This window comes from Candoia aspera, chromosome 2, assembly GCF_035149785.1.
Source record: "Candoia aspera isolate rCanAsp1 chromosome 2, rCanAsp1.hap2, whole genome shotgun sequence".
Lineage (NCBI taxonomy): Eukaryota > Metazoa > Chordata > Lepidosauria > Squamata > Boidae > Candoia > Candoia aspera.
In genome coordinates this window covers 17,807,828-17,877,913 of record NC_086154.1, presented here as the reverse complement: position 1 = coordinate 17,877,913, position 70,086 = coordinate 17,807,828, and the positions used below count along the sequence as shown (strand labels likewise).

At 43.9% G+C, this 70,086-nt stretch overlaps 5 protein-coding genes across 9 annotated transcripts in view; 3 read left to right on the top strand and 2 right to left on the bottom strand.

The window, feature by feature from the left end:
- Window positions 1–8,178, top strand: part of LOC134488999 (zinc finger protein 436-like) — a 13,754-nt gene extending 5,576 nt beyond the window's left edge. Inside the window, exons 4-8 of the mRNA XM_063291386.1 lie at window positions 1–47; window positions 1,363–1,483; window positions 1,862–1,975; window positions 3,177–3,812; window positions 6,063–8,178. The exon at window positions 1–47 is cut by the window's left edge and continues 39 nt beyond it. Coding sequence (XP_063147456.1) covers window positions 1–47; window positions 1,363–1,483; window positions 1,862–1,975; window positions 3,177–3,812; window positions 6,063–6,958 — 1,814 coding nt within the window. The 3' untranslated portion in view covers window positions 6,959–8,178. The remainder of the gene's footprint in view (window positions 48–1,362; window positions 1,484–1,861; window positions 1,976–3,176; window positions 3,813–6,062) is intronic.
- Window positions 8,179–14,469: 6,291 nt separating this feature from the next.
- Window positions 14,470–18,373, bottom strand: LOC134489004 (zinc finger protein 239-like). 2 transcript variants are annotated; one of them, XM_063291395.1, is made up of 3 exons: window positions 18,034–18,373; window positions 16,483–16,571; window positions 14,470–16,306 (listed from the first exon to the last, which is right to left on the bottom strand). In XM_063291395.1, the coding sequence occupies exons 2-3, from the start codon at window positions 16,547–16,549 to the stop codon at window positions 15,132–15,134; spliced, it is 1,242 nt and encodes a 413-aa protein (XP_063147465.1). In that variant the 5' UTR covers window positions 16,550–16,571; window positions 18,034–18,373; the 3' UTR covers window positions 14,470–15,131. The 2 variants fall into 2 exon arrangements, with proteins under 2 accessions (XP_063147465.1, XP_063147466.1); XM_063291396.1 differs by lacking the exon at window positions 16,483–16,571 and having other exon boundaries at window positions 18,034–18,372.
- Window positions 18,374–20,501: 2,128 nt separating this feature from the next.
- Window positions 20,502–26,749, top strand: LOC134489012 (zinc finger protein 239-like). Of its 4 annotated transcripts, none has more exons than XM_063291403.1 (3): window positions 20,502–20,680; window positions 22,274–22,414; window positions 24,360–26,749. In XM_063291403.1, exon 3 carries the CDS (start codon window positions 24,674–24,676, stop codon window positions 25,532–25,534), a length of 861 nt encoding a protein of 286 aa, XP_063147473.1. In that variant the 5' UTR covers window positions 20,502–20,680; window positions 22,274–22,414; window positions 24,360–24,673; the 3' UTR covers window positions 25,535–26,749. The 4 variants fall into 4 exon arrangements, with proteins under 4 accessions (XP_063147473.1, XP_063147472.1, XP_063147474.1 ...); XM_063291402.1 differs by having other exon boundaries at window positions 24,357–26,749; XM_063291404.1 differs by lacking the exon at window positions 20,502–20,680 and having other exon boundaries at window positions 22,116–22,414; window positions 24,357–26,749.
- Window positions 26,750–27,356: 607 nt separating this feature from the next.
- On the bottom strand, window positions 27,357–47,465 carry LOC134489013 (antigen-presenting glycoprotein CD1d-like). Its single transcript, XM_063291406.1, has 6 exons — window positions 47,306–47,465; window positions 46,415–46,560; window positions 46,235–46,364; window positions 33,308–33,582; window positions 28,740–28,842; window positions 27,357–27,459 (listed from the first exon to the last, which is right to left on the bottom strand). Exons 1-5 carry the CDS (start codon window positions 47,382–47,384, stop codon window positions 28,819–28,821), a joined length of 654 nt encoding a protein of 217 aa, XP_063147476.1. The 5' UTR covers window positions 47,385–47,465; the 3' UTR covers window positions 27,357–27,459; window positions 28,740–28,818.
- Window positions 47,466–49,409: 1,944 nt separating this feature from the next.
- LOC134489942 (zinc finger protein ZFP2-like) lies at window positions 49,410–68,002 on the top strand. The gene is made up of 3 exons (XM_063292817.1): window positions 49,410–49,525; window positions 50,944–51,845; window positions 63,636–68,002. The coding sequence occupies exons 2-3, from the start codon at window positions 50,958–50,960 to the stop codon at window positions 64,842–64,844; spliced, it is 2,097 nt and encodes a 698-aa protein (XP_063148887.1). The 5' UTR covers window positions 49,410–49,525; window positions 50,944–50,957; the 3' UTR covers window positions 64,845–68,002.
- The last annotated feature ends 2,084 nt before the right edge of the window (window positions 68,003–70,086 follow it).

Below are 70,086 nucleotides of genomic sequence, written 5' to 3'. Positions count from 1 at the left end.
GTCTTCTTTTGGCACCACCCTGTTCTAGCACCGTGGCTTTTCGCCAGGTAGGCATATTATATGCATGAGGCCATTCTGTGGGAGAGCAAAAATGCAAACACCAAATGTAGAGGAAAACGTGTGTCTCCGTTATATGCGTCATTCCTGTGAAAGACGTTGAAATGTGCTCTTTGTTTCCCGAAATGTTGTTAACAAGGCTCAACAATCAGAAAAGGACGTGCTCCAGGATCTTTTCCTTCCTTTGTGCTAATGGCTGTTTTTTAAAAAATAGGCAATCTGGGCTGATGTCGGTCCCTTTTTAACTAAGCACCGTTAACATTTTTACTCACTCTTCCTGCTTGAACTATGTCCCAGGGGCTGCTTGTTGTCCCACATTTCTGGGATATCAGGGGAGCCGAAGTTAGAAGGTGCTGCTTCTCCGTAGCAGCCCTGATGCTATAGAATGAGCTCTCCTCTGAGGTTATGCTGGCCTCCCTGGTAGCTTAAAATGATCAAAAAACGAGCTTTTTTGAGGAGCTTTTCAGTAAAATCACCCCTGCCTTTTGTTGTTCTTATTATTTTTCTCCCCGGCTTCGATTTTGTATTTGCAGTTTGGATTGTACATTGTTTAAATTCTGATGTCATTTTTATTGTGACACTGTGATTGCCAAGATTGTAATGGGTTAAAAATCAAACAAATAAATAAATTACAGTCATCCACATGTACTCTAAGGTCTTAGGTTATTCAACTGAAATCATAGCCTTGATTCTGGGTGCTGTTGAGTTTGTGTGGGCAGGAGGGGAAAAAAATTAAAGGAAAGGAGAAGATATGGCAACTGAATTGTAAGATTCAGTAGTGTTATCAGCAGTTATGATTCATCATGGTTTCTTTGTTCAGAGCTTCTCCATTTATTTTCATTTATCTAGTAATAATCTTATATTACAGGTGCACAACCTGAGACTGGAGGACCACAAGTGCCCCCCCAGCAAAATTTTAATTTTTAATATGATAGAAGAAAATGGTAAAAACATGATTGGGAATCGGTCTTATCTCTATTAAATTTAAATCGTATGTAAATGAAATGCAGTCAAGTAGAATTTTAGTCCTGGCTGCACCACACTGGTTTTTGGAGCGTGGCCCAAAAATCACGCATAGCCTTCAGCCCAGAAAACATTGGATCATACCCTGCTGTCAGTCAATATGAGCAGGCAGAAAGATGCTGCTGTTATCACCCTACCCAAATCCTTCATCTGGAGGATTCCTGCTTCAGCTCTCGGCCCCGCTCAAGAGTTTCGTGTATTTCCAGGCTGGGCAGTGGATGACTGTGGGGTTGCTGGGGGTGGTCTATCAGAAATTAAAGATGTTGTCTATTTCCAACATAGGTCTCCTTTGAGGAGGTGGCCATGCATTTCACGGAGCAAGAGTGGGCTTTGCTGAATGTGAATGAAAGAGCCCTCTACAGGGATGTCATGCAGGAAAACTATAAACATATAGTGTCACTGGGTAAGTGTTATGCCTCCTGTTGTCTCCTCTGTTATTAAAACTTGGGTTTTATAGATTCCATGTTAAAAAGGTTTACATGAACCAACCAGACAACGACAAACATGAACAAAATTGTGAAGGACAAGGACATTTCAGTGATAACAAAGATCAGAACACTTAAAACATCGGTCTTTCTAGTGGTAATATATGTCTGTGAAAGTTGGACTCAGGGAAAGAAAGAGAGACAGTGGACAGGATCTGCTTTGCTGACCAAAAAAAATAAAAAAAAAATCCTTTCACTATGCACTTCATGTCTGCTGACCTCAAAAAGAGTACCACAGCTGTGTATTATATTACATTGCAAAAGTTGACAGGCTGTTTCTCCCTCTCTCTGAGCAGGTTTCCCGATGGCTCAGCCTGGCATGGCCCCCTGCCCAGAGCAAGGTGACAGGCTTTGGAGGCTGAACTTCCATGAATATTGGAAGAACCAGTCCTTGACAAAATTCATTCCAGGTGAGGCATGGCTAAAATATTCTGAAGCAATGACTGCATTTTTATTCCATATGTTTTGCCCTTATTCATGTAGTAAGCTGTTTCTGGGGGAAAAAAAGAAAAGGTGTGTATAGGACAATACCTCTGTAGTTTAAAAAACACATTTTCGTTCACTGTGGGAGCTATCTGTGTATGCATGAAAAGGGACGGTAACATCTCTTCTGTGTTAAATATTACATATATTGCAGCTGTATATGCATATTTCCTATGATACATACTTCTCCTCTGTAGTTATCTCTCAGCGGGGATGAAATTTGGATGCCCAGGTGATGTTCATAATCAGAAGCAGCTTAGTCTGATTTGCACTGGTGCACCAGCTATACCTCTTCTTAGAGAGGGAAAACTTAGTCAGGGTGACACGCCAGCTGCAATCATTTGTGACATGGTGGTTACTACTAAAACTCTGCATAGGGCTGTCTTTGAAGTAGGTCTGGAAACATCAGGTAGTTCATACTGCTGTGGCTAAGCTGTTGTGTAAACATTGCCTAATCTAAAGGACTGGTTGTTGCCTTTAAAGTTTTAAACAGATTAGGGTTTAATAGACAAAGGGTTGCCTCCTCCCTTACAAAGATGCCTGCACATGATTATTTTTAATATTTATATATACAGCTGCCTATTTCATAGCCGTGGCTGTGATTTATTATTTCAGTTTATACCATGTTTATACCCACAGGGCAATATAACCTTAATGTTTTAAAATAAAACGCAAACCATGAAAATTCAAAAGATTGAGCAGAAGAGGAGGGGGCTAAATGGGACTCTAAGGGAGAGTGTTCCTTAACAGTGACACAGGAGAAGGCCCTTTTTCATTTATTTCACCACAGGCTTCCGTAGGTTGTTTTTTTTTTCCTGCTAATCATAGAAACATAGAAGAATTCGCAAGCTTGCAAGCTCTCCTCTGTTTACCACCCTGTTCTGCGATGTTTTGGGGGCCATGCCTGGGCTATAAAAATGCTCCTCCCTTGCTTTATGTGACGTCCTGCTTTTGCCTGACAGCGACAACCTTGGTTTTTTGGTAGGTGTTTGGTGTGCTAGTGGGCTGAATGTTCTCTGAAAATGGAAAGATGGGGTAGGAATGGTTTCGATCCAGAAGGCTGGCCCTGGCCCTCTGCTTTCCTGTTGTGCTTAGTACACGGCCTAAAGTCCAAAACTTTCTTTCCAGGTGACTTTTCTCAGCCAGGAGGCCCCAGAACGGCAGCACCGTTCAGGAGATTGCTGGGTCATTCGCAAGCGAAGGACTCCCTGAACTCTGACCTTCGTTACAACAGACTCAGGAGAGAAATCCAAGAGGAGAAGCAGATTGTGCAGGGCAGCCTTGATGAAAGTGTTCCCTTAAGAAAAAGCATCCAGGCTGTGGAATGTCCTCCAGCTGATGTAGGAGAAAGAAAGGATTCTTGTCCCAAATGTGGGAAAACGTTCTGTCACAAATCGGCACTCACGGCTCATCTGAGAATCCACACCGGAGAAAAGCCGTACCGTTGCCAGGAGTGTGGGAAAAGCTTTAATCAGAGCTCGGCCCTCACTCAGCACCAGAGGATCCACACCGGAGAGAAACCCTACGCCTGCCTCAGTTGTGGTAAAAGATTCAGTCAGAGTTCTGCTCTTACCCAGCACCAGAGGATCCATACAGGGGAGAGGGCGTACACCTGCCTCGACTGCGGGAAGAGCTTCATTTACCAGTCGGCTCTGATTCGGCATCGGCGAATCCACACGGGAGAGAAATGTTACACGTGTCCCGATTGTGGGAAAGGTTTCAACCAAAGCTCCAACCTTATTACTCACCGGAAGATTCACAAGGGTGAGGAGGGATGGTGAACAGCCTACTTGGGAGCAGCATTCCTGTGTTTTTCCGTGGCAGTGCACTTCTCCCTAGCCAGGTGCCCTTCAAATGAAGGGGGAATGCAACTCCCAGCATCCAAAGACTGCTTCAGTCTGGCTGGGAATTCTGGGGTGGCAGTCCCAAGACTTCTGGGGTGGCTGCCATCGTGGGAAAGGCTGAGTGAGCTCTTGCCCAAAGAAAATTTTATTGAAGATTCCTACCTCATACTCTTGGCCAATATGTTGCACAACAACAACAACAGTAATAGTAATAGTAATTTTTAAAACTTATATGCTGCCCGACTCACAATGACACTGGGTGCCTATTGTTAATTATTATTGCTCTTTGTTCTTTGTTCTTGTTGTCTGATTAAGTGATTCTCACCCTTCCCTCTGATACTGAAGACTGTGACTAATTCTAATTAAGTCAAAGAATTTGCAGAATGCCATTTATCCATTAACTTGATCCTTATTACAGAAGCCATCAAACGATAGAGTAATAGCAATTGACATTTAATACATTAGACTTTCAAGTTTTCGGAGCGTTATGCAAAAACAATCTTAATTTTTTTTCAGTTATCTTTTTATTTATTTAGAAGATTGAGTATAGTGGCAAAGTTATGTAATTATGACTCCGAGCAGTGTACATCGAGTACAAAACCCAAAAGAAAACAGAATTTGCAAATAAGAAACCATACAAAGTCAAAAGAAATGAAATCCGTAACCAAAACATCAGACAACAGAGATAAAATAGACTCTTTTTGGTGGTATGAAAGGTTTTCAGGAGACTTACATAAGTACTTGACAATTTAAGGGCCTAAGGGCAGTGCAGCCATCCAAAACTTTAGATCTAGTTGCCAGAACTTTCCCAGTTGTAATTTTGAATATGTCAGAAAATAATTCAATACCTTTAGGGGACAATACAAAACAAAAACACAAAATTCAATGACCTTTCAAGCTCTTATTAGATTCCTGGAATTTCTTTGTTCTTTTTTCAAAAGCCAGTGTTTTAGCCCTTTGTTTCAGTCAACCAAATATGCATCCCCCCTCCAAGTAGATGGGCTCATCCCATGTCCTCCTAACACCTGGAGGGAAAAGCAGGTTTTTGAACCTTTCCAGGAGGTTAACAGGATCAAGGCCATCTGAATCCTGGGGGAGGGGGAAGCCCACTCCAAGGGGTAGGTGCCATGAAAGAAAAGGCATGCCTCCTAAGTCCCATCAGATGACATTGCTTCACGGAGGGGACCTGGAGGATGTTCATCTTGTGAAAGTGCAAGAGTCGAGCAGGTTAAGAGTCAGGCAGCCCTTTAAATAACCTGGTGGTGTGCCATGTGGGGCTTTGTAGTGATAACCAGCACCTTGAATCACACCTGGAAGCCTACTGGTAGCCAGTGCAGCTTGCAAAGGAGTGGTGCTACATGGGAGAACTGTGGTGTGCCCATAGCTACCCATAATGCCACATTCTAGATCTATTGCGGCTTCTGGAAGCCATCTAAGGACAGCCCCATTTAGAGCACATTGCGTTAGTCCAGTAACACTTGCTGTGTGAGTTTTATTTTTGGCTAATGTTGCAATCCCTAAACCTACAGTATATACAGTAATAGCTGGGTTCAAGCATCACATTGAATCATGTTCACTGAACAAACCATAGTGGTCCTGTTCATAGATAAAGCCACTAAAGGTGGCTTCAGATATTGTGCTAGGCCCCAAACAAACTACACTGTGGTTAAGTGTAGCTTTTGCCAAACTGGATACTCATCAGATGCGAGCGCTTCTCTGAATTCCCAGCCAGGACAGCAACTGTTGAGCATTTGAGGGAGGGGATTTGCTAAGCATTATGTATGAAGGGCGTCGTTTTGTGGTGAGATTAAAAACAAAAAAAAAGAGGATTTCCTCACCCAGATCTCTCCTACACTTCCAAAAGGAGTGGTCTGGGAAATTTTCTTGCACGAATCATCTCTGCTTTGTGGAATTAGAGATGTCTGAACAGTGGAAGGACATAAGAATCTGCCCCAGTGTTGTCTTCTCTGACTGGCAGTAACTCTCCAGGGTCTCATGTGGTTGTGCTTCCCACCAGTTTCTTGAGATGCCTGGGATTGAACCCAGGGCCTGCATGCAAAAGGTGTCCTTTCTCATCGGGAGGCGGTTCCCATAGTGAGCTGCTATTGCTGTATTTGCTGTTTCTGTCTGACAAGTTACATTCCTGTTTTTTTGTCTGTTTATCCTGAAGGTAATGGGACAGCCTATGGGAGTGAAAAAAAGAATCCTCAGCTGGAAAATCATGTGCAATTAGAAGCACGTAGCAATGCCGGTAGGACATTCCAGCAAGCTGGTCCTCAGAGTTCTCATCTGGAAAAATGCCTTTTGGACTGGAGAGGTTCCAAGAGAAGCCCTTCAGATCAGGCCCAGGCTCCACCTGTATCTAGTGCGGGAAGTTTGATATCTCAGAAGGACACGGTAAGAAAAGTAGGCATTCCCAGGGTTAAAAGGCCACTTGTCTGTCATGTCTGTGGAAAGAACTTCAGATACAGCTCCCACCTGGTTAACCACCAGCGGATCCACACAGGAGAGAAACCCTATCACTGCACAGACTGTGGGAAAAATTTCATTCAAAACTCGGCCCTCAAGAGGCACCAGAGGAGTCACCGAGGTGACAGGCCCTATCGGTGTTCAGACTGCGGGAAAAGCTTTAGTCGGAATGCGCATTTGGCAAAACACCAAGGGATTCACACTGGCTTAAAACCTTATGAGTGCCTGGACTGTGGGAAGAAGTTCAGTGTGAAGATGAACCTTGTGATTCACCAGCGAACTCACACGGGGGAGAAGCCGTACATGTGCTTGGAATGTGGGAAGAGTTTTAGCCAAAGGGCTCATTTCATTATCCACCGGAGAATTCACACGGGAGAGAAGCCTTACGAATGTCCAGACTGTGGGAGAGCCTTCCGGGTGAGCTCACACTTGGTTACGCATCAGAGGATCCATATGGCAAAGACCTCTTTCATATGTCCTGATTGTGGGAAAAGTTTTAATGGTAGCAAACAGTTCGTTCAACATAAGCGATGTCACGCCAGTGGAGAAAACTGTCCCCTGCCAAATTCAGGAGTAACCATTAAGAGTGAACCCTGAATCTCCTTACTAGTGAATTCCTGGTTCAGTCAGACCTGAAGCCGAAGGGGGCATTTCTGTGTGAGGGAAGCAAAGAGGAAACGTCTCTCGGCTGCCTCTTCTAATGGCCAATTGTGAGCCTTTTTCTGCAGTTAGAGCTGGAATCGAGACAGCTTGGAGAGGAGATTTTCTCAATTTTCAAACTGTTGTGGCAGAGTTGAGAGCCAAGGGCAGACAATACAATACTGGTTTTGGCATGGAAAGACCTGACATCAGCCATAGGATTTCATTATACAATCTAATCTTACTCAGTGAATTGAGAATAGGTGAAATGGAGAAAACAGCTTGTATCTACTGCCCTTGAATTCTTTAGACCAAGGATGGAGTACCACAAATAGGATGCTGTCCTGTTCCCCAAAGGGAATCATCAGGCATCTCCATCACTTCAGAACAGCATCTGCGGTAGCAAGGGAAGGACAGGTGGGACGAGGAACAGCTTCTAATGGTTGTCCTGACTGCAGGCACTGGAGGAAAGAAGGCAGTTCTCATGGAATCCACAGAGTGGGCCTTGGCATTGAGTTGAAGGAGGGTGGCGGTGAATTTGTGAAATAGCACCGAGGCTGGCCCAAGATGTTTTGTTGCTTGAAGTGAAGAACAAGATAATCTGGCCTCCATTCCATTTACACCACCCCAACTAGCTTGACAGCTGGATTTGATCTCAACTTGGCAACCGGACATCATTTTGTGCTAGGCCAGAGAGTGGCAGACCAGCTTAGGGGGCAGAGGAGGATGTGGGGAAGTGGGCTGCTTGCTGTCCGAATCGTTAGATCTGCCTCCTGAGACAGCCCTCCCCCCCAGCTTTGGAGGTGCACAGCCAGAGGCTCCAGGGCTGCATCTGGCCCCCCAAAACCCAGCATATGCCCTCAACCTTCACAAGCTGCAACTTTTCGTGTAATGGAAAGGGGAAATAATTATATGTACCTAATTTAATGTAATTTTAATTACATATAAGCTGCATTCAATCATGTTTTAACTAGCATCCTTGCCCGACTGTTGTCTTTTGGGTGTGGACTCCAATCTGCAACCCAGCACGGCCACTGGCCAGAGAAAGGTTGCACCTCTCTGCTGCACCTAATAGTAGTGCTGATTCCGCTTTGAAGTAATTAAGACATTAAATCAAATTCTTTCTCGTGAATTGGATTCAGAAGTGCTGTTACTGGGGGGAGAAAAGGCAAAAAGAACCAAATTCTGTCTCTTTCATTAGTTTGACCTCGCATTTTGTCTTTGCCGTCTGCCACCAAGAAAAATAAGTAGCTCTAAACTTGTGGTAAAAAGGAGCTAATTTGTGCTAATATTTAATCTGATTGGGGTCTTTATTCCTTAATCCAGAATGTTATTTTTGAAATACTGTATTTTAATGTGTTGTGGGTTTTTTGGCCATTCAGAAAACTGTTGGGAGAATAGAATTTTGTAAATACAGTTATGTGAAAAAAGCATCTGATCTTTTTCAGATTTTTTTTTCAATTTTTGAATCTCTCTCACAGTGCGTGTTGCCAAAGCTTCATGTGGATCCTAAAAGGAATCTGAGTGGATAAATAACACCGATGTTTGGTGCTTATGTCAGTGATTTCATAGCCATCTATCATCATGCAGTGGACAAGTTTGAGAGAGTAATCACCCCCCCACACACCAGTTAGCCAATGAAATTAAAGGGCCAGTTGTGTGATCACCTCATTAAACAGTCAGGACTGATTTGGGCCATCCCTGCTCCATACGACACGAATAGAAGAGAATGTCATTTGTAAGCCGGCCAGAGTCGTCGTATGCAAGATGAACGGTAGAGAAATATGCCAAATAAATAAATAATTATCTGTAGAACCTTTGAAGTGAGAACTTTACCAGGAGGGTTGAACCGTGGAGTCCTTAGCGCTCTGTGAGCTTGGTTGTTTGCTTGCAGATGTTTCGTTGCCCGACTAGGCCACATCTTCAGTGCTAGAAGGGAGTGACGCTCACATATGACACTCACCAACTTTGGATCTCCTCCTCCTGGTAAAGTTCTCTCTTCAAAGATTCTACGGGCATTCCATGCCCTGATAAAAAGAAATCCTGAAGACCTCTATAAAAAACCATCTTTGATGGCTATCAGTCTGGGAAAGCTTATAAAGCCATTTCCAAATCCCCAGCCCTTCACTAATCCACAATCAGATGATGAAGACTGAAACAATATTCAATCTTACCAAGAATGGCTATCCTGCCAACATCACTCCAACAGCAGGAGGTCCCCAAAGCAAAAAGAACAGTATCCAGTGACCTGCAGGCCTCTCTCACCTTGATGGAATGACTCCATTATTACAAATAATCGTATTCATGGGAAAATAGAAAGGCGGAAGCCGTTATTTGCTAAGAACAATATCGATACTTGTCTCAGCTTTGCCAAAAAGTAACATGCGTGACCTTCTAGACCAGCCTTTTTCAACTTTTTGACCCTGGGGGAACCCTTGAAATATTTTTCAGGCCTCGGGGAGCCCCTGCACATTCAGGCTCAAATAGAGGCAGGAGGTGCAAAGTTGTTATATTCGTTTCATGGGTAGGCCTGTGTATATGCATTAACCATGTTCTTAAACTAAAAATAATGAAACTCTTTCATGTGAGGTTGCCTGAATTTGAAATAATTTTTTAAATAAATCATGATCTCCCAGGGAACCCCTAGTGGCCTCTTGTGGAACCCTAGGGTGGCTCAGAAACTCTGGTCTAGACTTTTGGAGGAAAGTTTCATGGATAGGTAAAGGTAAAGGTTTCCCTTGACATGAAGTCCAGTCGTGTCTGACTCTAGGGGGCTGTGCTCATCTCCGTTTCAAAGCCAAAGAGCCGGCGTTTGTCCGTAGACACTTCCTCCGTGGTCATGTGGCCACGGAACGCCGTTACCTGCCCACCAAAGCGGTACCTATTAACCTACTCACATTGGCATGTTTTCGAACTGCTAGGTTGGCAGGAGCTGGGACTAGCAACGGGAGCTTACCCCGTCATGCGGATTTGAACCACTGACCTTCCGATCGGCAAGCTCAGCAGATGAATAAAAAGTGGAACTGTTTAGGCCTCATGGGTGCCTTCACCCAGTGGGCCATGCAGGAAGACGGTGACCGCAAACTTAACAATCATCTCTACAAGAGAATGGATGAAGAACAAACTCAGTGATCTGGAATGGACAACTCAAAACCTAAACCTAAACTCCTTAGGAAAGTTGTGTAAGAGCAGAAATGAGCAGTTCATGATAGAAAACCTTGAAATAATGTTGAGTTGAAGCAGTTTGTCATGGAGAAGCAAACAAAATTTGCAGAATTGCTGTACGGCATTGTGACAAATGGATCATCAATTATAAGAGGCGGATGGATGGTGGCTTATTGGATTATTAATTATAAGAGGCGGATGGATGGTGGCTTATTGGATTATTGATTATAAGAGGCAGATGGATCGTGGATTATTAATGGTGGATTATTGCAACTAAAGGTGGTGCCAACATTTCCTGAATTTAGGAGGGTGATTGCTTTTTCACCCCAGCAGATCACGTTGGATGAATTTGTTTTGAAATAAAGGGGGAAAAGTACCAAACTGTGGTGGTGTTTGTTCATTCAACCCCCCTTTATGTATCGCTAGGACTCACATGAAGCCCCGATAACTTGCAGCAGCAAAAATATAGAAACATTCAGGAAAAAACAAAAGGGGGTAAATACTTGTTTGCTGAACTGTGTTTAAAGTGGCATAGTAGTTTTGTCAACATATAAGATGATACCAATACAATTCAGAAGAAAGAAAAAAATCATTGATTCAACAACATGTTTTTTAAGCTAGAGTACTTGATCGATAATGACCAATAAAGGCAGTGGGGAAACAAGATAATTAAAATCTATTTGCAAAAAAGAGAAGAAAGCAACCTGGAAAAAAAAACTTTTAAAAGCATTTAATGTCTGGCAAGAAAATGATTATGAAATGGCCTACTTGAAGGTAAGTTTTTAGAATCAGGCAGTTCCAGCACAGTAGGCATGTACTGGCTCACCGATGCCAAAAATTAAGGAAACCTTAGTTTTAGGAAGGCAGTTCTGACAGAGTGAAGTTCCAGAACATATTCTAAACCTGGGTTTCTGAACCTTGGCAACTTTAAGGCGTGTGGACTTCAACTCCCAGAATTCCCCGGCCAGCCATTAAGTCCACACGTCTTAAAGTTTCCAAGGTTCAGAAACCCTGTTCTAAATGTTCCCCAAAATAGGTGACTTGTTTGTGGTTGCAGAAAACGAGATACGCAAGGACCAGGGACCCTCCATGTTTCTGAAACAGATGCACGCTCCCCTGGCTGAATTTGGTTTAATCATGTATTCCCAGCCTGGAATATTTAGCTTTCCTGCTTTTAAGACTCACATGGATTTAGTTTCATGCCAGAGCTGCACCATGGCTACAGACCGTGGTTGCAAGTTTGGAGATCAACCACAAGATGCCATCCTTTCCTTTGAAAAACTGTTCAGGACAGCTGGTTCCTTCCAGAAGTGGCGTTTGTACTTTGAAATCTAATACTGACTACATCCTTAAAAGATTCTACAATAATAAAGTTACTGACTTGGGCTGCAAGGGTGTTTTGGTTTGTTGTTATGGCTGAGACTAAAACCGGGCTCTGCACTTGTCCCTTCAAGCAGGCTGTTTATTGTCTTTTAATTTGGATTGTTCCAACTGCAAAACATGCCAGGTTCAGTTATTATTTGCAGCTTCTGTTAAAATAGTTTTTATTAAGGTATGGATTAATATAGCCAGCACAGTTATGCTTTCTCCCTCCCATGTCTTTCAGTAAATCTAGGAAGGAGCCTTTTCTTGTTGGAAAAATGGGTAAAAATAGTTCGAAAAGCCCCCAAACTGCTGTTTTCCAGATGTAGTGGGACTGCTGGTATAGGTAGTCCTCAGCCTACAACCACAATTGGGACCAGAACTTCCATTGCTAAGCAAGGTGGTCATTAAATGAGTCATGACTGATTTTATGACCTCTTTTGCTGCAGTTGTTAAGCAAATTACTGCGATCATTAAGTGAATCACCTGGTTTTTAAGTGAAATCTGGCTTCCCCCATTAACTTTGCTTGTTGGAAGCTGACTGGGAAGGTTGCAAATGGCAATCACATGATCCCAGGATGCTGCAACTGTTGTAAATACATCCTGATTGCCAAGCACCTGAATTTTGATCACATGACCGCAGGGATGCTGTGACGGTTGTGAGAGGAACAGTCATAAGTCACTTTTATCAGCACCGTCATAAATTTGAATGCTCACTAAACGAATGGTTGTAAGTCAAGGACTACCTGTAATGATATTGATACCCTTTCTCTCAGAAATTGAACGTGTGACATAACTGCCCGTTGCTAGAATTGCCCACTGTTCCTTCAGTACTCCTCCCAATATTTTGCCATCAGTACCTGCTGTTCCCCGTAGCAACATGTGTGTCATGTTCACCATTCCAATGTTACCGCTGCATCGTAACGTTTCGCATGTCATTTGGCTGATGCGTGTTTCGTCTGGGAGGGGAGGAGGATTCCATCTCGTGGGATTGTTATATGTTAGCAGCTGGATTGGAATGTGTTTGGGTTATCTTGTGTGTTCAAGGTTCCTTTCCCAGGACATCAGCAGAAACGGTTACCAGCACTTGTGGGGGGGAGGAGTTTGCAACGGCAGGGCGAGGGGAGGGATTACGTTTGATCCGAGGGTTTTTAGTTTGTATTTGGCGCCCTTTTGCTCATTCTCAGCTTTCTCTGTATTTGCATACTATTCTTTAATAAATCAGATATCATTAAGTTCCTGCTTGTGAGTCTGAGTCTATTAGGGTAGGCAATCCTTACAATATGGCTGCGAGAGCTGGACCATAAGGAAGGCTGAGAGAAGGAAGATTGATGCTTTGGAACTGTGGTGTTGGAGGAAAATTCTGAGAGTGCCTTGGACTGCAAGAAGATCAAACCAGTCCATCCTCCAGGAAGTAAAGCCAGACTGCTCACTTGGGGGAATGATATTAAAGGCAAAACTGAAATACTTTGGCCACATAATGAGAAGACAGGACACCCTGGAGAAGATGCTGATGCTAGGGAGAGTGGAGGGCAAAAGGAAGAGGGGCCGACCAAGGGCAAGGTGGATGGATGATATTCTAGAGGTGACTGAACCGTCCCTGGGGGAGCTGGGGGTGTTGACGGCCGACAGGAAGCTCTGGCGTGGGCTGGTCCATGAAGTCACGAAGAGTCGGAAGCGACTGAATGAACACACACACACGCACACACAACACCTGCTGCTCCTTGGGCACACAGCAACCTTTCTCACCTGGATGCCTTCCAGATGGGTAGGGGTGCACCTGAGAAGGGAGGACAGCTGCAGCTCTACCAGGCTTACTGAAGACAATAGCTTCTGCTCTCAAGCAAAGAAGGGTAAGAAACTTAAGCATCCAGAAAGTCACTGCAACCAGGGCCGGAGTTGGTTCATCGCCTGAGCACAATCTGATTGGCAATCATTCTTTAGTGGGGCTCCTGATCAGCTGTAAAGTCTCCCTTGCATTAAACTCAACTCCTAGCTTGCCACTGCTTCTCCAACACTCTACCCCTACCAAAAATCAATGCCTTCTGACCCTGCTCAGCTTCTTTTGAGATCAGTCAAGGCTGGTTATGTGTTGCCACCTGCACACTCATATAGCACCACTTTTCCAGGAAAACTTGCACACATACTCATTCACACAGGCTCATGCAGCTCATTTAACCAGGGTACATTGAACAAATCACCATTGTCTGGGTTCACACACCATCCAAAGCAAACAAATGTGAAGGCTTGGCACAACGTGTGAACCTCATTACAGTGGTTTCTTTGCTATGATACTGCCAAGCAAAGGTTTCCAATGACTTGTTACTCTAAGTGGCAATCAACAGCAGTAGAGTTAGCTTTCTTCTTTGTGTCTCAGTAAAAAAAAAATTTTTTTTGTTTAATTTGTTGTGTCCAATTCTTGGAGACTGCCTGGACAAGTCCCTGCAGGTTTCTTGGCAGATTTTTCAGAAGTGGTTCACCCTTGCCTGCTTCTTCCTACGGCTGAGAGAGGGACTGGCCCAAGGTCACCCAGCTGTCTTTGTGCCTAAGGCGGGACTAGAACTCTCGGTCTCCTGGTTTCTAGCCTGGTGCCTTCACCACTACACCAAACTGGCCCTCAGTAATAATAATAATAACAAAAAAAAAATTAAGCAAGTCCAAATCACCAGCAGTTTGTTGTATTTGTGACCAAATCTTTCACACCCACACGGATAGACTGCACAAGTGCAAAATCAGGTATCTGACACAGAAACCAGGAATCCTAGATTGAAACCAGAGTTCTAACCCTTAAGGCTGTATAGAAAATTCAATGGCCATAAGCTAACATAAATTAAAGAAAGCTAGGCTTTCTTAGGGATTAGTTGGGGGCACTTCATTTTATCTTGCACACCTTCATCCTCCTTGACTGATTATATAAAACTGTTAAGACTCACACATTAGCCTACACTTTTGGCAGCCAAGTAAAACACCGTCTTTATTTATCATATCCCGCTTTTCTGTTTATTCAACACGCAAGCGGCTTACAGCACAGGAGCTACAGCAGGACTGAATCAGAGCCATTTTAAGTTCTAACAGTATTTTGACCCATTTGCCTGAAACATGATTGCCTGGCATTTCCTGATGACTAACCTAACAGCTGGAATCCCCCACATGTGTAAAAAAAAAAGCCCTCTCCCTGCTATCATACCTTTCCACATTTCTCTTATGCTCGGCTACCAGAATATGTTGAAAAATTAGGATTTTACAACAGCAAGTAAGCAAGAAAAGGTATGCAAGTATACTTTCTTTGTGTAACATTATTTTGGGGAGAAAGAAACACGTATGAGTTTCCTTGTTTCAGAATTTGAACTTAATACATTTTCTTCATCCTATCCTACCCTTAAAGAGAATTCTTTTTAAAAAAATCTTTTTTTTTTTTAATAGTGAAATCCTTTCATACTAGACATGGAATACATTCTTTGCTATCTTATGTCTACTTCCATCTCGGCTATCCTTACTGCAAACATTTGGATGTTCTAGCAAAATTTCCAGAATAAGCCGTATTATTTATCTTCTTCTTAAGCATTTTTTAAGTTGCTAATCAGAATGTCATCGACTACATTTCCTATTCAGAACCCTTAAAGGATGTCTCTCTCTCGTGGATTTTCCGATGCTTGGTAAGATTTGAGCTTACACTAAAATTTCTACCACACTCAGGGCACGCGTAGGGTTTCTCTCCTGAGTGTACTCTGTGATGAGTGATTAGATGTGAATTGTTACGGAAAGTCTTCCCACACTCAAGACACGCATACGGTTTCTCTCCTGTGTGAAGTCTCTGATGACCAACCAGGACTGAACTATAAGAAAAACTCTTCCCACATTCGGGGCATTTATATGGTTTTTCCCCTGTGTGGATCCTCTGATGTGTCACAAGATGGGAGTTGGTATTAAATTTCTTGCCACAGGCATTGCACTGATAGGGCTTTTCTCCAGTGTGAATCCTCTGGTGTATAATGAGGTCTGCACTCCGGCAGAAGTTTTTGCCACACTCCAGGCACAGGTAGGGCTTCTCGGTCATGTGGATTCTCTGATGACTGAGAAGGCCAGACTTCACGCTGAACGTCTCAGGGCAGTCAGAGCACTTGTAGGGCTTCTCCCCCGTGTGAGTCCGCTGGTGCATGACGAGGGTTGAGCGTCTTCCGAAGCTCTTCCAGCAGTCTTGGCACTTAAAGGGTTTCTCGCCGGTGTGGGTCCTCTGATGAGTCACCAGGGTTGAACTCCGACTGAAGCTGTTCCCACAGTCGAAACATTTGTAGGGTCGTTCTCCTGTGTGGGTCCTCTGGTGCATAATGAGGTTCGAACTGCGGCTGAAGGTTTTCCCACAGTCGGAACATTTGAAAGGGGGTTCCTGGGAGTGGGTTCTCTGGTGCCTGTTGAAGTTTAAGATCTGATTGAAGCTCCTCCCACAGTGAGGACAATAGTAGGGCTTTTCTCTGGCGTGGCTCTTCTGATGGGCAATGAGGTGGGTGCTCTGGACAAACCCTTTCCCACACTTCGTACAGGTGAAGGGCCTGTCTCCCGAATGGAGTTTCTGGTGTCTGACAAGGTCTGAGCGGCGGCAAAAGTTCTTTCCACAGTTGGAACAGTTATGTTTCTTCTTGACCACAGGTTCCTCAGATGTCTTCTGCCCTTCTCTGAGGCCCTTCAAGTGGGGATTGTGCTGCTGTACCTTCTCCTCTTCCTCCTGTTCTTCCTGTTTAAAGGTCTTCTTGGTCTCCTGGGTCAACATTTTGCCAACAGCTGAAGAGAGAAAATGAGAGTGGGTAGGTAGCAAGAAAATAGATGCGAGACATCATCCTGTGCTAGGAACCACAGTGTGATCTGTCCAATCCCACATTTCCTGATTTCAAAGGCTTGTAAGCATGTTTATGGTCTTGTTGCTCTGAAGATTTGTCCTTATCAAATCTGAGAGATACCTTGTTCTGGTGATATGGGAGGAGGCCAAAGTAGCAAATGACGATCATTCTCTAATTCAAAATACATGAACGGTCAAGATGGATTTCAGCTGTTGGAAATACAAGGGGGCGGAGTTCTCTAAGAGTTAGAAGAGTGGACCACAGGAACTGGTTTATAGATTGGGCATATTTAAGTATCAGCTATGACAGGAGCGCTTCAATTCAACCTATATGTCAGTGTTTCTCAACCTTAGCAACTTTAAGGTATGTGGACTTCAACTCCTAGAATTCCCCAGCCAGCACAACTGGCTGGGGAATTCTGGGAGTTGAAGTCCACACATCTTAAAGTTGCTAAGGTTGAGAAACATTGCTATAGGTGGTGCTGTAATTTCTATTCAATAGCTGAGTTTGGCTATATCTTGGCTAGATTACTGTAATGGATTCTGTGTTGGGCCACTCTGGAAACCACTCGGAAACTTTTATTAAAATCTGGGTGGGACAAAGTACTGGCACCATGTAACTATTTTACTATAACCGTTTTAATGGCTGCCAGTTTATTTGTGAGTGGTATCAAGCCACAGAAAGACGGTTTCTTCCCACGTGAACCTGCCGGTCTTTAAGATCAACTGCGGTGTCCTTCTAGGCTCTCTCGATGACAGCAACTCTCTGCAGAACTCCGTCTCAAGGCATTACAATATTGCCTTCTCTGCTTGCACTCTGCCAGCAACCTAAGATGTTTGATTTAAATAACTGAGGCTTCTGTCGTCACTTTATTGTCTGATGGTCAATTTAATTTACTGCCTGTTGGTTTTGACTGTCTGTGGTATTTTTGATGCTCCTTTTGTTATCATGACAGACTATTGTTCTTTCTATTTCAATCTGCAAGTTATTTATTTCAATCTGCTATAGAACTAGAGTCACTATTGCACTAATGTAGCTTAACTGATGGCTGGACTGAACATATCTCCAGGTCTGAAAGGTACACATGAAACAGCTGACATTACCTTGCTAACAATACTAGTCTATTTGAAGCTTATCTAGGCTGAGGACAGGGCCTGGATCCCACCCCAGCATGTGTCATCTGCAGATGGGATGAGCATCCCTTCTACCCTCTTGTCTAAGTCGTCTATGAGATGTGGAAGAGTGCCAGGCCCAGAACAGAAGCCTCAGGTACCCCACTGGATACCTCCCCCCATTTACTTCTTTGTGGCATAACACAGTGTGGGAATCCAACCACTGCAATTTCTAAACCATGATTTAAAGCTTAGTGTGGTGTACAGGCCCAGCCGATTTTGTTTTATTCAGTACGCCATGGTCAAACAAATCACGGCTTAGGGAGATCAACTCCTGAAGAGGGCAGAGGGTTGGACTACATGATCTCCAAAATCCCTCCCAACTTTTACATTCTATGATTCTCGGAGATGCCTAACCCCAGAAGGTTGAGCGCTTCTCCGTATCCAGCCCAGATCAGATTGGGAAAGCGGTACACCTTTCTAGTCATAATCCTCCATCGGCCTGGCTTTCGCCCCATCTTCTGAGAAAGCCCCATTTTCTGCCCTGTGTATTCCTTACCTCCTAAAGCGCCCCGCACTCGCCTTGAGCGCTCGGCAGCCGCAGCCCACCCTCCGTCGCACAGCGGGGCAGCAGGAATTTAATGGCTGCCGCGACTCGCGGCCAGTTCTCACTCCGGTCGGGGGGAGGTGACGCCGCGGACTCCGAGCCGGCCTGGTCGGCTGGCGGGTGGGGCTGCAGCAGTTGCCGCGCACCTCTCCCGCGGAGGCTTCCGTGAAGCGTTCCCAAATTCGTGCCTGAAGAGCTCAGCTCAGCCGCCGACCCCCCCTGGGAACACAGCGTAGGAAGGGGCGCCCGGACTCCCTTCGCCTCCCTCTCGATAGAACCCGAGCCCTCTGCTGGCCGCTGCCGGTCTGCGCAATTTGCCACTCGCGGCTGAGCTTCCAGATCCGGGGGGACGAGTCCTTTTCGCGAATCGAAGGACAGGCCCGATTACGGGTTGGACGGATGCAGACAGACTCCTGCTCTAATGCGGCACTGAGCGTGGGAAGCGCAGCTGGACGTTTGTGCGGTCTGGAGAGACAAAGCTTCAAATGTCCAACCCGATTCCTTCCACCTAAAATTACAGTGATGCCCGAAGTTTGATTTTTTTTTGTACTACAGACTTTTTTTGGGGGGGGGGGTTGTTTTAGACTTCTCAATCTTACCTACAGACGTTTGATCTCCTAGTGGTCTCTCATCCAAGTACTAGTCGGGTTTGACCATAATCAGACCTTTTCAAGAGAAGCCAAAATTGGCCAGACACTAATTAGCAGTTTGTAGGGACTACAATCTTCAACCCCCCAGAAAGTTTCCACGGGATCAGATGCAGTTTTGGCCCTATACACAACACTGTACCAGTTGCCTATCCCCAAAAGACATTTAAACTAGAGATTTCTTCTTTTCCAATGGAATAGCAGTACTTCTTTTTATATAATTCTATTTTTAAATCCTAACTTTCCAGTAAAAGATCTTCAAGGCAGTTTGTAATTTGGTTATAAACAATAGAGCAAATTGATTTTTTGTAATCCATTCAATTGTGTCTGATTCTCAGAGACTACCTGGACAAGTCCCTGCAATTTTCTTGGCAAAGTTTTTCAGAAATGGTTTGCCATGGCCTCCTTCCTCAGGCTGAGGGAGAGGGGCTGGCCATAAGTCCCCCATCTGGCTTTGTGACTCAAGTGGGACTAGAACTCAAGTCTCCGGTTTCTAGCCTGGTTCCTTAACCACCATACCAAACTGGCTTTCAGAGCACCATTAAATCTGCATTAATTAAAGAATCATCAATATGGAACAATGCAAGGGCCCTGCCAGATCAGGCTAAGACCAAAGGCTCATCCAAATGGGCTGTTTCCCATCCTAGCCAAGGAAGTGTGTGCTTTTTCACACCCCTCCCCTCCCCTCCCCTCCCCTCCCCTCCCCTGAAGCTGATAATCGAATTGCCCTTTCTTCCACAAACTTGCCTAATTCCCACCTAAAGCTGTCTGAATGGGGGGCTGTATCACTACATGGCTTTCACTATGTTTTTTGAGAAGTGTGTCTTTGCCCGCATTCCCTTGCGGAGGTTGACTGAATGGCTTCAGTCATAATTTTGTACAGGGAAAAAGACACGCTGTTTGCTTTTGCCAATTCATGCATAATTGGGTTGGCATTCACATTTCTCCATACTTAGTTCTTTTTTCTTTTTTTTTCCAGATTGAAAAGCGGCCAAACTCCTCATAGCTTGGGCTGCCCTTTTCTGCACTAAGGAGCCCTTTCCATACAACTGAAGTCACAACTGGAATTGTGTTAAGGATGTGTGTAATGGCATAAAGCAGTTTCGTTTTTCAGTCCTATTCTTAATGATGTTTAACGCGGAATTCATCTCTTGTACGCTGTGTCAACATTGCAGCATTGCTCTGCATCAGTGTTTCTCAGCCTCAGCAACTTTAAGCTGTTTGGCGCATGCTGGCTGGGGAATTCTGGGAGTTGAAGTCCACGCAGCTGAATGTTGCTGAGGTTGAGAAACACTGCTGTATATCCTCAATAACAACATTGTAAATTGCAATTGCTACGTTTATGCTCACTCCCCAGGTTAGTAAGATTCCTCTGAACCGCTTCGCAATCCCTTTTGGTTACACCCAGTTAAGGAAATGGGTGCTGCCAGCAAACGTTGCAAGTTTGTAGCTACCCTAAGAGTCTCTGATTTTATCCGCAAACATTTCAACTTTTCAATCCTAAAGCCAACGCTCTGTGGGGAACCGTGCTGGTGCCACGGTGCCCGCTGGCATGGTGTCTTCCAAGCTTTGCGCCCCGACCAAGAGGCCCGCGTTCAACCTTTCTCGCCCCTTATTTCCCAGTCGGAGAGGACCCGTTGTAGCCAGCAGAGAGCAGTGTGAGGTCGCACAGACCAGCGGTTGCTTGCGGGACGGAGAGGCGGGCGAACTTTTTCCGCTTCCGGAGAGAAAGCACCGGCAAGCCCGAGCTCTTCGCCCGGAGGCGGCGTTTTTTGGGGGCGCCTTCCAAGGGGAAGGGAATTCTCGCGCGAGGCTCACCGCCCTGCCCGTGACGTCACGCTCCTTGCAGTCGGGAAGTTGGGAAGAGCCAGGAGGTGAGAGCCGGAGGGCAGCCGCGTCCCAAAACGCAAGGCTTTCTGGGAACAAGGACGCCGCCGCAGAGGAATGTGTGGGTCAGTGCGATCGAGCCCGTTGGTGGAAGAATAGGGAGGCTGGAAGAACCAGAGCGGAGCCTGCTGCTTGGCTGTTGTGAACTAGCCGTCTGGCTTGAAATAACTTTCCACCATCCTGCATCCCGAGGAACAGTTCCTCCAAGCTGGTGCCTTCTAAATGTGTTGGATTTCCGCTGTCTTAGTCCCCCAGCTGGGGAGATTTGCCCTAAACCGGTGTTCCTCGACCTTGGCAGCTTTAAGATGTGTGGACTTCAACTCCCAGAATTCCCCAGCCAGGAATTCTGGGAGTTGAAGTCCACACGCTTTAAAGCCACCAAGGCTGAGAAACACTGCACTGGATACTCTTCATCTCTCAGCCACATTTCTCTACCTGAGAAATGGGAACAACCAGGATCTACTCTTGTCTGGCAGCACAATGAATGAACGAATGAATGCTGTTCCAAATGGTTGGCCTAGCTGGCTGGGGAATTCTGGGAGTTGAAGTCCATGCATCTTAAAGTTGCCAAGGTTGGGAAACACTGCCTTAGGCTTTACAAAAGCCTTTAGCAATCTGGAGGTTTGGCCGTCCAGTCTGTGCCCTGTTTAAAAACCAAATATACTGTTACTGTTTTATGGACACGGTGATACAACATGTGTTAACAAAGTCAAGTAAAAGATCTAGCAAGTGCATTTGCACAATGTGCTAAACTTGTCTGGTGTTAACCAAGGTTAGTTCTTTTATAGCAGCGCCTAGCTGACTGTGGCTGATATCTGAAGCTGAACAGGGTCAGCCCTGGTTAGTAGTTGGACTGGGAGCCATTGGGAAAGTCCCGGAGTGGTTGGCTAGATGAGAAAGTTGAAAAATGGAAGAAAGTGCTGAAGTTCACTGCCACAGCATTGCCAAGACAATTGTGTGGAAGACATTGCCGGGGGTCAAGCTTGACTTGAGGAGGCTTGCTGTGCCAACCCAATCCATGTTTAATTTATCATGCAGTGTATTTTGGGAATCCAGAAAACGGGTTAATTCAGTAACCAAGTTAAGAAGATTGTGTCAACATAGCTGCTAAGTGCCATGCTGTTAGTGCTGTGTTGTTATTGTGTGACAGAATGGGGTTAAGGCCAGCTGGGAAGCAGTATCCTTGGCATATGAGTCATTTTGTGCAATTCTACTCATAAGGCAGTCCTCCGTGGAAGTCGGTGAGGGTTTCCCCCAGATAAGTACAAACTGGGCTAAATCTGGACTCCCTCATCACAGCATTAGGAGTAGAGAGGACTGATCCACTCTAATGGGATAATGCGTACAGTGAAAAGTTAACACGTGCATATTCTCACATATAGGCTATATTTATGCACACATAAGAGAGATACATACAAGTCCCCTGTGCTTTTCTTAATTTTTTGAAATATTTAAACTGTGTTAAATATGGCTTGGTTTACATGTGTGGTTGATTAATTTGCTAGAACTCTTGGAGGGTAGAATGGTTAGTACCTGGCTGAGTGTGGGATGCTTGGTTGGAATGCTCGCCCACGATAAAAAAACCAATTCTGCTTAAATGCTGGTATTTCAGGGGAAAAAATGTCCTGCATTTCTCTGCTGTGCTTGCTTTGTACTAGGAAAGAGATCTTATTCCAAAGTGTCTTCAGAACGGTGACTCTCCTGCTGTAGGACTATTTATTCTGCTTCCAGAATTCCAGCACAGATTTCTGCTCCGGGTATAAACCAGCCCCACATACTTTTCACAATCCCCATGTAAGGTAGGTTGATATTGTTAGTCCAGTTCTAGATGGATGGTGTGAGGGCTTACTATTAGATTACTGCCAGTATCATGCTGGCTTCTTTAAGGTCTCTTAATAGGTTTATAGAAGAACAGAAGCTTGAGCAGTAATCCTTTGTCCAGGAGAACCCATGGGATTTACTTCTGAGTCATCATGTATGAAGAGGGGCTGTTGGAAGAGTTGAGCCTTGTTACAGGTAGTCCTCATTTAGCAACCATTTGCAGTTACAACAGTGATGAAAGTATCTTTATGACCAATCCTCACATTTACGACCTTTGCAGGACTGTAAAGCAAAGGAAAGCCGAAGATCGTAAGCACAGTCGCAGCTTCACTTAGCGACCACTTCAATTAATGACCAAGCTACCAGTCCCAATTGTGGTCACTAAAGGAGGACTAACTCTGTACTTTACAACTATGCATTAGTTAATACAATTTTCTTTATTAGAGTCATGATAAGTCCCCATGTCCAACACTCATAAAGACATTTCTTCCAGTTTCTCTAGAAGATTGTAGTTCTAGATGATTCTGCAGAGAGAAACACCTGCTAAATGGAGTGATGAATATATTTTGTATTCAGGAGCTAATTTTTTGCAAGATACCAAGGATGCGGGGGGGGGGGGGGGGACAGAGCTGACAGTGATTCCCCTTCTTTTCTCTACTTGACCTCAAATACTTTGCCAGGTGTCAAAGAACCTTAGAGACCCATCTGGTAAACAGGAGCTCTATTTTCGTATGGCTGCCGGCCCTCCAAGTGGTGGGGCTGAGGAGACTCATATGCACCATATCTGGGAAGAGGCAGATAATTTTGCACAGCGGCTATAGCATCCAGTCTCTGCTCTTGAGGACCTAGGATCTAGAAATAAAGGTTAGGAAGTACAAGTTGGTACCTCTGAGAGACTTTGCTTCTGTAGGATGGTCACCAGTTGAATTCAGCCCTATGGAAGGTGAGCAGTGATAGGCACACAAAACAGCGTTGAGATGCTGGTCAGGGGTTCTTCTGGCCGTTTGCTTTTTATTTAGTTTTGCTTACATTTAGCCACTCTGAATCTGGAGGTATATTATAAGATTTCGTTTCTGCTGACTTTAAATCTGCTCTTAATTGTAGGCAGTTGAGTGAGATGAAGATGGCAGAACTGTGCTAGTAATAGGTTTAGGGAGGAAAGGGAAAAAAATGGAGAGGTTAAAGAGGGAGAAATGTTAAGATGTGACGTGGATGTTGAACAAGCGAAATCCTAGGTTGGTGTCTGGAGACTAAATTCCCTGGAGAAAGTCATTATAATCATTAGAAGTCAAGCTTGTCTCAGCAGAGACTTTATCTTTGCCCATACGCAGACTTACTCACAATTGGGTAGAGCAGAAATACACAGCCTAATATAGTCTAGATATTTTGGACTGCAATTCTCCCAGTCCCTTGCTGTTGACTTTGTTGGATGAAGTTGGTGGGACTAAACCTGATTGCCTGTTCTTAAGTGTGGGAACTAAGGGAATGTGGTACAGGTAGTCCTTGACTTACGACCATTCATTTAACGACCATTTGAAGTTACAATGGAGCTGAACAAAGTGGCCTGCAACTGACTGTTGCAGCATCTCCTCAGTCACAATCAAAATTCAGGCACTTGGCAACCGACATCTATTTGCGATGGTTGTGGTGTCCTGGGGTCACATAATCACCATTTGTGAACTTCCCAGGGGGCTTCCGACAAGCAAAGTCAATGGGGAAAGCCGGATTTGCTTAACGACTGCAGCAAAAAAAGGCATAAAATCGGGCGCAACTCACTTAACGACCACATTGCTTAGCAATGGAAATTCCATTCCCAATTGTGATCGTAAGTCGAGGACTACTTGTAATGTCTTTCAAACTAAATAGACTTTCCAAATCTTTGCCAGTAAAGTGTTGTATCTGAATTCTCTATCTTGGCAGGAGAATACAGAGGAAGATGTGTTTTCATCTTGTCCCTCTTTTCTGGCAACTTCCAAAGGGGAGAGAGAAGATTTAATGACCTAGAATGAAAGCTAAGCAAACAAAGAAATATTCTGGTCATAGTAACCAAAATACCATCTAATTACTCTTTGGAAAACAGAGCCTTCTTTTTTTAAAAAAAAATCATGCAACCCTCTTGCACACGCTTAGTTTTTATTCCACGTTTTTTTTAACGTACAGGAGAGTGGATCTTTACCCATTTTTGGTGCTTAGAATTATTTAACAATCAGTGAAGAAATTCACAAGGGGTCTCTCCTATGGGAGAAAAACGCTTGAGATGCCCCAATCCTGGGGAAAACTTTTTGGGAAAGTCTTATCTTTCTGAACCTCAGCAAGTTTGCGCAACAGATAAGCTATATAAATGCCTGGAATGTGGGAAATGTTTCACCCACAGTAAGAACTTCAGCACTCATCAAAGAATCCACACTGGCGAAAAGCCTTACAAATGCCCTGAGTGTGGTAAAAGGTATGGAGCCAGCTCGACCCTGAGTAGACATCGGAAAATCCACATGGAAGAAAAGCCTTATAAATGCCCAGACTGTGCTAAGAGTTTCAGTTACAAAGCAGATCTCATCAAGCACCACCGTGTCCACACAGGGGAGAGACCTTACGTGTGCGGCGAGTGTGGGAAAAGTTTCAGCCAAAGCTCCAATTTTGTTACCCACCAGAGAAGCCACACGGGAGAGAAACCTTATGAATGTCCTGACTGCGGGAAAAGTTTTACCGTGAGCTCGAGCCTCATTGAGCATCAGCGTGTCCACACGGCTGAAAAGCCCTTCTTGTGCCTGGAATGCGGGAAAAGTTTTAATCGCAGCTCCCATCTCAATGTGCACCAGCGGATTCACACGGGGGAAAGGCCTTTCCAGTGTCCCGATTGCGGAAAGGGCTTCACCATTCTCTCCACCCTTAGTAAACACCAGAGAATCCACACAGGAGAGAAACCATATAAATGCCCCAAATGTGAGCGCAGTTTTCGGGTGAGCTCGATTCTGACCCAGCACATTAGGACCCACACAGGAGAGAAGCCGTACATTTGCTCCGAGTGTGGGAGGAGTTTCAGTCAAAAATCGCCTCTCATTGCTCACCAGAAACTTCACAGTCGTCAGAAAACCCAGTAGGTGAGGGCTGCACAGCTCCAGGTGTGTCAAGGGCTGGACCAGGCTTTGGGCGGCCACATGACAAAAGTGGAAGGGCTGGGAGAGGTGGCCAATTTTACGGGGTGAAGTTGGTATCTTAAGCCACTGAGGTCTTAAGGTTTCCACTTTTGCCCCTTCATCTCCCGAGCCCCCAAAGCATTCAGAACAGGGGAGGGTAGAAGGATTGGCCCCATCCTCTCTGGTGGAGCTCTGGGGATCACAGAAGTGGCGCTGGTGGTCTGCACGTAGCTCACAGCTATACCTTTTGCCCACAATCCAGTAGCCTGCTGGCCAGAGTAATCCTTAAGGATGAGAGTGAGAAAGATCGAAGGCAGCAGCTCATCCAAATCCTGTGCTCCAACTGGCATGGGGGAAAGGAGAGAGAGGAAGTCGTGGTTCTTGTTTTTCCCTGACTTTTGAGTTCTTTCCCTTGGATGATGACCTCCTGCTGGACCAGCAGGAGACAAGTAATGGATGCTAACTGTGCAGCCGGTGTGCATCCCTCCTGTGCGTCTGAGGAACGGGAGGGCTCTGGGGTGCCCTTTTATCTCCAGACGTGTCAGAGCCGCAGGGGCCCCAAGGCTTCTGCAGAGGGTGGAACCTCTTAGCCGTGGTTAGATTTCCTCCTCTGAAGGTCAACACACTTTTCCACTCTTGGAGGTGGTCAGAATTACCATGGGGCCCCTGAATCCTCTCCCACTGAACTCCAGGGCTGCAGGCTAAGACATGGCTGAGCGGTCATTGGTAACAGTTTGGGAAATGGAAAACTCTAATCTGCTGTTCTTTTTGTCCTATATAGAAGTGTTGCTTGCCTAAAAATGGCATCCTTTCTTATTTCTTTAGAGCCCATTTACAATCCAGCTGCTGTGGTCTTGACTGAGTCCTTGGGATATTAGAAATCCAAACCTATTATGCCGTAACAACTCAACTCTGTGATGAGTAGGATAGGAACTAGGACTTGGAAGAATGCACTGTACGTAAATTCTGATTCTAATAAATGATTTTTAAAAAAACCTCTCTCTGCACCTCTGGTCAGAAATATGTTGGTGCTTTTACTGGATTGTTCGACCAGCAAGATCGTCTATCCCTTTCTCCTTCTCCACGTCCCCCTTCCCTTTGTCTCCTCCTTTCCTAATTCTCTTCCATTGGCCAACAAGAAGTCCTTGCTGTACTGCACACCTCCGTATAAACTGTGGGATGAGGAAATATTGGATCTTGCTCTAGGATTTCCCAGCTTGGTGCCTTCAGATGTTCGAGCATACAACTCCCATCACCCAAGGTTGGGAGGGGAGAGTGAAGAGATTAGGCCAGGGAAAATTTAAATTTAAATGGGCTCATGGCCCCTTTCTAAGTCAAAGGGAAGCAGGTCTTTCCAATTAACTGTACGAACATATAGGTACATATGTACGTACAGGTCCTTTACAAAGTCTTTGGAAATGCATTTGTGGAGATGGAACATTTTAAACAGATTCATTTATGACTGATGAGTGTGTCACAATTTTCAAGAATGGTGAATCAAAATTTATTTATTTATTTATCAATCAATCAATCAATCAATCAATCAAATTTATCACCGTCCATCTCCCAAAAGGGACTCTGGGCGGTTTACAATAAAAATGTCCCAAGTGTATCAATTAGTGCAAAATTTCCCAGATTCTGAAGTAGCAATCACGTTAGGCATAAAGAGAGGAATGCACGGGCACACAATTACCCTGAAAGAGCAACAGATCCGAACTAGCGTTCACTGTGGAATACAGTTCACTTTGCATGAAAATGACAGAAAGGGATGCAGTAGGATCAAAACTCTTCAGATGGCATTCGCTTCCAGCCTTTAATCTGTCCCTGCATGGATTTGACTTCCAGCTTGACATTAAAATGGCGCGCTCTCGACTATGCCCTGATATTCTCTGGAATGAGAGAAAGTAGTTAAATGTGTTCACGCAATAAGCATTCATCAGCTCTTACTCTGAGCTGATTCGTCCTGCCAAAAAGATGTGAATCATTTCAGCCACATTTTGCCATCAAGTCTGCCCTTGGCGCACTAGCTGGGACTTGTCCCGTATCTACCATCAGTCTGGATAACCCCAAAGCTGCTGCCTTGAGGGATTTTTGTATTTAGAGCAGGCACATGGGAACTGTGTAGTCTGCTGCAGAAGGACAAAGGCACTGGGATAACCACCTTTTGGCAGCGGGGGTGTTAACTGAAATGCCCCGGCATTCCTGGAAATGCAGCCTGAAGTGCCGATTGTCCTGATCGTGTTATCCCGAGCTGAAAGTGGAGAGAGTCACCATTTTCTTAAAGAATAATGAGTGGCAAGTCTGGATCAGATCCAGGTTGCAAAAACCTGGTTTACAGACATTGGAGGGCTGGCATGCCTATATATGGTGAGTTGAGCTGTAGGAGGAAGCACCTGCAGGTGGCTGACCAACCCTGTCTTAGATGAGGGGCGATCATAATTAAAAAAACCTCTCCAGATGCAGAACTTCTAATAGGATATGAGCAACTTCTGTTTGCTACATCAGATAAAGCCGCTTCATCAGGTTGGAAATCTCTTTTGTTAAACGTACGGCAGCCCTGCCCTGCAGTGACACTGTGGTGTTTGCAGAGGGACATGACTGCACGTGCTCAGACACCATGAAAGCACATCTCCTTCCTTGTCTGCCAGCAGAAAAGCAGGCTGAGAGCAGAGGGACATCGTAGTGAGGGTGGTGGGTTGGTGGATTTGTGTTTTGGCCACATTCTGCTTGGATTAAAAAAAAAAACTTCCCAGGAATTAAGTCACATCAACTGACTTTATTGGCGATAATGCAGAGATTCTTGATAGTCCTGCTTATGCAACTTAACCGTGCCTTGGTGAACTTAATTATGTGTCTCCAAGAACTGGCTAATTTGAAACAAAGGTTGATGCTTACTTCCTGCTTCCAGACATTCTTGAAAGCAGCTCCCTGCTTTTTGGTGCCACTTTTAGAACATCCTTGTTCTAGCCTGGTTACATAACATTCAGGCCAAGATTCCCCCCACACTCCAAACTCCGCATCACTTGAATTGGAGTGAGTGTCAGAAAATTTAAGTCTAGGATTCTCCTCAATGTGATACCCTCCAGTTGTGGGGGACAATCACCCCATCATCCACAGCTAAACAGATCCACAAATCCCAAACCCTTGAAAGGGATAAGCAGGGACTTACCGACGTTTCCTCCATTGAAAAAATAACACAGCTAGGATAATTACTGCCACACAGACAAGGGCTCCCACTACAGCGGCTACTATAGTTTTGTTTGAACTTTTGCCTTTGGAAAAGCACAGATGCAAAAGGACAGTAAAAGCAACATAATCAGACAGAAACTACCCTCCAGTTCTGTTTCTTCAGCAGCATCTGAAGCATCTTGGGTGATTTACAGAGATGCCAAGTGTGATGCAGCACGCGGGTGCTTACTGGTGTTTGGGTAGTTTTTTTTTAAAATTGTAGTTCCTGCAGTCAGAAATTTTATCTGATTGTTCCCAAATTAATTACAACTTAAATGCAATGTAATTGTCTTAGGAGAACCAGTGTGGTGTAGTGGTTAAGGCAATGGGCTAGAAACCGGGAGACGGAGAGTTCTAGTCCTGCCTTAGGCACGAAGCCAGCTGGGTGACCTTGGGCCAGTCACTCTCTCTCAGCCCTAGGAAGCAGGCAATGGCAAGCCACTTCCAAAACCTTGCTGAGAAAACTGCAGGGACTGGTCCAGGCAGTTGCCAGGAGCCAGGCTGACTCAAAGGCACACACACACACACACACACACACACACACACACAATGTTTAGGGTTTGAATGAAGGACGAGTGGAGAAATTTATGGAAGGGTGATTGGGTAAGAGTAAGGTCAAATGACTGCAAAGAAACACACTGTACAGTGCAGGAGATACGCTGGGAGGCTGAATATCGGAATCAGAAGGAACACCAGCCAGCCAGGGTAATAGCAGGGACCCTGAGACTGCTAGAGCAGCTTGGCTGTCTGACAACTAAAGATCCTGTTGGAAGTTGCCAAAGGTCTGTGATATATGCAGAAAGGGAAAGCTGAAGTGATCAACACCAGCAGAGGCTTCCAAGATCACGGGTGCGTCTCCAAAGCTCTCAGTTCTGAAGCAATCCACACTTCTAGGGAAGTCCTCTGCTGTACGATATGAATAGGGAACATGAGTCATTTAATGAAACCAGCCAGGGGCATCTGATGGGGAGGGGGGGGGGAAGAGTCGAGATGGTGCTGCGACTGATGCATGCAAAAAGTGCCAGAGCTTCGATTGCAAGCCCTACCTTGACTTACTCGATCTTCCCAGCCCCTCCCAGCCCCCCCTCCACTGAGTTGTACTAAAGTGACAGCTCGGTCTCACACCTGGGTTCTTCGCTATCCCCACGAATGATCCTGCAGGGTGGTTCTGATCACTCTGGCCTTTCTACGATGGGGAGTGGGGCGGGGGTGGTAAAATAGCTCAATAGACTTGTGGCTTGTCTTTGCACGGAACAATTCTGTGCACAGTCCAGGTTCATAAAATGCATGAAGGAGACTGAAGGGGAGCGGAGGGGAGATACGCATGTAGGAGAGAAATTAGGAGGAGAGAAAACTGTCAGGGTTTACAGATATTTCATTTTTGTTTTCCGCTCTTCTCCTCTCCTGGTCCAAGTCATCACCTGTTATGGAATGTGTCTCTGAAGCGGGAGGTGAGGTGGTGGATTTCAGCAGTGCCGCTGGTTCTCAGGAAGGAGGGAGCACATTCCAAGAAGGGGGACAAGATAAGAGGACACACAGACCGGGAAGCGATTGTGGGAAAACCAAGAGGTTCAGGATAGCCACGCCCTAGGGCCTTCCCAGGTTATTTCCCCTTGGGTTAGGTAGGGTTGCTTTAGTCTGGCAAGATTCTTTCTGTACAATGTGTGAGCAGATAAAGAACTGGAGTTTGGCTGGACTGATTCCTTGCCATTCTTGGGCTGGGACTGACATTATTCCACCCTACACTTGGATCTGGAATTTGAAAAGAAGCAAGAACTCACAGCAGGGAAAAGATTAAAGGGTCGTTCTCACACAAGGAGAACTCTGGTTCACCACTTCTTAAGTGAATTCTCAAGGAAAAACTCAACTGCATGCTACCATTCCATGGAAGCCTCGCTGGTTCCTGTTTCAGTTGGCCAGTTGTGACTGAGAATTGTACTTTCAGACTTGCAAGATTCTGTTTATGTAGCTTTACAATGAAGTAGAATTACTTTATTCCGGTTGTGATTCCTATCTGTTTACCCCATGAGGCCAACATCAGTCTGAAAATACAATTCCCCGTCTCCTTTACACCCCAAAAAATTAGGGAGGGTCTCTTCTGAGCCTCTTGCCCCTCCCACTATCCAGCTGTGGGCTCTGCTGCCTCTTATCTGACAATTCCCTTGGCAGTGTCTCTTCACTCTCTCTCCCATGGTCTTTCCCACATACCATTACAAGAACATAATGATTTATTTATTTATGCAAGGACATATGCACTTATTTATTTATTTATCAATCAGATGTATATATCCCTATTAAAGCAATAGTTAAAATGTTTTATTGTAAACTGCCCAGAGTCCCCCTGTGGTGGGGAGATGAGCAGTGATAAAGTTTGATAAATAAATAAATAAAAACGGTGTGAGGTCTGATAGCTTAGACCTCACCACAAACCGATTTTGTCCTAACAAGTCCATGAAGTATTAACTTCGTGGATTGACAGTGGTATTAACAGTGAGTATTATTTTTATTATTTAGTATTATTTTTATTCTTCAGCAAAGGATCGTTACCTTGTCGTGGTGCTGGAGCTTGAGCACCTCAATGATGCCATGAGTTAAACCGTGAAGGGCCACCCAAGACAGGAAGGTCATGACAGAGAGGTCAGACTAAATGCGATCCCTGGGGAAGGTAATGGCAACCCACCCCAGTATTCTTGCCATGAAAACTCAGTGGATCAGTACAACCAGAGATACGTCGGTATACCATCGGAAGATGAGACCCCCAGGTCGGAAGATGGTCAAAATGCTACTGGGGAGGAACAGAGGATGAGTTCAACTAGCCCCAGACGTGATGACGCAGCTAGCTCAAAGCCAAAAGGACGGCTAGCGGCCGATGGTGCTGGTGGTGAACAGCGAATCCGATGTTCTAAGGATCAACACACCATTGGAACCTGGAATGTGTGTGTGTATCCTGGCACTTAGTTCCTTTCAAGTGCACACAAACATCTTAAATTGGATTACTTAAAGCCGGTTTGGTGTAGCGATTAAGGCATCAGGCTAGAAACGAGGAGACTGTGAGTTCTAGTCCTGCTTAGGCACAAAGCCAGCTGGGCCATCTTGGGCCAGTCACTTTCTCTCAGCCCTTAGGAGGGAGGCAATGGCAAGCTACTTCCAAAACACCTTGCCAAGAAAGCTGCAGGGACTAGTTCAGGCAGTCAATAGGAGTCAAGAGTGACATGAAGAACAGAAAAAAAATATTGTACCAAGTGAAGTTACAAATACAAATAAAAATCACATACTCACTGTTAATACTACTGTTATAATAATAATAAAAATAATGTTGTTGTTCATTCGTTCAGTTCCTTCCGACTCTTCGTGACTTCATGGACCAGCCCACGCCAGAGCTTCCTGCCGGTTGTCAACACCCCCAGCTCCCCCAGGGACGAGTCCGTCACCTCTAGAATATCATCCATCCACCTTGCCCTTGGTCGGCCCCTCTTCCTTTTGCCCTCCACTCTCCCTAGCATCAGCATCTTCTCCAGGGTGTCCTGTCTTCTCATTATGTGGCCAAAGTATTTCAGTTTTGCTTTTAATATTCCCTCAAGTGAGCAGTCTGGCTTTATTTCCTGGAGTATGGACAGGTTCGATCTTCTTGCAGTCCAAGGCACTCTCAGAATTTTCCTCCAGTTCCAAAGCATTGATCTTCCTTCTCTCAGCCTTCCTTATGGTCCAGCTCTCGCAGCCATATGTTACTACGGGGAACACCATTGCTTTAACTATGCTGACCTTTGTTGTCAGTGTGATGTCTCTGCTCTTGACTATTTTATCGAGATTGGTCATTGCTCTTCTCCCAAGGATTAAGCGTCTTCTGATTTCCTGACTGCACTCAGCATCTGCAGTAATCTTCGCATCTAGAAATACAAAGTCTTTCACTGCTTCTACATTTTCTCCCTCTATTTGCCAGTTATCCATCAAGCTGGTTGCCATAATCTTGGTTTTTTTGAGGTTTAGCTGCAAGCCAGCTTTTGCACTTTCTTCTTTCATCTTCATCATAAGGCTCCTCAGTTCCTCTTCGCTTTCAGCCAACGAAGTGTATCATCTGCATATCTGAGATTGTGAATGTTTCTTCCAGCGATTTTAACTCCAGCCTTGGATTCCTCAAGCCCAGCATGTCGCATGATGTGTTCTGCGTACAAGTTGAATAGGTAGGGTGAGAGTATACAGCCCTGCCGCACTCCTTTCCCAATCTTAAACCAGTCCGTTGTTCCGTGGTCTGTTCTTACTGTTGCTACTTGGTCGTTATACAGATTCTTCAGGAGGCAGACAAGATGACTTGGTATCCCCATACCACTAAGAACGTGCCAGGATACACACACACACACATATGTATGTGTGTGTGTGTGTGTTTGTGTGTAAACAGAAGTCATGTTAACGAGTAAAGATTCAAGACTAATATTCCTTATTTACACTTGCAGGTAAAACTTTACATGCCAATCACCCCCTCCATAACAGATACCACATCAAAGTACTTACCCCAGGGGATTGTAAGAGTTTTGTTTCCCCGGGTGCCGTGTTGTATTTTACAAGCATAATTATGAGTGTCCTTTGAATTAATAACCAGAGAACGCGGATCTGGTGTGTGATATCATAGTTAGGTAAGATGCCGGTGGAGTTGGCCGAAAGCTCTTTCCCATCCTTCAGCCAGGATACAGTAATATGCCGTGGGTGGAAGTTAGTGACTCGGCAGACCAGCAACAATGAATCAGGGATGGAGGACTTTTGAGCAAAAACCACACCGTCCGGCAGCACTGAGGAACAAATTTCATTTGATTAGTGAATTAAAAAAAATACACCAGGGATGGCACATAAAAAAGACAGATTACAGTAATTAAATAAACTAAACTTAAAGGGGTGTGTGTGAAGAAACGAAGAAAAAAGAAAAAAAAGATCCACATGATATTATTACAACATTAATGGAATCTTTCAACTATAACCGCAGAAACGTATTGCTCCATCATCTTGTTTTTGGAATATATTTGGGTTTAGGACATTTTGTAAATGGATAAAAACACATCTCCTGAATTAACGTCAGGGGTGCAGACTTCTTTCTATCTATGGAAAATGTTTGTCTTTGTTGAGGCCCAGGCCTGATGGAGTTGTTTATAAAACGTCAGAATTCCATATCTGAGGAGTCTTTAACTACACTACCTTTTCCCCAAGACGATATGTTAATATTTTTATAAATCTGCAAATTGTGCCGCAGTAACCTCTAGGCCCATGCTAAAATCCAAAAGCCCACCTGAAATTGTTGTGCCCACACCTTGCAGGTCATAAGCGGCCCTTGTCCTGTAGAGGGTTATGCCTTTTCAGTGACGCTGCAAATCTATATTGCGAAAAGTTCAGCTTTCCATAAAACCCAGCCATCTCCAACCTGATGGTCCCCAGGTGTGTTGGAGCTACAACTCTAAGAAAGCGAAGTCAGCCAGACTGGCAAATTGGCAGGGTACCAGGCTGCGGAAGGCCACACCAGACACAGCAGGCAAGGCAACAAAATCTAATTAGTGGTCTTTAAGAATCCGAGGACCCCTGTGCAAATGCAGCCCCTGCTCCGTCCAGTGAAACAGATTACTATTAAAACTTGTGCGAGGGAAAGTAGAATACAGACCTTAGCAAGTAGGAGAGGGGTGATTATTAGCCCTTTTCCCCTGGTCTTACTGAAAGTCAACAGAAAAGGCATTATTACCCCAGAAGAGCTGATAACACTCCTAGGAGGCCATGGACACTAATAGTGGGCATCCAGAGCAAAACCCCTAGGGAAATTGGACAAGACTTTACTAAGAGGGCAGAGGGGACTTAAGGTGTTCTGAGTACAACTGCAGTCATGCAACCTTGTTGCTGATGCTTTATGAAATATTTAAGAGTTACACATTGTAATGCTGACCTTACACTCATTTGCTGGCATTCCCATGCAAGTAGTCCTTACTTAATGTCCATTTGTGTAGTGATGGTTCAAACTTACAACCGTGCTAAAAACAACTTACTCACAGCTAGTGCTCACACTTATGACTGTCACAGTGTCCCCACAGTCACATGAACATGATTTGGGTGCTTGGCAACCGGTTTGCATTTATGACCATCGCAGCATCCCATGATGCCCATTTTCGACCTTCCCTACCTGTTTCTGGCAAGCAAAATCAATGGAGAACCGCGTGATCTGCTTAATGACCATGTGGTTTGCTTAACAACTGCAGTGATTTGCTTAACGACCACCACAAAAAAGGTCATAAAATCGGGTTGGATTCACTTAATGACTCTTTTGCTTAGCAACTGAAATTCTGGCCTCAGTTGTGGTCATTAAGCAAGGACTACCCGTACTGTTTGAAAGATCTTGGTGTTACAGAATAGCATAGTGACTGGCCGTCTTCTCTGACAGAAGTAGACAATTTGTTGACTTCAGATTTTTTTGAATATCAACTCCCACAGTCTCTTGTAATTAGACATGCTGCCTGGGGTTAGTGGGAACTAAGTTCAAGCTTTGTATCTTGGCTTCTACATAAAATAATCTGTAAGTCTGATGCTAAGGAAAGGAGTCCAGATATGCGTTTGTTCTCAACTTTTGAATATGCTCCATAGTCTCAAAATAAGAAGATGGAGCAATGTATATGGCCTAAATTTAGTAAGTTTTAAGGACTGCATTAATTTAATGCAGATGTCGCATAACTATTCAATCCATTATTACATTTTCTTTTTTCCCCCCCTATTTTTTTCCTTTTTATATTCAGTTTATTTTAATCAACATAATATACGTACTTCCTTATTCTGTTATCACTGGTGTATTACACTTTCATTGTTGGTTGGTTATATTTCAGTAATAAAAGCATGGAACGCCCAGTTTAGTTCCTGAAAGGTGGAATAGTCCCTTTGGGTGGAATTAGATCTGCCATCAGTTGGATTTTATTATATTTTATATGCATATTTATTGATATTATTCTGATTTTATTGTATTTTGTACTGTTTTATTGTGAACCGCCCAGGGTCCCCCGAGTGGGGGAGATGGGCAGTAATAAAAATATGACAAACAAACAAACAAACAAACACATAAATAAAATCTCAATTGCAATTCATATATTGAAAGCCCTCCGAAATTTCCCTTTGCCCCCTTTTAAAGAAAATGTCAAAGCAGGGCTGTTCTGAGTCTCTTTCTCATGCTTTTGACTTTCCCAGGGCTGAGCAACCAGTTCACCTCTCCTACTTCCTTCTCAAGGCCAGAGTTCAGTTCCTCAATGGCGGCAAGAAGCTCTCCATTGGCTCTGAGAATATTGTATTATCTTTTTTAAGAATCCAATATATTCAGTTCCTTCATTTCAGCATTCAGGTAGTGTCAGCCTTACCAGGTAGACCCAACAGGAAACACAACCAGATGAGCTAATTCTACTTTATTGTAAAGCTATTAACAGGATCTTGCAAGTCTGAAAGTACAATTCTCAGTCACAACTGGCCAACTGAAACAGTACAAATCTAAAAAGTACAAATCTCCCACCGTCTCCTTTACACCCTGGGAAACTAGGGTGGGCCCCTTTTGAGCCTCTTGCCCTGCCCATTGTCCAGCTGTGGGCTATGACCCCTCTTATCTGACCGTTCCTTAGGCAGCATCTCTTCGTCATGTCTCCCAAGGTCTTTCCCACATTCCATTACATAAATGGAGCAAAAAAGGAAAATTTGGCATCTATTTCCTTGATGGAAAGACATTATTCCACAGAGGAACAGGGAGACAACCTAGGCTCGGGTATAGGTACTTGTTTCCTTAGAAGATTTTCCAAACAGATTGGAGCTTCTGGAAGTTCTCTCCCCACTTATTTCAGTGATGCAATGAAGCTGAACAGGAGATTCAGGACCATGAAAAGAGCATTTCTTCCGACAGTGCAGAGTTAAACTGTCTACAAGACGTAGCAATCAACTTGGACAAATGTTTGTATGACTGTGCAAACTGATGAAAGATACAAATTGCTATTAATCATGTTATTACATTCACCAGGCTAGAAACCAGGAGTCTGAGAGTTCTAGTCCCGCCTTAGCCCTGAAAGCCGGTTGGGTGACTTTGGGCCAGTCACTCCCTCTCAGCCCAAGAGCCAATCAGGCGTGGTATGAGAGTTCTAGTCCCGCCTCAGGCATGCAAGCCGGCTGGGTGACTTTGGGCCAGTCACTCCCTCTCAGCCCAAGAGCCAATCGGGCGTGGTATGAGAGTTCTAGTCCCGCCTCAGGCATGCAAGCCGGCTGGGTGACGTTGGGCCAGTCACTCCCTCTCAGCCCAAGAGCCAATCGGGCGTGGTATGAGAGTTCTAGTCCTGCCTCAGGCATGCAAGCCGGCTGGGTGACTTTGGGCCAGTCACTCCCTCTCAGCCCAACCCACCTCACAGGGTTGCTGTTGTGGGGAAAACAGGAGGGGGAAGGAGTATTAGGTATGTTCACCACCTTGAGTTATTTATAAAAATAATAAAGGCTGGATATAAATAAATAAATAAAAATAAAATGCTACCCCCCAGGACAAGAAATAGCATATCAGCTGCTGGGAGTCATCTGTTGGTATTCATCTTTTACTCCTCCAGCGGACTTTCAAAAACATGTTTGGACACTGCTGAAACTGAAATCTACATAAATTCCCAAACTATCAAATTCTCATTTCACCGTGAGTTGTTTTTGAGAGGGAGGTGGTTGGGCCGGGGGTGGGGGGGAATAGTGTATTTTTAAACTGTAAATTTTTTCCCACCAACACACTTTTGTAAGTTCATCAATTTACAGTTTTTCTAAAAAGTAAATAGTTCTGGTACAGGAGAAATTTGGCTTTGTTATTCTCTCTTCTCCTTTAAGAAATTAAAGTCACGCAGATGAGACTGTCACCTTCTATTCTGGAGCCTGAAATGGGGTATAGAACACTCAGCCCATTTTCTAGTGAAGATTTGCCAGCTGGGAGATGTAACAGGAAGAAAAGCTACTCTGGTTGATCTCTGGTCATTCTACAGCTGGTAAAATCACAGTCCGGCAGGTGAGTTGCCCTGACTGAGATGTGGGGGGTACTTGATCGCGATTAGGTTAGGAATTTTCTCTGTTGCGTGAAAAGAATGGCATAGATAGTGAGAAGTCTGTCTAATTAATGGAATCTGTCCAGTTAAGGAGTGTCCCTATGAGCTGGGACGCCTGCCATTTGGGGAAGCTTTATAAGGGGCAGGTTTGTAAGGCCAGCAAGAAGGTTGTTGGTGTTGGGTTTGTGTGGGATAAACGGGAGGGGCTGTATATGAACCCAGGAGCAAGGACTGGAGCTGTGGAGGAAACAGAATGGGAGAGGGGCTCCCAAGAGGAAGGAGCAACGTGAGGCTGAGGAATTAGCAAGATGAAGATCAGCTGAGTGGGCTGGCTGGGGAAAGGATGGAAGCTGTCCTTTTCCAGGGTGCAGACAGATCAGGTGTTAGAACAGGTAGTCCTCAACTTAAAACCATTAGTTTAACAACCGTTCAAAGTTACGATGGTGATGAAAAAAGTGACTTGTGACCGGTCCTCACACTTATGACTGTTGCGGTGTCCCCATGATCACATGATCAAAATTCGGATGCTTGGCAACTGGCATGTATTTACGATGGTTGCAGTGTGTCATGTTCGCCGTTTCAATGTCTTTGATGCATCGTAACGTTTCGCATGTCATTAATTGGATGCGTGTTTCATCTTTCTCGGGAGGATGGGAACGGTTATCTTTTGGCTTTGCTTTGGAATGTATTTGTATTATCTACTGCGCTCAAGGTTACTTTCCCAGGCTAGCAACTCTGACGATTGCTAGCACCTGTGTCGGGCGGGGCTGTTACAAGGGAGGCGGGATACGTTTGCACCAAGGGTTTAAGTTTGTATTTGGCGCGCTTTTGCTCATTCTCAGCTTTCTCTGTATCTGTCTTTAGTACTCTAAATAAATCAGATTTCATTTAGCAGCCTCTTGTGAGTCTGAGTATTTGGGGCTAGGGCAACCATTACATAAAGCTGAGAATCTAAGTTCCTAACTCCGCTGGCCCCTGTCCAGGAAAGACAAGCGTCTAACCCTGTGAGGGAGAGAGCCCGCGATGACTGAACCCGACATCATGATGATGGAGGAAGGGGAACCGGACTCGACCGTGAGGCAGTCCGGCCGACCGTCCCAAGGTGGGGAGCTGTCAGCCATCCGAGAGGAGGCGAGCTCCGAGTCGGAGAGTGAAGCCGGGGGGCTGAAAACGGCCCCAGAGACCACCGTAAATTCTCCGGGCGAGCTGCTCACCTGGGATACGACCCAAGGAGATGCCACGGCAGCGGGGGGTCCCTCCTGGAGGCAGAGATACCCATTGTCCCCCAACGTGGTGCAGGTGCAGCCAACGGAGGGCTCACCCACTCCGGATCGGATCCGAGTGTTGGAGTCCAAAATGGATTCGTTGGAGGCTATATTGAAACAGCTGAGCTTGGATGTGACCTCGTTGCGAGAGGTCCGGGAAGAATCAAGCCAAAGGCATTCAACCCCCTCTTCCCAGGGGCTGTCCCCGGAACGGCGACGGGTGGTGCGGAGGCGCGAAGGGGACCAGTCGGTCCGGATGGAAATCGCAGCATCGCCAGGGCGATCGCCCCGGGGCCCCGTACTGCCCCAAGCCAGGGGAACACAAGCCGCGGCAGCACCGGTGGTGGGGCGCAGCGCGGCGGGAGGCGGCATGCGAGACTTCCCTGTCAAGTTTGATGGGGACCCGACCAAACTCTCGTTCTTCCTGACGAACGCGAAAGCCTATATGGAAGAATGGGGGGCGTTTTTCCAATCGGAAAAGGCAAGGATCATCACCATTGCCACCAAACTGAAGGGGAGGGCGGCAGACTGGTATGTCCAGATGTGCCAGTCGGAGGCGCCCGAACTGGAAAGTCTCGAGGAGTTCCTCTGGGCGTTGAAGCAACACTTCGAGGACCCCTTAGCAAAGGAGAGAGCAAAGCGAGCCCTGAAGGAACTCAAGCAGGGGTTCAGATCAGTGGCCGATTATGCTTTGGAGTTTAAAGCGCTAGCTGGGAAGGTGGATGACTGGTCCCAAGCCACCATTATCGAGCTCTTCAAGGATGGCTTGAATACAGAGGTGCTGCGCTGGTCCCTGGGGAGGGACGACCCATACACGCTGTATGAGTGGATCCTGCTGGCGGGGAGGGCTGAACATGCACAGGAGATCTTTGCCCAGCGGAGGACCGCCAAGTCGGGGCGGGAGGTGAAGCCCAGCCGCCCATCGACCACCGGGGGGAAACCGGGACAACGACCCTGGGACGAGGAGCGGGAGAAGCGGTACGCAAAAGGCTTGTGCCTGAGATGTGGTAAGGAGGGGCATAGAGTGGCAGCATGCCCGAAGGCAAAGGTGGAGGAACGGCCCGGAAAACCGCCAGCAAAGTCCCCTGCATTGCCGAGGAAGCAAAAAGCTGCGGTGGCTGAAACCGAGGGAGACGATGTAATGTTCTTCGAAATTGAGGGGGAGACCGAAATCCCGCAGCCGGCGGGAAACGCCAGCCACCTGCTCTAAAGGGCGCCGCTGGGCAGGTGGTAGAGGATGGGCGCGAGCCTCCATCGGTGAGTGGCACTTACCGCATACTCATGGTGAAATTGAAATTGGGCTCCCAATCCAAGACTGTGGAAGTATGGGCCATGATTGATTCGGGGTGTTCCCGCTGTCTTATGCACCCCGACGTGGTGGCGGCTTTGGAGCTCCCCACGTTCCCTTTACAGCGACCCATCGCTTTTACTCAGCTGGATGGGTCCGTGGCAGGGGGCCAACCGGTCACCCATTTTACAGGGCGTGTAGCCTTGCAACTGGGCAGTCACCAGGAAGGGCTGTCTTTTGTGGTGGCTCCGGTTGGGGGGCCATTGGTGGTGTTGGGGGTACCCTGGTTGGTGCAGCAAAACCCCCACATAAACTGGGTCTACCGAACTATCACGTTTAGGGATGGGTTTTATCAAGCGGCCGAGGGGAAGGGTGCCCCAGAGGAGATGGTGGGGGTTGCGGCAGCTGCGACTCCGCCTTACCCGGCCTCTCCTCTGGAAGGCTTGCCGGCCGAGTACTGGATGTTTGCTGATGTATTCGGTGAAAAGGAAGCCGATCAGTTGCCCCCCCATCGAAAGACGGACTGTGCCATAGAACTGTTGCCCAACACCCAATTGCCTAAACCAAAAATTTATTCCATGACTCAGAAGGAACTGACTCTGTTGAGGGAATTTGTGGACAAAAATCTGGCGCGCGGATTTATTGAGCCGGCAAATTCACCCGTGGGGGCGCCGGTTCTTTTTCGCCCAAAAAAGGACGGGACATTGAGACTTTGTACGGATTTCCGCGGATTAAATGCCGTCTCAATTTCCAACAAATATCCCTTGCCATTGATAAAGGACATGTTGTCACATCTGGCCAAGGGCAAGATCTTCTCTAAGCTTGATTTAAGAGAAGCCTACTATCGTGTACGGATCAAGGAGGGGGATGAGTGGAAAACCGCATTCAATTGCCCGTTGGGAGCTTTCCAGTATAAGGTGTTGCCGTTTGGGTTGGCTGGGGCCCCTGGGGTATTTATGCAATTAATCAATGAGGTTTTGCATGAACATCTGTTCAAAGGTGTACTTGTGTATTTGGATGATGTATTGATTTATACTGAAACCATGAAAGAGCATGTAGCTCTGGTAAAGCAGGTATTGTGTAAACTCAGGTCGGCTGAATTGTATGCTAAGCTGGCGAAATGTGCCTTTCATCAGACCCAAATTGACTACTTGGGGTATAGAATTTCAGATAAAGGCATAGAAATGGACCCTGCCAAGGTGCAGGCTATCATGGACTGGGAGAGTCCCCGCACCCGCAGGCAACTTCAAAGTTTCTTGGGGTTCAGCAACTATTACAGATTGTTCATAAGGGGATTCGCTGAGATTGCCTTGCCCCTAACTGAGCTGCTGCGAACCAAAGGGGTGGGAGATACTAGGAGAGTCAAGAATCCCGGAGCGCTGTTGAGGTGGACGCCTGCTTGTCAAACGGCGTTTGAGCGCCTGAAAGCAGCTTTTGTCAAAGAGCCAATTTTACAGCATCCTGATCCCTCCAAGCCGTTTGTTGTACAGGCAGATGCTTCCGATTATTCTATTGGGGCATTGTTGATGCAGAAGGATGAGGCAGGATGCCTCAAGCCCTGTGCCTACTTATCCCGCAAATTCTCTGAGACTGAAAGGCGTTGGCATGTTTGGGAGAAGGAGGCATTTGCAGTAAAAGCTGCATTAGAAGCTTGGCGGCATCTGTTAGAAGGGGCAAATCATCCCTTTGAAGTATGGACTGACCATAAAAACTTGGAGGCTCTTAGTACCCCTCGAAAACTGAGCCCCAAACAAGTTCGTTGGGCTCAATTTTTCAACCGATTCAATTTTCAGTTTAAATTTATTCCAGGGAAAAAGAACTTCTTGGCTGATGCCTTGTCAAGGCAACCTCAGGACTCTGGGGCAGCGCCAGATGTGGTAAGCACCCTATGGACGGCGCCCCAATTGGGCATGCAGGCTGTGACGCGAAGCCAAACGCGCGCGCAACAGCCGCCCACTACAAGCGCTGTTCAGCCCAGTCCTTTGTCAATTCCCTCCCAGTTGCAACAAAAGTTTCTAAAAGAACTAAAAACGGATACTTGGTTGCTTGCAAATAAAGACAATGTTACTTTTGACAGAGGCTTTGCTTGGAAATCCGACCGCCTCTACGTCCCTGAAAGCCTCAGAAAAGATGTGTTACTACGTTCACACGATGACAAACTTGCAGGTCACTTCGGGTTTGTAAAAACCTTGCACCTCGTTCGGAGGCAATTCTGGTGGCCCACATTACGTAAAGATGTCAAAGACTACATTGCCTCCTGCACTGTTTGTGCAATGTCCAAGCGCAAGGTGGGCAAGCCCCAAGGACTGCTGCAACCGGTGGCAGCCCCTTCTTCCCCTTGGGAGGAAATCTCCATGGACTTTATTGTCGAGCTCCCGCCCAGCCAACGCAAAACGGTCATTTGGGTGGTCAAAGACTATTTCTCCAAACAGGCGCACTTCATCCCTTGCGTGTCCATTCCGTCCGCCCGTCAATTGGCTCGCCTATTCCTTGTACACGTGTACAGGTTGCACGGATGCCCCTCCCGCTTGATTTCGGACAGAGGTACACAATTTACCTCGCAATTTTGGCGGGCGTTTCTCAAGCTGTTAGGCACGAAACAAGCCCTATCCACGGCTTGGCATCCTCAGACGGACGGGGCCACTGAGGCGCTTAACTCGACTCTAGAACAGTACCTTCGAGCTTTTGTGAATTACCAGCAGGACAATTGGGTAGACCTCCTACCATTTGCTGAAGTGGCTTACAACAATGCAGTGCATCAAAGCACTGGCCAAACCCCCTTTCGGGTAGCCCTGGGTAAGGACTTTGTACCTATCTCTGATCTACCACAACCTCCGGCTGGTGCAGTCACTCCAGATGATTGGACAACACAACTGGCTGACTCCTGGCCAATGATTCAAAAGGCATTGGCAGATGCACAAGCAGATTATAAACTGTATGCTGATCGGAAGCGGGCCCCCCAACCAGCATTCCAAGTGGGGGACTCTGTGTACCTTTCAACAAAGTTTATCAAGTCATCCCAACCTTCAAAGAAACTTGCGCCTAAGTTTGTGGGTCCTTTCCCGATTGTCGCTCAGATTAACCCTGTGACTTTTAAACTTGACTTGCCTCATAACCTTAAACGCTTACACCCTGTGTTTCATTGCAGCTTACTCAAACCGACTATTCCTTCTGACCGCTGGCATCGTCAACCTCCACCTCCCACCCCCATCATGATTGATGGTCAGCAACACTTCGAAGTTAAAGAAATTCTGGACTCTAGACGCCTTCGCAATTCTTTGCAATACTTAGTTCGTTGGAAACATTTCCCTCATCCTGAGTGGGTCGCTGCACCAGATGTAGCTTCCCCTGTTTTGGTGGCCCGCTTCCACTCTGCTTATCCCACAAAACCGGGTCCCTAAGTGTATTTTTAGGAGGGCGGTATGTCATGTTCGCCGTTTCAATGTCTTTGATGCATCGTAACGTTTCGCATGTCATTAATTGGATGCGTGTTTCATCTTTCTCGGGAGGATGGGAACGGTTATCTTTTGGCTTTGCTTTGGAATGTATTTGTATTATCTACTGCGCTCAAGGTTACTTTCCCAGGCTAGCAACTCTGACGATTGCTAGCACCTGTGTCGGGCGGGGCTGTTACAAGGGAGGCGGGATACGTTTGCACCAAGGGTTTAAGTTTGTATTTGGCGCGCTTTTGCTCATTCTCAGCTTTCTCTGTATCTGTCTTTAGTACTCTAAATAAATCAGATTTCATTTAGCAGCCTCTTGTGAGTCTGAGTATTTGGGGCTAGGGCAACCATTACAGTGTCCCAGAGTCAGGGGATTGCCATTTGCAACCTTCCCAGGGGGCTTCCAACAAGCAAAGTCAATGGGGGAAGCCGGATTTGCTTAATGACTGACAAAAAAGGTTGTAAAATTGGGTGTGACTCACTTAACAACCATGTCGCTTAGCGGCGGAAGTTCTTGTCCCCATTGTGGTTGTAAGCTGAGGACTACCTGTATGGGAAAGCATGATCAAGGTGCTGGCTTTCCAAGAGGCTCAGAAAACAATGACTTTCCCTCTCTCCCTGGTCCTCAGGGCCGCAACTAGGGGGGGCAAGCGGGGCATGTGCCCCGGGCACCCCACTGGGGAGGTGCCAAAATGAGTGCTGGGGGGGGCGCCAAAATGGGCGCGGAATCCATGTTTGCCCTGGGTGACAGAGACCCTAGTTGCGGGCCTGCTGGTCCTCTCCAGCGTAGAAAAGGCTCAGAACAAGCCCAGAGTGAATGTACTTGATGGGCAGCTGCCAGAAGGAATGAACACAACAAGGCACGGATTAAGTTGAGGAATTGTCTATACAAGGCAGTGTTTCTCAACCTTCTGAGCAACTTTAAGCTGTGTGGACTTCAACTCCCAGAAGTCCACACAGCTTAAAGTTGCCAAGGTTGAGAAACACTGGTATAAGGTAAAGGAGAAAGTGAATGAAGGAACTGAACAAAGCTCTGTATATAAGGATGTAATATTTGGTAAGCTAAGGACTCTGTATATTAGAAATAAACACAAATTGTTTACTTAATTGCCTTATAACAACAACCAACATCTTAGTTTCAGACAAGTACTGTGGGTGTGTGTCTAAGTTCCTGTTCCTTTCCTATCCTCGGACGTATGCTGGCAGCAGTTGGTGGGATTTGGAATGGATCCTGGCACAAGATAGTTTATTACTGTTTGTTTGATTTGATTCAGTTTCAGCGTCACCTGACTCCAAACTGAGCTGCAGCAGAAGAAGGAATTTGGACCTAGAACTCCAAAGTCTGTTCAAGCCATTAACTTAGCTTTAGAAATAGACCTGGATACCTGGCCATGCACACCTGCATCCATCTAGCACAGTGTTTCTCAACCTTGGCAACTTGAAGATGTGTGGACTTCAACTCCCAGAATTCCCCAGCCAGCCATGCTGGCTGGGGAATTCTGGGAGTTGAAGTCCACACATCTTCAAGCTGCCAAGGTTGAGAAACACTGATCAAGCAGGTAGGAAGCAAGAACCGCTGCAGTGATAGGAGGATAAAATAAAGGAGGCATAAAAGAGACACCCTTTGAGCCCTAGGCAAAAATATTTTCTGCTAATGTTGCAGCAAGAAGAAAACAGATGCTGAAAAGAGGCTAAGTGATGCACTGGGTTACTTACCTCTGTTGATGATCATCCTAACGTCAGAAGGAAACCACATGGGCGAGGGGGCTCCATGCAGCCTGCCAGCATCAATTCTCTCCCCCACCCACAGAAAGTCTGCTGATCCAGAAGTTCTGTCCTGCCACCCAATTCCCCAGCCCACCAACCTCCAGTCAAAAAACAAAAGAGCCCCCACTATGAAGGGCATCTAGGGGGAGGGTCAAAATCCTGAAGGTGGTGGGAACAGCATTGTGATCAAAGCCCTGCCCTTCCATATCACACACATGTACAAAAGGTGCAGGGCTTCAATTGGGATAATGCACCTGCCATCTTATTTATCTGGATTTCCCCTGTGTAGAAAGTAAGGGAGACAATCTTGACAGAAATATGCAAGAGCTATTACATAAGCAGAGAGAGCTGAAAGATGCTTTAAGTCCTGGGAAGCAAGATAATATTCAGAAGCAGCTCAGGCAGGTTCCTCCCTGACTCACTGGGATATCAGAGGGAAGGGAGATAATAATCAGGCTTGCAAGATTCTGTTATTGTAGCCTATTTTAATAAAGTCTTCCTGTAGAGTTAATTTTCTGGTCTGGTTTGCTCTGATCTACCAAAGTGGGGTTGACACCCTGCGGATGCCCCCACAACTGTGGGTGTACCTGTAAAAAAATACAAAACTTAGGCTTTACCTTGTCTGTCCACTGTTGCTTTGCCCACTTGAAGAAAGCTTTGAAGTGCTTGAACACACGACAACATCAGCAGGCTATGAAGCGTAGCAGCTGTGTCTTTGTTGAGATAGTCTTGAATATAAACAGCTACCTTATTTATTTATTTATTATTCACATTTCTATCACCGCCCATCTCCCTACCTTATCTTTCTTTAGGGCCACCCATGTGGAGTTATCGGCTTTGTAGGTAACCATAGCTTCTCCATTTATGGCAACGTCGTAGAAAGCCCTCGTCAACCCACTGGCACCAGTTTCACAGAAAAGCAAGGACTGGACAACCAGAGGATCTGGGTGTTGAAATGTGGAAGAAAACAAAGTTATGGGGCTTTCCCTACAAGTTTCCAGCCTTTCTTACAGGACAGCATCACCAATCTCAATCTACATCCGGAATGGCTTTTTGGGAGTTGATGTCCCACCATATCTATCCATCCATCCATCCATCATCAGTTGATGCCTGTATCTATCTATGTAGGAGTTGATGTGTCTGTCTATCTATCTAGGAATTGATGTCCCACCATTTCTGTCTGTCTATCTGTCTATCTATTGACACCTTATCTATCTATCTATCTATCTATCTATCTATCTATCTATCTATCTATCTATCTATCTATCTATCTAGGAGTTGACATATCCATCCATCCATCCATCCATCCATCCATCCATCCATCCATCCATCCATCCTACACTGGAAGGCAGTAAGTTGGGTGAGCATGGCAACAAAACAAGCAAGCTGGAAACTTGCTTCAAGAATTTTTAGGGAGGAAGTTTTTTAAAATAATTCTGCAGACTTCACTGAAGTACTGAAAGAAAAGTTAAATTGCTTAATCTAGTTGAGATGCGTTTTTAGCACTCTGTGAGGGCTTAATCTTGAGCTGGTTTTCATTTACTTGCATCTGCTATTTATATCACAAGTTGCGCAGGGAACAACTGTTGTAGTAGATGAACACTAACACATATCTTAGCATGATCTATTCCCACAGCCTTTCCTCACCAGATACCACATGTGGGGCCAAGGAGAGTGCCTGTACTCACAGCTTGTGTTTAAATCACGAGAGATACTGCCGACTGTTTGTTGGAAACACGCAAAGTAGGTTTTGAAGGTACCCTCCATAAAGTTCCAGAAGAAGGTCGGAAGGCTACTTTTGGACCAAGGCTGGAGGAACCTGATCTTCCATGTGCAGGAGTCCAGTGAATGTGTGGAGTTAAGTGCTTCTGGGAGAGGGACGGGCAAGGCTGTGTGGGATAAAGAAGGGGATGTGAAAGTGTGAAGCCTTTAGCCCCAGGCAGACCAACAAAAACGGAACAGAGGGCCCAGATGCACCGCAGGATTTGTAGGCAAGAGGGAAGTTTCTCACACATGACAAGCCACTTCCCAAAACGTTCTTTCCTCTCTACAGCTATTAAAGCTCCAGGAGCTGTTCTCTTCATGCATCCAAATATTTCAACATTAAACATGTGAGAAGTCCAACAGAAACTCAGAATCTTCAGTAGCATAACATCCGACTCCACAGGAAAGCAAACGCTGCAACTGTGTTCTAACCTTACTTCCCATTTTCAATTTTTTTTTAAAAGATAAAAGGTAACAGAGAAGGCTCTGCATTGCAAACTTAAGAGCAAGATCAGTTAGGTGAGAATTAAGGAAAATGAAACAAATTGTTTAGAACAGTGTTTCTCAACCTTAGCAACATTAAGACTGTGTACTTTAGCTCCCAGAATTCCCCAGCCAGCAACTCTGGGAGTTGAAGTCCACACATCTTAAAGTGGCTAAGGTTGAGAAACACTGGTTTAGAATGTTTTAAAATTGTAGGTTGGTGTTTCTTAAACTTTTTTCTGTCAGGACCCCTTCCCACTTTTAAAAATTATCGAGGACCCCAAAAAGCTTTTCTTTGTATGGCTGCTATTGGATGCTACTTTGCTACAGAGAATGACTGGGATGGTGGTCAAAAATATCACGATGGCAGCTGTGGCCATCTGTAATGTCAGTAGCAGGCCACTGAATTGGCTTCACTCCCCCAGTATGATTGACTAGGAGAGAATCCTTAAATAAATCCAGGACTATTTTGGATTACAGTTTCCTCTCCCTAACTTTATAGCTGACAAGCTTTAGGTGGTTTTATGACACACTAACTCTGCTCATAACCCCGCCACTGGCTGTCCCATAATACCCCTGAGGAAAGCAAGGAATAATAGTAGCACTCTATAGCAGGGAAGTCGCCTTACTTTTTCTGTGGAAAGTTTTTTTTTAATCGGTTCAATCGTGTCCGATTCTTGGAGGCTGCCTGGACAAGTCCCAGCAGTTTTCTTGGCAACTCTGGGAGTTGAAGTCCACACATCTTAAAGTTGTCAAGGATGAGAAACACTAAACTAGATCCTCTAAAGCCTGAAAGGATGCTGAGGGGGAAAAAAAGATTAATGCCTTGAGGAGCCATTTGGAAAATTTAAAAAAATACACGAATAAAATAAAATAAAATAAAAATAGTTATTTATAAAAATAATAAAGGTGGGATAGAAAATAATTAAATAAATAAAATAAAAATACACGAATAAATAAAAACTTTCCAACATTGTTTGTTTGGGGATTAGTTTTTTGTTTTTATTTTTTGACAAAGCAAATAATAAAATATTCTATTCTGCCAAAGTACTGCAATCCGCGTGAATAAACGCTTCCATTTCTTGCTCATCCTCGCCTTCCGGCTCTCCATCATCTTCCTCACCGACCTACCACGAGCGGGTTTTCGAGCTGACGGATCTCGGCTGCACGGACTTCAGCGGGACTTTCCACAGTCGCTCTGCTTTTAACGGGGCGAGACGCTCTCGGTTGTTTGCTTTTTTCCTTGTCAGCATAATCTTGCCCTCCCCATGTCCACAGAGAACAAAAATAATTAAATAAAATACTCCGCTGTTGAAAACTGGCCGCCAGAGGCCTCTCGATTTCAGCTAGGAAAGCCAAGAGGAAGTCGCTCCCTTTTCCTCTCTGCTGAGAGACAGCCAGACTCGGCGAGAGAGCCTGGGAGGCCGGTTTCTCTTCGGCGGTTGCTGGGAGTGCGCGAGCTTCCTCTTTGTCCGACCGAAGAGAGGACTAAGCGCGTCTGCAAGCCCAGCCTGGCTAAACGCTGGGAGGGTTCTACGTGACTCAGGGGCAGCCTCTGGGGGAGAAGAAAAAGGGTTGCAGAGAACGGTCCCACGGATCCTTGGAGGAGGAGAAGGAAATTCTTTTGGAGGATAATTAAACTGGAGAATTAACGCGGATAGGTGTGTTTGAAGGGAAGAGAAAAGCGGACAGGGAATTGTTTTCACCGAGTTACACGTGGAGGGCGCCCGGTGAGGAATAGATCCATTCCATTCCATTCTTATGATCAGAGACGAGTAGATCATCAGACCTGATGCAATTTTTTTGCTAAATCTGTAGGTGTGTCGGAGGGGGGACGTTGCAGCAAAGGTATATGTGGAGGGACCCTTGTTCAAAATCTCTTAAGGTACTGGATGCTGAGTGGAGAGGGAGGGCAGCGATTATGATTCAACTATTCTACATTGGGAGGAGGAGATATAAATCAGTTGCCTTGTTTTCTCCTTAGAAGAGCACTTTCCGTTTATTCTTACGATTTTATGCATGAAAGCTGATTTTAGATCAGTTTGTTCAGGTACAATACATTCAGGATGAGTATTCAAGTGATGGGACATGCAAATTTAATCCAGAATGGGGAGTCTTGCTGAGTTACAACATGCAGAGTCTCCCATTATTGGCTTTGGTGTTTGGGGTTGCACAGCATTATAATTCAGCAAAACCCTTTTGCTCTTTATCTGTAAATTAACACTTTTTTTCAGATCTAAAGATATTATTTCAATTCCATTCCCCTGCATAATACCTGTTTCTTTATCAAAGGAGTCTTGCCTATATCACTTTATTCTAATGAGTTAGGTAAAGGAAAGCTATCAATAAAACTTGTCCTTGTTTGATTGTCATTGATCACTTTGCTTTCAGCCTTTAAATTTCCTACAACAATGTCTTGGTTATGATTGATCTAATGAAATGCAGTACTGTATTTAAAGTCAGAAGGCTGTAAACCACTTGTCATAAGTTCATCGCTTACTTAAATTATAAACTTGGAAGTTGCCATGTATCTGACCCTGGGTAATACTTAAATCAAGTCTAACCTGTTAGTATTTGGCTGGGAGACTTCCAGGGAATCCTAAAGCTATTGCAGGGCCGCAACTAGGCTCTGTGTCACCCGGGGCAAACATGGATTCCATGCCCATTTTGGTGCCCCCCATGCTCATTTTGGCGCCCCCCCAGCGCAGCGCCTGGGGCACATGCCCCGCTTGCCCCCCCCCCCAGTTGCGGCCCTGATCTATAGTCAAAGTCTGGGGAGGCCCCCCCTTTTTTTCTTTTGCAGAGAGTTACAGTGGCCAATCACTTCTAATGTCCATGTTGTCATTGGGAATTGAATTTAGCTCATGAGTTTATTTTGGACTGTGTTTCAGATTCAGCTGGAGGGTGTTAGGGCAATAAAGTTGACCTATTTTAGAGGTTTGCTTGAAAGAATCACTGTAGAATGTAGCATATAATCCTCCAAGTTCAGGAGGATGCTTCCTAAATGCCATTTATTATTTGCTCTTTTCCCAGGTTTGTGATAGGATCTCAGAATTATTTATTTTCTGTTCTGTTCCAGTCCCTGGACCCAAGATGGAAGACACTTCTAAGGAGGAAAATCTAGGACAGATACAACTACACAAGGGAATGGGAGGAATGCCCCAAAAGAGTAAATCCCAGGTAGAAGAAGCTTCTAAAAACCGGAAGAGAATAGGGAAACCCTCTGGATCCAGAAGAATGAAGCCCATCGTGTCTCAAGGAAGCTCCAAGGAACGGCCAATTCGGCAAAGAAACCGAATGTCCAAGAAACAGCATCCGTGTCCTGACTGTGGGAAGGTCTTCAACCGGACCTCTGCTCTCCGTGCCCATCAGAGAGTCCACACAGGCGAGAAGCCCTATAAGTGCACTGAGTGTGGGAAGAACTTCAGCAAGAGTTCACACCTCATTGCTCACCAAAGAATCCACACAGGAGAAAGGCCCTACACTTGTTTGACCTGTGGGAAAAGCTTCAATCACTCTTCCCATGTGATTATCCACCAGAGAACTCACACAGGGGAGAAACATTACAAGTGTTTGGAATGTGGGAAAAACTTCCGATACAGTTCTGATCTCATCAGGCACCAGACTGAACACGCAGGCGAAAAACCCTTCCGGTGTGCAGACTGTGGGAAATGTTTCAATCGGACCTCCAACCTCCTTATCCACCAGAGAATACACACTAAAGAGAAACCCTACAAGTGCCTTGAGTGTGGGAGAAACTTCAGTTACAGTTCAGTCCTTATCAGGCACCAAAGAGTGCACACCTCTGAGAAGCCTTATAAATGCCCTGACTGTGGGGAAGGTTTCCATGTGAACGCAACCCTCCTTACACACCAGAGGATACATACAGGAGAGAAACACTATTCATGCTCAGAGTGTGGGAAAAGCTTCAGGTGGATATCACATTTAAATAGGCATCAGAAGATCCACACTGTAGAAAAACCTATATAAATTCCGAACACTAGGAAATCATCTATGAGTTCCAGTCTTAAGACACAGTATATTTTGGGATGCTAAATTCTTCTTTGTTCCTCTAACCAAGCCATCATATATTGTTTGATCTAATTTTAGATTGTAAGCAACCTGTGTACAACAGCTTTCTTTTGTAAAGTAATACAGCATAATTACATTTCCCTTGGGGCTGTTGGGATCCCTGCCCCATCTGACTTTTTTACAAAAGATTATTTTAATTAAAAAGAAACTAATGGGAAGCGGATGTATTACAAAGCACCAGGCCTCTAGTAATATTCTTGTTTGATGGAATGCCTGTGGGTCTTATTCAGGCTGTGTGAGAGAAATTTATTTATTAGAAAATAAATCTGGTGAGAGGTTGTAATCTGGTGTTTTGCCTGGAAATGGGCTCAGTCCTGCCCCCCACCAGAAATGCTAAATTGTGGTGTCCATAGAATGTCCTGGAAGTTGAAATGTGGTCCTTCTGGGAAATGGGTATTCCATGAAGGGCCATACCTATCAAGGCAATTGCTTGGTGACCTTCTCAAGGCAATCATCTTGGGAGTGACCACAATATATTCCCATAATTTCAACTGGGCACACTGGTTCTAATGGGTTGCGTGCACTAAGCAATTTATCAACAATTCCTAGGGTGATTGATGGCTTACTCTGTACATAGATACATACATACTCATCATACAGTTTCCTTATCTGCACTTTTCTGTTTGAGGGCAAAATAGAAATAAAGAGGAGTAGTAAGCAAAAGAAATTAGAAGCAAGAGAGAAAAGAAGAGCTAACTAAACCTAATTTACATCAGCAATATTCATTATACCTCTTCATACCTTCCTATCTTTGTAAGCCAATCTTGCTTCCTCTGTATCCACACACTGCTTCATACATTGTCAATTATTTTTTAACTCTTACCTGCGGCAGAAATAGGGAAACATTTTATTTACACCTTAAGACTGAAAAAAAAAATCAAGGAAATCTTTTGAAACTGCTACATTACAGTTTTCTAGGAAATTCAATGTTATTATTTTATTTTTGTCTAAGTAGAAACTATATGGTTTTTTTGTGTTGCTAGTAATTAACTCATGAGGATTGTGTTATCCAGGACTGCTTTCATACATTCAGTATTTATTCAGCATATATTAATTGAATTGTCCCTATCAGTATTTCTTTGCTTTTTACATCCCTCTGGCTTTACTGATTAGGATTCTATCTCCTGTCTGTGTGTTTATGTCTGTGTGTTTATAAGTATATATACATACATCTGCAACAGGGAATAGCACTGCATACATTTGATGAGGCAGATACTAGTCTTTGAAAGCATATTAGCTAGCCTATCCTTGTTGGTTTAATATCAACAATACCTCTCCTAAGTCCAGCAATTAGTTCTGAATGGTCCAGGATGATATATCTGTCTTGATTTTGTTCATCTTTTCAGTTTTGTATTTTACACGTATTTGCTATCTTTTCTGAGCCTAAAAGACAGTAATCAAAATAAGTATCTTGGGTGCTACCCCCTCTGCAGTTTTTTGTCCAGACTGCAATAGGACTTCTGGTAACACTTGTCCATCAGATAAGAAAGGCAAAGGATTGCTGCAGCTATGGATTTCTCACTCTTCCCAAGATGAAGAGTTATCATTAATAGAACAGACAGGAGGTCTGTCCCAATTTTTCACTGTTGTTATTCTGAATATGGGATCTTACCCTCAGCACCTGATTGGGGAAGGGTTTTATCTACATATCCTACCATTCAGACAGAGAAGTTCTGTATGCAGTTGTCTGATTTTGCAATTCATTTGTCAGGTCCCGAGTTTGATCTTTTCTGACTGCTAAATTCAACTGTCAGTTAGCATACTGCTTCACTGCCTTGTATGGAAGACTTAACTGTTAAGTCTTCAACCAAGGTTGGTCTTGAATTGGTTTTAAGTAAAAGTAATCAGACTTTCCATTTGAGAGTGGAAATCCATTGTGCTGATAAATATTGCAGAGGTTTGATACAAGGATGGGGAATCTATGGCTCTCCGGATATTGGTGGACTTGAGCTCCCAAGCAGTTCCAGCAAGCATAGCTAATGGCCGGCCATGCTGGGAGCTGCAGTTCAGCCACATCTAAAGCAGTGTTTCTCAACCTTAGCCATTTTAAGATGTGTGGACTTCAACTCCCAGAATACCCCAGCCAGCAAGATGTGTGGACTTCAACTCCCAGAATACCCCAGCCAGCAATGCTGGCTGGGGTATTCTGGGAGTTGAAGTCCACACATCTTAAAATGGCTAAGGTTGAGAAACACTAAAGGACCACATTAGACAGGGATGTAGCTTCAAGAAGACTGCTCTTGCTTCCTCATAGAATTGAGTTAATGGTTTGCATCTTGATAATGTAACTGCCTAAGAGGTAGTCTAATCTTATGCAGTGAGCAACACAAGACACTGAGATTCAGCAGCAATAAAGTTTTATTGATTGCAATAATACCAACTTACATACCTGTTCACAATTCAGTTGGCTGAACTCAACCTGAGCTGGGGAAAATAGGTAGTAGAGGTGGGCTGTCCTAACAATGGAGTCTTCTAATAGAGACCTCTGCAGCTTGTTCTCTTATCCCTTGCCAAGCGTGTCTGTCACCCTGCCGTGTCACCTCAGCCCTTCATTGACCTGTTAGGATGTAGGATGCATTTTATATTTCAGTTCCACTCCTTTATTAGTATTTGCTATAGTGATGATTCAGTTTCCATCTTTGATTGAACTTAACATAGCAGGCACACATCGAATCTTCGAATGGCCTTTCCTCCACATGATGACCCAACCCGGATTAGGGCATCCACCAGATTTTATGTTATTTTTTGATAGAAACAGGTTGAGAATCAAATATTGGTGCAACGGCATTCTGCGGTATTGCTTTGAGATTCATGCAACTGAATGAAGTTGTAGATCATGTGCCTCTTGTACATTCATGTGGGGGGAATCACACTTTTCAGTGCTGCTATTTTGAAAAAAGCAAAACACCTCCTTGTGTGTGATTGCTGCTTTTCTTATGGTCAACAACAGCAAACAAAAACAATTAAAAAAGGAAACACATCTCCCAACCCACAATCAATTTCTAACAGTTTATAAACTGGAAGACTTAGAGGGTAAAATTGCTGAGTTTCACCATTGTTTCCTGAATACACAAGCACTGAACAAAATCTGGCCAGCTTTAACATCATTGTTATGATGCACAAAACGAAATGAGGTGGAAAAGCCAGGGAGCTTGCTTAAAACTGGAGTTAAATACAAGTGATGGATGTCACCGTAAAATCAGGAAAGTAACAGCCCACAGTTCAGACCGGTGAATGACAGGAGCAAAACCTCTCTGCAAAGGTATCCATCAATATCTTTCTTCCAATAATGCTGAAGGAAGCAGGTTAAAACAATGTGAAAACCCTACAATATTCTGCTATATCCAGGCATTTAACCAGGGTGAAATTTTTGCTTTCCCATCTCAAAGCAAAAGGAGATCATAGCATTATCATTCAGAGAATTAATATCCACTGTTTGCTGTCTAACAACTTCTTCAGCTTTGATTAATCAATAAGTGCCATCAGGTCGGTGTCAACTCTTAGCAACTACATAGACAGATTCTCATCAGGATGATTTTTCTTTCACTTGGGCTTTTAGATTTCTTGGTGTATTCATTGCTGTGGTCATCACATCCACCCACCTTGCTGGACAGATCTGTTGGTCACCCTCTTCTCTTTCCTTCAGTTTCTCTCAGCATTATAGACTTCTCCATGGAGATGGATCTTTGCATAATGAGGCCAAAATAATGAAAGGTTGAACTTGATTGTTTGTGTCTCAAATAAAAATTCTGGATTGCTTTGTTCTGTGATCCATTTGGTTGTTTTCCTGGCTATCCACAGTATCTCAAGCAGTGTTTCTCAACCTTGGCCACTTTAAGATGTGTGGACTTCAACTCCCAGAATTCCCCAAGGTTGAGAAACACTGATCTCAAGAGTCTTCTCCAACACCAAAGTTCAAAAGCATCAATGTTCTTTCTAACATGCCTCTACAAAGCCCTTAGAATGAAATGGGAAAAATAATTGTTTGAACAATTCTGTGTAGGATTAGATACATCATGGCATCAGAATAGCCTTTCCGAAGCCTTCATTGCTACCTTACCAAGTACTAATCTGTGGTGTATTTCTTGACTGCTAGATCCTTTGCTACTGATGGTCAATTCTAAAAGGCAGGAGTTGTCCACCACTTTGGTATCTTCATTAATTCTGAGAACAGTTGCTCTATCTGTTGTCATTAGTTTTGAATTTGAATTCGTTTTGAATGTTGCCATCTTCTTTGAATTTGATTGTAGTCCCATTTTTTCCCCCTTGACCTTTATTACTGGAGCTTGCAGATCATCTGCACTTTCAGCTGTCAGAGAAGTATTATCAGCCTAGAGCAGGTTATTAATGTTTCTTTCTCCACTTTAAAATTTTAGCTTCGGGGAAATTCAAAGATCTCAAGACTGATGTACACAGACCAACTCTTTTAGCAGAATTAGAGGGACAAAGCTCTCAGAACAGAATGTCAATTTAAGTTATTAAGTTATCTTACTTATCCAGACTCAGGCTGCTACTGAAATAGCCTCTGCTTCCAAGCACAGGGCTACACTGGGATTGGGAACACACCAAGGGACCTCCAGGAATTTAGACTGCATTGCCTCCAAGATGGAGAAGTCATTGTAAACACAGCCCTATGCACCATATAATAATGTATCTTAGCAACTGCCTTGCCCCAGAAAACACTAATTGTGGAGGGAATATAGAATCCCCAATTTTAGAAAATAATCCTAAGAATCACAGCTACACATCTCTCAGCAAACAGCGTAATATGCATAATCTGAGCCATCCAGGAGCCTGAGGCTAGCAAACACTACTCAGATACCTGTGCATTTTAACCTGCTCTCTCTTATGTCCATTGATCTTCCAACTATACTTCATTTTTATAAATCCAATTGTGTCTGGTTCTTGGAGACTGCCTGGACAAGTCCCTGCAGTTTTCTTGGGAAGGTTTTTCAGAAGTGGTTTGCCATTGCCTCCTTCCTAGGGCTGAGATAAAGTGATTGGCCCAATGTCACCCAGTTGGCTTTGTGCCTCAGGCAGGACTAGAACTCACCGTCTCCTGGTTTCTAGCCTGGTGCTTTAACCACTACACCAAACTGGCTCTCAATACTTAGAAAAAAACATGACTGTGGCCTTAGAGTAATTAATAATGAACTTTTCTTCAGAAGAGTAAGAGGCAAAGGCCAGAAAATGAGAGCCCAGGTGTACCAACAGCTCAGCACAGGTAGGAATCTGTCTACTAAGCCACCGTTGGGGAATAGAAGATAGGACCAGAGACTGCTTGAACCAACGAATTAATATAGAAAATAAACTGGAAAAGTAGCCCAGATTGATTCTCTCTCTCTCTCTCTCTCTCTCTCTCTCTCTCTCTCTCTTTCTTTTTGAAAAATTGAATATGTTCAACAAATTCTCAGACAGGTATTTTCATACAGGGCACAAATAAGTGAAAAAAGATGATCTATTGTGGAAACTTCCAATGTCCTTCATAATTTTTCCCTTGGAATACTGTAGAGTCAAAAGCTGTTTTAAAATCAACAAAAGCAGCAAAAAATGTTCCCTGATCTATAGCATTATATTACTCAGCCAAATGATACAAAATTAAACACTGATCAACTATAAATTGGCTCACCCACAAACTAGCATCCCCATTCACAAAAATGTTTCTACTAGGCAGCCAATCTCAGAATTTCCAACAGGCGTGGCCCACCTAAAGTTTGCAGATTCCATTAATTTATCTGACTGGCTGTTAATTTGACAGTTGCCCTACATCCTTTTTAATATTTTTTTATGTGGTTAAGGTGCTGGCCTAGAAACCAGGAGACGGTGAGTTCTAGGCCTCTGTTAGGCATGAAAAACGGCTGGGTGGTTTTGGGCCGGTCACTCTCTCAGCCCAACCCACCTCACAGGGTTGTTGTTGTGGCAAAATAGGAGGCAGGAGTATTAGATATATTTGCTGCCTTGAGTTATTTATAAAAAAGATGGGATAAAAATATAATAATATAGGGATGATAAGTGCAAGGCACCAATCATCAAGAATCTTTATGATTGACCTGCAAGTGAGAAACAAATCCATAATTAAAATGCCTTTCTCTTTGATATGCTTTTATTTTAGCACAGGGGAACATCCAAAAATAGCTCCTTCTGACCACAATATGTGGAAACTTCATGATTCTACTCCACATTTTAGCATCCTAGATCATACATACATAAATACATAATATGCATTACATATGTACATACATACATATATATAAAATATGCATTATATATTACATATATTTATATTTTTATTTCATATATTAATCAATTAATCAATTAAATATATTTATTTAATAATGTAATTATATTTAAATATATATATTATTTAGCATCCTAGATAGTACTTATATTCAAATGTAGTTAATGCAGATGTCTGAATGATCAGCGTAATTCTTTTAGAGTACTGTTGCGAGAAATTATGTTTTTGAATAGTACCGTGCCAGGAAAGAGCAATAAAGCTCCCTGCAGATCAAAAACAATCACTGTAACGTGGAACTGGCAAAACAATTTCTCCTGATGTGCTAGCTTTTTACAGTACTTGCAAAGATGATTTTTGCGTTCAGAAATATAATGAAATTGGCCCCGTGCAAACCTAGCCTTGGAAAAAAAGGTGTTGGTAACTTAAAAACCCTCTCGTGGGCGGCACCTAAAATAAGTGTTTTTCGGCGTGGAAGCAGCTCCTTTTCTATCTTGCCAGGAGAGGGCTCTGATTACTGTTTCCTAGGAAGTATCTGGCGTTTTCCATTTCGCTCAACTGAGCCAGGAGGATGAACTTCCTGTAGTAAATAGACTTGCCGCCATCGTGAACGCCGTGAGATAGATAGGACCTTGAATCACCACTCCATCACTCGACCTGAGTGAAGACTATCATCAATTTAGCGATAGCTCCGAATAAACTGGGAGCGGATCAGGTAAAAGAAAGGCTCTAAGGCGGAATATAGGGAAGAAATACTTATCGCAGTCTGCCGAGAAAACCTTGCATACGAGGGACTCCTCTGGGGTGGACTTGCGTCCGGTATTATTCGAGCTGCCACTCTGCTTGGGCCGAGCTGCGATTGAAACCTGCACTCTATAAAATTAAGATTTATTGCTATTAACGAATTAAACTGAAGTACGGAGTTCCTACTTAATGGCACGAGCTGAAGGATGAGCCATTCTTTTGGTTTATCGGGTTGGGGATTTTTTGCTCGGGAGCATTTTGTTGTGAAAGAGCCCTGCGGGCAAAGTCTGTTTAATCTGGCGTGCCAGCCCAGACAATGGCCAGCCAGTTGATGGAGAGAAGCCTACAAGCAGAAGAAAGCCGCACAGTAGCGGGTCCCGACTGTTGTCGCTTCCCTATGGCTGATGCTTGCAGTCGGTGGACAGGCCATCAGTGATGTCTCACTTGGCCCTTGGTCGACCTTGTCTGGATTTGGAAGCTAAGCAGGGTTGGGCGTGGGTAATACTTCCATAAGGCTGTTGGCTAGACTGGGAAATTGAAAAGCATCACAGGGAAGGCACAGGCAAACTACCTCCATATTGCTACTAAGAAAACTCAACCAGGAGTTGAGCTCAATTTGACAGATTTTACTGGGTTAGTGTAAAGAAGCAGTTTGCAGGGGTGAAGCACAGAAGCGGAGTTAAATCCAAGCGGATTTGTAGTCTTCTCCCCCCACCCACCCACTTCTAGTGCTGGTGTGCTTATCTCCTTGAATTTGCATAATGTCTTTCAAGAAATCCCAGTTGGTGGGCATGATGGTACTGCTCTAGTGAGTAACATCCTTTAAGTATGCAAAATATTTCTCCCACCAATTAGCTTCATGGAATAATCTTGAATTCCAATATTGTACCAAATGGTCTAAAACTTTTCTACCTCTGCATAGTTTTAGATATATCACATTTCTTTTCCAAAGAAAAGATTATGTAAATCCAGATTATGTAAATTCTCTCATAGAGAAAATAATCCCTGAATAAATATTCCAGAATTATTTTGATTCTGCTTTCAGCTATTTGGAATGAATGCACTTTCAGTATATATGGAATTGCTTGGGTACTGGGCCCTAGTACCACATGGATCACCATTTATTTATTTGTTTGTTTGTTTTTTAATTAATTTATAGTCTGCTGAACTTCATTTATGACTCTGGGAAGTATACAGTATTTAAACGATTTGAGACAAAACAATATGAAACAATAATTTCTTCTCTATCGTCAGGTCCGCAACAGATGTGAGATCTTGGGCTGGGAAAGAAACAAGATTATCCCAACATTATTGACAATGAGCAGATGGATATTCCAGGATCAGCCTTTTTTAAAATTGGTTTGAAATGGTGAAATATTAAAAAATTCTACATAATACCCCCCAAAGCTTTAGTGTTTATGTAGTGAAGAAAAAAAGGGATAAATCTATTATAGTGATTAAAATAAACTAAATTTGACAAAAAGAAGAAAAAAACTTCTAAGCGTATCACTAAATATAGACCATATCACAACATATGGTCATCATATTTTTAGAACAGAGAGACTTTTCAAAAACAGATAACTCATATCCTGAATCCATTCCTTAAAATCAGGAAAGTATGTTTCTATCCAATTGCATAAAATTATCCTCTTGGTCCTACTCCAAGCCCAATTGAGCCAAAACTCTTAATGAGATGACAAATCTCATTTTAGGGATATAATTCAATAGCCCTTGAGGTCCTTAATATTTCTTCCCAATACTATATAAATATATATAAATACATTATACACACACACACACACACACACATATACAAACTCTAAACCCAAGTAAGGGCAGAACAAGACCAAATCATATGGGTTAAAGGGCCCTCAAACATCAAGAAACATAATGTCTATCCCTTTTTTAACATTCTTTGAGGAGTCCAGTAAACCCAAAATAATATTTTTCTGATGAATATGTTTTATTTATAAATCATAAGATATATTTTGCATTTTTTAATACCTGGACTGACTGATTCTCCAAAACTGGATATTCCAATTTTTCATTCCAGGCTTCAAGTATATAATTAATACTGACTTTCATTTCACTTCCTGGGTTCAAGCACTGCATCTCGTAAGGAAGTTAAAATTACAGGTACCTCAGAGGTGGCTAAAGCATTTGAGCCAAACTGTTTAGTTAACATATGTTTCAATTGTATATGCCATATTACAGGTAGGCAGGTAGGTCAATCTCAAAAGGCAATTTCTCAAAATAGTTAAAACAGCCATTAGGAATCAGCTGATTTAAAGTATTAATCCTTTCTTTAACCCAAGCGTTCCACCACAACATCTTCCTTCTTATCTTCAAATCTGAGTTATACTATGATGTCCATTTCTTGGACAGACTGCCATTCAAAGAACAAGAGATTCAAACTCTTCTTGGATCCCCCCACCCTAAAGAATTCATTAATAAATGAGTACTGAGTTTGGCTTACTCAGTTTCCAAGGTGGCATATTAACTTCTCACCTCCTTGGCAATAAAACTAACTAACGATGCTCTTTCTTTCTGGGTGCTACTCTGCTGTTAGGTGAATCAGTTGATCTCCAAAGGTGCAGCAGATATGTGCTAGAGACACTCCATTGCAAACTGCTGCTGCGCCTTCACTAAATGGCTGGGGGATTTATATGATTCCTTGTGTTATGTTTTTATCACAGATAAATGTGAATTAAGCTCCATTTTATATGTGATGTTGCAGGAAATATGACGTCTACATGTCTGATGGGGCCATGGTGGCACAAGCTTATAGTGATGCCTGATTTTGCCAAGAAGGCTGTTACTTTTGTTCAGTGACATTGTACCACTGAATATTAATTTGTAGAGCACCATGGCAGGAAACAGATGCTGCTTTAAAGCGTTGCTTATGGGCTTTTCAGAGGCATTTTTCATACTGGGCCTCACAGAATGAACTTTCAGAGGAAAATAGTGCAGATGGCGAGAGAGTTCCAGCTGTCCTTCCACATGGTGGATGCATCGTCCCCATCAAATGGTTTCCTTTGTGGTGCAGAATTGAGGTTGAATCACCTGGTGTCCTACTTTCCATTTCTAGTCTGTTCCTATTATGTACTTAAAAGAGTTAAAGCTGGAATAAGCAAAGACCAGTCCCTTGGGGACTGTCTGTGCTAATTACCCACGGTATAGTTTCCAGTGATTGTGTCCTTTTGATATATAGCTAGAGACATATAAATAATATAAATTCTTGTTTGTGTCTTTCTCTCTCCCTGCATCTGCCTGCCTTTTGTCTGGGTTTTGCCAGTTAACAGGGTCTGATATTTGCTGATGTTTAATAATGTCAAGTTCTATTTTCTCTAGCTGAACTGAGCGGCATGCGTGCTTGCTTTGATGTGGATGTAGGGGTTGACTGGGAGTGTGCTGGGTGCAAACTAAATTGGAAATTACCACAGTCACTTTCCAACACCACAGCTTTGCAGCCCCAGTAAAATTTACTTCCACACCCCATGGATTAGTTTAAATCTGATACTTGGGGTATGAAATTATGTGTAGTTTGTTTGTAACATCCTTCTTAACCAGAAATGCAAGTTTCTGAACCTGAAATCTTAGATAAGCAAAACATTCTCTAACAGAGTGTTTATTATTTTGTTTATTTTTTAAAAAAATAAATACAAACTCTTTGTCTAATCATCCTTCAGCACATATCAATGGAGTAAATTGGAAGGATGATGCTGTATTTCCATGCCTCAGATTTATCTTGCTCAACTTGGGCATTTGAAATTTCTTCTGATATTATTTTTGCTGTAATATAATTTTGGAGGTTATTCTTGGTTAGATCCAATGTCATTTGAAAGCTTTAATGGATTCTCTATTTTTTTTCCATGTCATTCTCATAGCCTGTCATTTGTAGATCCACTTTCAGTGTCAACTCTGTCTCTGACTTGTCAGCTAAAACTTGTTCCTCTTCTTCCATTTCTTCCAAAACACCTTTTGGACATAGTCTATCCACAGAAGGAAATATCACTATTGACACTGTTGATATTAACTTCTGATTCCATTTTTCAAAAGTGTCCTTCAGTATTTCCAATGTTACAATATTCTGCATCATTCTGTAGCTGATAATCAGATTTATATAATCTTCTCCTTTAATTAAAAACTTTAGCTCCCTAGAGTGTCCAATTTTTGAGATTGTTTATCTCTTTTATGTCTGAGAAAAAATTCAAAACAAGTCAACTTTCCCACAGGAAGGATTCTTTACAATTCATTCCAAAATCTTATTTCAATTTTATTGGGACCCTTAATCTCTTTATGACTTTCTAAAATCAAAGTCTTAATTAGCTTTTTGCTGTTTATTTCAATTTTTTAAAGTTCTTAAGTTTGTAGTTAATTTTTTTTTCATTAAGGATTGAAGGCAGACTCACCCAGACTTGTCGATCCAAAGGTTTCTTATAGCTGCAAAGTAGTTAATAAGCTATTTCCAAAAGCAATTAGAAAAGGAAGTATGCAAACTTAGTGTCCTTTTAAAGGTGCCAACTGTGGTTTGAGCAAGATGACTTTCCCTCATCTCCCAGTGCTCAAAACCCACTGGAGACCACTGTCTTGTGGTCTCCTTGTGAGGAGCAACTGTCTGGAGCATTTGTGGGTGATCTCCCTTCCTCTCTTTGTCCAGAGAGGTTCAAAGAGCCTCTTCTGCAGATGTCAGTCAGTAGTCTGCCATTGCTTCCTCCAGAATTATTTATTCCATTCACCTTCCTTTCCTCCTCCTTTCCCCTTTATTTATTCATACATCTTCTCCTTTTTGCCCCTTACTGTTCAACATTATGGGTGGAAAAGACTGGAAACCCTCTTTTTTGTTTAAAATCTGGTTTGCTTCAACAGGTGATGGGATGGCAGCCAAGACTGAGAAGCAGATGTCCATAAAAGAAGAGCCAGAGCCTGTAGAAAGGCAGGTGATCTTTAGAGGAGGATCTAAAGAGAGCGTCTCTCAAAAATGTAAACAGGAAAGGGGGACTAAAAGTCACTACAATTTGCTGCCGGAGAGGAGAGAAAAAGTCGCTTCTGATAAAATGCAAGGCAAAGCCGGTCAGTGCAAGGAGGAGAGTTTAAAAAGTCTTGACCAAATAGTAATCCAGCAACTGATCCACATTGGAGAAAGTAAAATCACGCCAAGCAAGCAGGAAAACAGCTTCTGCCAGAGTGTAGGCATTAACAGACCTCAGATTGTCCACTTGGCAGAGAAGCCATATCTCTGCATCATTTGTGAGAAAACTTTCCGCAATCACTCAGGTCTTATGGTCCATCAGAGAATCCACACTGGAGAGAAGCCGTATAAATGCCCCGATTGTGAGAAGAGTTTCAACCAGCGATCCCATCTGACCTCTCACCATGGGACCCACACAGGCGAGAAGCCGTTCAAGTGCTTTGACTGTGGGAAGAGCTTCAGTTACAACTCTGGGCTCATAATACACCAGCGGATCCACACCGGGGAGAAGCCATATAAGTGCTCCAACTGTGAAAAAAGCTTCAGTCAAAAATCTCATCTCCTTTCCCATCAGAGGACCCACATGGGAGAGAAGTCCTTCAAATGCCCCGACTGCGGGAAAAGCTTCAGTTACAACTCTGGTCTCGTGATACATCAACGAATCCACACTGGGGAGAAACCATATAAATGTTCTGATTGTGGGAAGAGCTTCAATCAGAGATCGCATCTCATTTCGCATCAAGGCATTCACACGGGGCAGAAGCCATATACCTGCCAGGATTGTGGGAAGAGTTTTAGCTTCAATTCTGGGCTGGTTATACATCAACGGCTTCATACTGGAGAGAAACCTTATAAATGTCCCCACTGTGGGAAAAATTTCAATCAGAAATCGCACCTTATTTCACACCAGAGAATCCATACTGGGCAGAAATCTTAACTTCTAAAGACAATTCTGTAGAGGCTATTAATATTCGCATCATCTTTGCTTTCTAAACAGGAGCTTTTGGAGAACAATGTGCATCGTCATTTGTGTGTCTGGAAGCAGTGGGCTTATTTTAGAATTTTGAAATTAGATTCATACTTACATGTTCATCATGTCAAGACCTGTAGCAAAAAGAAAAGTGACAACCAAGAACAGTGGATGGAACAGGAGGACTGAGGTCAGGGGTCAAAGCTACGATTATAAAATGCCAGAAAGCCAATACTTAATGTACTTTAATATCCGATTTTCAATTTCATGAGTAAATAATATTGTAGTTTTAAATGTAAAGGATTTATTGGTCAGTAGGAAAATGCTTTAAAAATTCTCATTGATGTGTTAATATAGATTCTTAGCTTGTGCAAAATATATAGCCCTCTTTCCAAAGTCTCATCAGTGCACAGGGAGAAAGTGGGAAGTTGGGCCCCACTGCTGATCACATCCTTGATGCTTTGTTCCCTTTTGGCTTGGGAGTTTGCTATGCTTAGATTTGAAAAGGAAAGCCTACATTTCTTAAAACGAAAAGTGGTATATCTGTATCTATATCACATGGGATGCTGGAATAAAGACATGACATACAAGTTGGGGCCACAAGGCATTCCTTGTTCCTCTACAAATCCTAGACTATGCATGGAGACAACTTTGGAATTTCAAAATATAGTAAATCAAGAAAGTCATCCTTGTTAATATACAATCTCTAGATTAGATTTCTCTAATGCTTTCTATATGAGGTGGCCTCTGAAAATGGTTTGCAAACTTCAGTGGATACAGAATGCATCAAGATTACAAATTCAACTTGAAATATGCTCGATTTAAATTAGTATATAGCTCCATTTTGTTCAGTTGACTTTGGTTAGTGACTTGCTTCTGAACACCATCCAAAATGCTGCTTATTGGCTGTAAACTTTCAATGATTGCCACAGTCCTCCTCAGGAACCTTGCATTGTGCCCTTGTGTGGTGGAGCTGGGGAATACCACTTCTCAGTTGTGACACCAGGCTGTAGAATTCCCTACTCCAAGTGGTCTGTTTGACCCCTTCTTTAGTAGTGCTTAAAATTGGTATTTTAAAGGAAGCATTTTGTTCTACCTCTCTCTCCACGCCTGCCGTGATTTTATTTTAGGTTTTGAATATTTGATCTAGGTTCCAGCTTGTTTTCAGGTTATTGTTGTTACTACTACATTGGATCCAGACTTAGTCACACTTAAAAAAAGACCCACTGAAATCAGAGAGGTTTAAGGTAATCATGACTATCCAGTCCCATTGATTTGAATGTGCTTATGTATAAGCATGACAATGTATGGCCTTCATTTTTGTTGAGTTCCAGTGTTCAACAGCACTTGGCATTATGGCCAGTGGTGAGAGATGGTGGGAATTGCAGCCTTACAACATCTGGAAAGCCATTGTGTATATGGCTGTAATATTGGATGCTGTGTGCTGCCCTGAGACCAAGGGGCTGAAAAACAGGGTGTAAATATTAAGTCAATTGGTATTTATCACATTTTAAACATTGATCATTACAGCTTAATTGCAGCAACTCCACTGTACATAACTTTGCTGATCAGAATGGTGTATATGGTAGTTTTTAAAGTACTGAAACTGTTTCCTTGCAATAAGTGGAGAGTGTACAACTCTAACATGCATTTTTAAAAAGATATTCTGATACTGGTTGTTCCCTTGGATTTTTATTTTTTGCCACTTTCTCTCCCCTCCTCATAATCAAATGTAGTAACTGCAGCACTAAGAGGATTTACTTGCTTGAATTAACTTTTTAACAACACAAGTGAAGCAATACAAAAACTCTGGAGCCATGCAGGAGAAGACACTTTTCATGTACCAGATGGCTGAACCTTTGACAACAGGGTATCTTCAGAATAGCATTTCCTGATCATCTGAGTAGTCGGTCAAGTTCATAGCAAGAGAGGCAGTCCCACAGATTGCCAAGCCCTAAGCTGTGTAGGGTTTTATGAGTTAGTACCACCTCTTGAATTATTCCCAGAAGACATCAGCAATTGTTGACATTTCATTACAGGAATCATATGATTTCTATACATTTCACCAGTCAGCAGCCTAGCTGCCCTACTTCGTAGCATTTGCAATTTCTAGACCCTTTTCAAAGGTAGCCTCACACGCAGCTCATTACAATAGTCCAGAAAGATTGTAACTTCTCCACAGTCCAGCTGGCTTAGGAAGAGTTGCAGTTGCTGCACTAGCTTGTAATTGTGCAAACGTTCTCCTTGCCAAGGCTGCCACCTGGAAGTCCAGTGACAGCTGGGGATCAAGGGTCACTTCTAGACTCCAAACTGCTGCTCCTGGGAGCTACAACCCTATGTGGAGCAAGCTTCACTCCAAATCCAGCTTTTTCCATACCAACAGCAGTTCTGACTTGTCTGGATTTAATTTCAACTTGTTTTCTCTCATCCAGCCTATTATCGAGGTTAAGCAACATTTAGGGGTACGGATTCCTTCCTTGAAAATTGGGTGTAGTAGAGCAGGGTTTCTTCATACTGATGGCATCTAATTCCAAAACTCTGGATGAGTTTCCCCCAGTAGTTTCATGTAAAGATGCTAGTAATAAGTCATTGTTTGATGTTGAAATCTGTTTTCAATCTTTTTTTTGTTGGTGTGTGTATGTAGTTGAGAAACAAGAAGTGTATTGCCTACTGAGTGCTAATCTAGCTCAGCCTTTCTTTACTCATTCAAATGGCTGGGGGAACATGGGAATTATAATGGAGCACATCTGGAGAATACCACATGGGAAAAAGCAGCCTAGTAAATATTTCATGGCATAATATTTTAGGGGCAATACTTATTGTCCTATAAAAAATTAAAGGAATGCCAATAGAAATAAACATCTGGGGAGAAAATGTGGTTTCTCTTGTTAGTGTTTTTTTAAATTCTTCAGCGCATGCTTATCAGTTTTAAAAGTCAACCGCATGTAGGGATGAGGGCAAGAATCCAAAATGTTTTGCCAACAGTATCACTTACACCCATTCATCTTAGAAAGATACTAAAATACTAGTGAGTACAGTACTCTGGCCATAAAGTGTAAACCCTTGTGTCTTGTCAAATGCAATGCCTTGGATATCTTGCTCAATAAAAATATAATTTCTTTTTATTCTGATTTCTTTGGCTATTGTCTCTATTAGGTCATGCCTAGTTGTGTTCCAAGTAAAGAACTTGGTCTTGAACAAAGAATGGTCTTCTTGGAAGTTAATGAAACTCAACATATTGTACTGATTTCTACAGCACTTTGAAACACACATGAAACAATGTACTGTACTGTGCTTTCTTTACTTCCTCTGTAGAGCACACAGGTACACAGTTAACATTCCAAATCTGTAATTTGAGGTTGAAGAGGGTGTGACTTACTAAGTACATTTCGGAATTTGATTTCTAATGCATCATTTTAAAAGTTAGGTGTGCAAGATGTTTTCATTTACTCTTCAATTACAACTTTCCATAGCCCTTTCCACCTTTTTTAAAAAGACAATTTTTATTATAAATAAACAGGAAGCACAGATGCTGAAAAATAAAGTACCAGCCACTATCACAACATTTTGTGAACAGGTCAGTCTCCCAAGGCAGCCATTTTGTGAATGTGCCCATGAGCATTAAATGGGTCACCAGCCCCATCAGTTTGCCTAAATGTGCTTACTGTTGGCAGAGTGCTAGAAAGCATTTGGCCCAGGAGAGATCAGAAAAGTCACACACCAGGCATTTCTATAAAAATAAATTTATTTACAGAAAGCACAAAAACATATTTACAGGCTTCTGCATTCTCACAGGCTCTCTCAGAGCTGCTTACTCTCTACATGCCTAAAGAGAAAGAACTAACAAGCTACCTGCCCTCCCTTCAGGCAATTCAACTATTAACACCTGAAAAAAGGACAATTAAATCCAACCTCTTCACCTGGCCAAAATGATTAGTTACTATAGTAACCTTAATCTGTAGCAGAAAACAATATACCAAACACTTATACCATGTGTGTAGCTGAAAGTGGGGATACAGTCTCCTGCAGATGATTGAATGTTTTGTATTGCTTTACTGTACTGTAGATTACCTTCAGCAAAGGATTGTTACCTTGTCGTGGTGCTGGAGCTTGAGCACCTCAATGATGCCATGAGCTAAACCGTGAAGGGCCACCTAAGACGGGAAAGTCATGACAGAGAGGTCAGACTAAATGTGATCCCTGGGGAAGGTAATGGCAACCCACCCCAGTATTCTTGCCATGAAAACTCAATGGATCAGTACAACCAGAGATATGTCGGTATACCATCGGAAGATGAGACCCCCAGGTCGGAAGATGGTCAAAATGCTACTGGGGAAGAACAGAGGATGAGTTCAACTAGCCCCAGACGTGATGACGCAGCTAGCTCAAAGCCGAAAGGACGGCTAGCGGCCGATGGTGCTGGTGGTGAACGGCAAATCCGATGTTCTAAGGATCAACATACCATTGGAACCTGGAATGTAAGATCTATGAGCCAGGGCAAATTGGATGTGGTTATTGGTGAGATGTGAAGATTCAAGATAGACATTTTGGGCATCAGTGAACTGAAATGGTCTAGAATGGGCCACTTCACATCAAATGACCACCAGATCTACTACTGTGGACAAGAGGACCACAGAAGAAATGGAGTAGCCTTCATAATTAATAGTAAAGTGGCTAAAGCAGTGCTTGGATACAATCTAAAAAAACGATAGAATGATCTCAGTTCAAATTCAGGGCAAGCCATCTAACATCACAGTGATCCAAATATATGCCCCAACCACAGATGCTGAAGAAACTGAAGTAGAGCAGTTCTATGAGGATCTGCAGCACCTACTGGACGACACGCCTAAAAGAGATTTTATTTTCATCACGGGAGACTGGAATGCTAAGGTGGGCAGTCAAATGACACCTGGAATTACAGGTAAGCATGTCTGCCTCCTGAAGAATCTGTATAACGACCAAGCAGCAACAGTGAGAACAGACCACGGAACAACGGACTGGTTTAAGATTGGGAAAGGAGTACGGCAGGGCTGTATACTCTCACCCTACCTATTCAACTTGTACGCAGAACACATCATGTGACATGCTGGGCTTGAGGAATCCAAGGCTGGAGTTAAAATCGCTGGAAGAAACATTAACAATCTCAGATATGCAGATGATACCACTTTGATGGCTGAAAGTGAGGAGGAACTGAGGAGCCTGATGATGA

Excerpts from the sequence above, each read along its gene's own strand:
- LOC134489004 (XM_063291395.1), bottom strand. The coding sequence starts at position 16,549 with ATGTATTTTGAATTAGAGAATGATCGTCATTTGCTACTTTGGCCTCCT. Across the intron at positions 16,307-16,482 it reads TCCCATATCACCAGAACAAG|CTGTTGGCAAAATGTTGACC; the intron begins GTATCTCTCAGA and ends TTCTCTCTTCAG.
- LOC134489012 (XM_063291403.1), top strand. The coding sequence starts at position 24,674 with ATGGGAGAAAAACGCTTGAGATGCCCCAATCCTGGGGAAAACTTTTTG.
- LOC134489013 (XM_063291406.1), bottom strand. The coding sequence starts at position 47,384 with ATGGAGGGTACCTTCAAAACCTACTTTGCGTGTTTCCAACAAACAGTC. Across the intron at positions 46,561-47,305 it reads TCGTGATTTAAACACAAGCT|ATCCTCTGGTTGTCCAGTCC; the intron begins GTGAGTACAGGC and ends TTCAACACCCAG. Across the intron at positions 28,843-33,307 it reads AACTCTTACAATCCCCTGGG|GCAAAAGTTCAAACAAAACT; the intron begins GTAAGTACTTTG and ends GCTTTTCCAAAG.
- LOC134489942 (XM_063292817.1), top strand. The coding sequence starts at position 50,958 with ATGGAAGACACTTCTAAGGAGGAAAATCTAGGACAGATACAACTACAC. Across the intron at positions 51,846-63,635 it reads AGATCCACACTGTAGAAAAA|TCTGCCATTGCTTCCTCCAG; the intron begins CCTATATAAATT and ends GTCAGTCAGTAG.